The sequence below is a fragment of the Gobio gobio genome (assembly GCF_949357685.1).
Source record: "Gobio gobio genome assembly, chromosome: 1".
Classification (NCBI taxonomy): Eukaryota; Metazoa; Chordata; class Actinopteri; order Cypriniformes; family Gobionidae; genus Gobio; species Gobio gobio.
Window position 1 is genome coordinate 83277994 of NC_137097.1, and position 72089 is coordinate 83350082.

A 72089-nucleotide genomic window follows, 5' to 3' on the forward strand; every position below is an offset into this window, starting at 1 on the left:
TATAAAGACTCATTAAGACCTGTACTTCTGTCAGGACACAGACGGAGGCAGAGGATGAGGTAAACTTAATGATGTTTATTAAACAGAGACACGAACACAGGTTAAAGGGAATAGCAGGTGAGGATGAGAACTAGCTCTTCGCTCAGTCACTTAGCTGATGATATGAGAGTTTGTAGAATGCAGGAAAATGGAGAACACGAGGAACGAGGAAGGCATAGGTGGAAGACTATGGGATCTCAGGTGAGAAACGGGTAAGGAGTCCAGGTACGTGTAGCGAGACCAGACAATGTTGTGAGTGTGCTTCTAAAGTGTCTGTGATGATGAGGTGCATGTGATCAGTACTCTGGGGATTGTAAACGAGTGGGCGGAGCGCGGAGATCTTGTGATGATGCATGCCTGTTGGTGGATGTTGGTGGACTGTTATAGCTCCATTTATATTATTTTTATGATTACTTATGTCCTGCATTTGCTTTTTCAATGCACATGCTCATAATCCATTATAGCTACACTGATTTATAAATGATCAAACATAAAATAGTTCCAGAGACACGTGTTTAATGCTTCAATTAATGATCAATTATGTGTGTAATGGCTAATGTTTGCATTAGATGTCATTAATGGTAAATGTGATTTGTTAAATCTATATCTCCTCAGCCGTATGCATGGCATTGCTTATAGCAGTTTGGAATTATACTATAAAAATATTGTTGCAGTGTTTTGCTAGTATGTAATGTATGTAACTTTTTGTATAGATGGATCGAGTGTTTTATTATTTTTTTTATTTTCATTATTTTCTTTTTCATTATTCATTATAATTGTTCATTAGTTACATCTAAAAAATAGACATATTAAAATGTAACAACAAAATGTTAAGTTTGTTTTCACTTAAAGCCATCAATGATGCATTTATAGAGGTTAGTAACCGTATTATTACTCACAATAAGCATTTATAAGAACTCAACATGGTTATTAATAACAATATATTCACTTATTTGATAGAAATAAATCTGAATGACTAAAAAAGTCATTGTTACTATAATAATAATAACATTATAGCAATGAAGTCTGCATATGCATGACATATAAGTGGTTATAAAAATAATATAAATGTAACTATAACTGTTCTTATAATGCAGTATAGGTCTTAATGAGTCTTTTATAAATATAAGTAGAGAATATTAATACTTACTCATAAATGGGGCTTTAATTCATTATAAGCATGGGCTTCATAGAAAGTTGTTCTTTCTGCCAGCTTTGTCTTACAGTGGACCATTTTGCTTTATAAGAACTTTCAATAAAGTACCATCAGTCGAACTGTTTCTTATGAAAGGCTGAGCTTACATTTTTGTGACATTGATGTTCTTTACCTATTGATTTGCAGCTGCTTTGAAACCATCTGTATTGTATAAAGTGCTTAAGAAATAAATGTGACGACTTGATCTGCCTTAAACTGCTAATGTATTGTTAGAGAGTGTAGCACATAGTTACCTGTGGCTCTATTTGCCACTTGTTTGTCCTTCCAGCAGTGGTGTCTGAAGGACATGACAGACCCAGTGTGTAGGCACTGTAGAAGGGAATCTTGTGATGAACCGAGGACAGCGTAGCGTAGTAATCGTTGTGGTTGTTTTGTCATAAGGAAATATCCTAGTTCTCTCTGTATTTTCCAACCTCTGACAGATTTTCATGACATTCTGATCCATTCCTTTTGGTTCTTCGTCTTTGTAGAAAAACTCGCTACACTCATAAAATTGTTTTACCACTTTTGCCTGAGCACCGAATGCTCTCAGCACAATACAGATGAGCAGACCCAGAACAAACATGGTTTTACGCTGGTCTTGTGTTATAGAGCGGAGACAGGTGATGTCTAAATACAACCCCAAATCAGAAAAGGTTGGGACAGTAGGGAAAACGCAAAAAAAAGAAAGAAGTGATTTCTAAATTTACTTTGACTTGTATTTCATTGTACAATATATGAACAAAAATATTTCATGTTTTGTCTGGTCAACTTCATGTCATTTATAAATATGCATCCTTTCCTGTCATTCAGACCTGCAACACATTTCAAAAAATATGAATTTAAAGAATTTTAAAACGTGTCTCTCTCTCTCTCTCTCTCTCTCTCTCTCTCTCTCTCTCTCTCTCTCTCTCTACTGTGTGGTGATGAACTTACGCACATCATGACATTAATCAAAGTCACTGACTTATAACAGCAGCTAAAACTGTAACTAGATTAACTCACCCATTTTTCCAGAGTTGGAACAATAAAACCGCACCAACTGTGAAGGGTTTCTTCTGGAAAGAGCCTATACTCTGGGTTGAGATGAATATATTGTCACTATAGGCTCACTGGTGTGCAGAAATAGTCACAAAGTCACAACTTTACTGGCATTGTCGACATTTAAAACAATATATACTTTAACACGCATGACAAATAAAACAATAATAACAACAATAATAATTATAATAGAAAACTATTTTAAAAATGAATAAATAAATAACCGTTCAGTGTGGTTTAGATAAACCTTTCTGTGTTCATCCGTCCTCTTTCCGTGGCTCCTCCCTCTTTTGATAATTTGCCCAATCATGGGAGAGTATTAGAAGCATTCACTGCACCGTCCCAGTCCTCCTCTACTCCTCTCACTCCTCCGCAGGGCAGTGCCGCTGAGACCGCTCTGGTTGATCTCGGGTTCTCGCGAGAGTTCGTTGACCATTAACCATTAAAACTGAACGGGCGCGCGCTCTCGTCAAATAAAAGCTGCTCGAGGACGCGCTTCTCCGCCGCTTCAGGTGAAGTTTCATTCTTTTTTCTGCTCTTTTTGACAAATATTCCGATTAAGCGAGGAAATATATTTAGCCTAATGTAAATATAGTTTGACCCTGATTCTGAAACGTTTTTCATGATTGTACGGTTAATAAACTATATTGTAAAACAGTATTCCTGGAGGAAAGTGAAAAACACCACGTGTGACTCCTTGTTCCTAAATGCATTTAGACTCACGGGTAGGACACTTGGGATTGTATTTTCATCATAAAACCGTGTGATAATTGTAGCCAAATGCAGTGTAAATGTTCGAATGCATTCTGAGCCAAAGGTACAGCGAAAGGGCAGCAAATGGAGATTTTGAAATGGAGATTGAACCGGGGATGATGGGTGAGTTTATCTAGTTACAGTTTTAACTGCTCTTATGAGTCAGTGACTGGAATTTTTTTTTCTTTTCTTTGTGGTGATGAATTTACGCACGTCATGGCATTTATGAAAGTCACTGACTCATAACTGTAACTAGTTTAACTCACCCATTTTTCCACAGTCGGAACAATAAAACCGGTGTTTTATTGTTCAAAATGATGATCTAAATGATGATCTAAATGTTATTTTTCCTAAATGCATTTAGACTCACGGGTAGGACACTTGGGATTGTATTTTCATCATAAAACCGTGTGATAACTGTAGCCAAATGCAGTGTAAATGTTCTGAGCCAAAGGTACAGCGATAGGGCAGCAAATGGAGATTTAATGTCTTTTTTTTCTTAGATGCATTTATGTGCAGCAATATTCAATTTGAAATGTAATATGTAAAAAGGGAATTTATTTCTGTATTTGCTTGTTCCATAAAGGTGCAATATTTGGAGCAAAATGCTAATTCAAATACAATAATATGATTTACATTTGCTATACATTTGCTATAGGCTATAATCATACTAATCAGCCTAATAATAATAATTGAACAATATTAAATAAAAAATGTCAGTGGGTCAATGGTCTGGTATGGTCCGGGGGGTCCGGTGATGGTTCGGGGGGATCCGGTGATGGTTCGGGGGGGTCCGGGGATGGGTCGGGGGGGTCCGGGGATGGTTCGGGGGGGTCCGGGGATGGGTCGGGGGGGTCCGGTGATGGGTCGGGGGGGTCCGGGGATGGTTCGGGGGGGTCCGGTGATGGGTCGGGGGGGTCCGGTGATGGGTCGGGGGGGTCCGGGGATGGTTCGGGGGGGTCCGGGGATGGTTCGGGGGGGTCCGGTGATGGTTCGGGGGGTCCGGTGATGGTCCGGGGGGGGGGGGGTCCGGTGATGGTTCGGGGGGTCCGGGGATGGTTCGGGGGTGTCCGGGGATGGTTCGGGGGGGTCCGGTGATGGTTCGGGGGGGGTCCGGGGATGGTTCGGGGGGGTCCGGTGATGGTTCGGGGGGTTCCGGTGATGGTCCGGGGGGGGGGCCGGTGATGGTCCGGGGGGGGTCCGGTGATGGTTCGGGGGGTCCGGTGATGGTCCGGGGGGGGGGCCGGTGATGGTCCGGGGGGGGGGCCGGTGATGGTTCGGGGGGGGTCCGGTGATGGTCCGGGGGGGGTCCGGTGATGGTTCGGGGGGTCCGGTGATGGGTCGGGGGGTTCAGTGATGGTTCGGGGGGTTCGGTGATGGACCGGGATGGTTCGGGGATGGTACGAGGGCCTCTGGAAAAATGGGTGAGTTTATCTAGTTACAGTTTTACAATTCCAAATATTTTTAAAAATTATAATTAATTTACAAATTTTCCTCAAAAAAAAAAAAAGACGCACTTTGAGGCCAATAGGCCTACAAGTTTTTTTTGACCCCCTAACTAGATTAACTCACCCATTTTCCCAGAGTCGGAACAATAAAACTGCACCAACCGTGGAGGGTTTCTTCTGGAAAGAGCCTATACTCTGGGTTGAGATGAATATATATTGTAGCTTAAATATTATTTTAATTTATAGTCTATTAAAAACTTGTATTGGCCTGAAAATGCGTCGGTCGATCGGGGCAATACAAGTTTTAGGGAAATTTGATTTCTCTGATTTACATATGTGCCTTTTAAGACGTTTGAAGGTCAAACTATGAATAAGCTTTCAAAACCATGTGAGTGGGCAGATGATGATTTGTCATACCTGCTCTCTCCTCATTACTCTCTCTTTCTCTTTGGGTAAAGTCGGGTGGGTAAAGTAATAAGAAATAACATTCCAAAGACTGAGAGATAAATCATTAATGTGTTGATTTGAATAAAGACGCGGAACTCTCAATTTCACGGTAAAACACAATGAAACGCGTGTCATTCTTTTACTTTCGTTTCAGCTCCTCTCAAAGACCCAATGCGAGAGAGAGAGAGAAAATAAAAACAACCGTGTGTTAAAGTATGTCTTTTTTAATTGTCGCTAATGCCAGTTGTGACTTTATGACTGTATCTCTGTATACCAGTAGCCTATAGTGACGATAAATGAGAAGCAGTTTTCATGCGACACTTCAAATAATAAGTTATTATAGCCTAAGATAAATGAAACTACATTTAAAAATAAAAGAATTTAAACGCCAATTTCAGGAATGTTTTTTTTTATTCTTATTTTTATTTTTATAAAAAGTTAATAGTTTTAAATGATTTAGTTTTTAAAGTACACTATGGAGAGGATAACATGAAATTAAGAGCAAAACTATATTTTGAAAAGATATGGGCTCCTCTAAAATCAAAGAATAGGCTATTCTATAAAAGACAGAAATGCATTTTACATTAATTACCTTTTATTATATAAGCACCCACCCCCCTTTTTAATTTACTTATTATTTTATGTATTTACTTATTTGTAATTATTTGATGTTTAAATAATATTACTTGAATTACTGAATGTATTGTGTATGTTTCATTTTTAATTAATTTATGTATAGATTTTTTTCTCTTTTTTGTATTTTCCTAGGTAAAAGTATGAATTATGTATGATTGGTTACGGTTCTAGTTTTTTTTAATATGTTGGGTATTATCACAAAAAAAAAGAATAATTATTGAATAAAAATTTACAATTTTAAAATTAGACAATTTTGCAAAAATATTTGTGCTTGGACATTAGATGTGCCTTATTTAGAATTTGACCTACAAGTAAGTGTATTTTTATGATAACAATAACTGTAACGGGAATATTTGTAAACGGGGAAAAAATCCAATGTATGCTAATCTTATCAGTTAAAATTTAATCAGTGTTTTTGCTAATATTTATTTTCATTTTTAACTTTGTGATTTTAACTTCTGCTTTTTTTAAGATTGTATTGTTTTAATGTTCTTCTCATAACCATTTTGGGCACATGTATATCATTGTAGCATTATTTAAGTTGATTTTCTTTACTGTATATATATATTTGGACTGATAGTGATTAATAAAGTCAAATAATGGTATGCGAGAGAGTCATTGCGTTCCTGTCGGTCCGTGTTAGAGGATCTCAGTTAGCCTGCCCCGGACCAGGCGTGCGTTTCCCGTACAACGTGACTCTCTGCTTAACTACCATAGTACGATGCATCGCTGAAGAAATCAACTAGCTAGTCACGACTGTTTCCCGAAACCATATTGACTGCATTGGGTCTTTGAGAGGAGCTGAAACGAAAGTAAAAGAAAGACAGGCTTTCATTAAGTTTTACCGTGAAATGAGAGTTCCGCGTCTTTATTAAAATCTACACATTAATGATTTATCTCTCAATCTTTGGATTGTTATTTCTTATTACTTTACCCACCCGCGATCTGCGCATCACTACTCCTTACACTTCACATCTCTAAGCACATTTTTCTGCTGTGTGTTACTAAATGGACTAAATCTTCTCATCTTTCTGCTGTGGCAAATAAAAAATTAAAATAAAAAGCTTCGAGGCAAATAATTTGCCTTGATGATTTTTGTATTCGAATTACTCTCGTTTCAGCCCTAAAATAAAGACAAGATTACAGCAAGATGCGAGCAGCGCATAAGCCAAATCCAGCTGTAAATATTTTAAGATCATGATTTACAGGCTCAATGATTGATCTTTAGCAGTGTAGGAGGAGAAAGATGAGAAGACTGATCATAATTTTCTGCTCTACCTCAGGGGTCTAACAGCGCTCGTCAATGTCAAAATGGTCGAGATGGCCAATCAAATCACAGGATTCCTGTCACACACTGCACACACGCAAGGAGAGATCGAAGATGTAAGTGGATCCAAGTCTCAGACAATTGTTTTATGATAGAAATGTTCAGCTACCGACAGTAATTGACTGCAAACTACTCAACGTTTTGTGAAATTTCGCCGTTTTGAATTGAAAAAATGCGATCCTGATTCATGTAGGCCTAATTCATAAATGAATGTGACTAGGAGGCAAAAAACTTTGCATTTTCTACATATTGGACATACGAATATTAAGAGTGAACTCTTTTAAAATAAAATATTTGCAAATAGTTTAAATTGATTACTTCAAAAATTACAATAGACCTAGCTAGGACTTTCCCATTCATATTTATTTATTACTTTAAATCCTTTAAATCTTTTAATTATTCAATTCCTTTATTATTATTATTATTATTATTATTATCAGGGTGCGATTTGTGAAAACTGAAGGGGGATGCTTTTTAAAAGTTTTTTTCCTTTAAAAATAAATTACACAGTGGAGCTATAGACATCTTTTTTGACAGCTTTTACATATTTTATTTTGCAATAAATATTCTGATTTAACTTTGAGCTTTGAAGTATTAAATAGATTAGCTTCTATATTTGAAAACTATTTACAATGACACTAAGTATTCTTAATTTCTGATAGGAATGTAAAATCAATCTGTAGTATATTATTAATATTGTGAATACAATAATGAGACCTAATAACCAATAACCTGTAGCCTACATATTCAATCGCGTTTGCTCCCATTTATTTTTATCACAGTGCTTCAGTACACAAGGCTATAAACTTTATTCCACTTTACCATAACCATCATTTCTTATAATGGTTTTCACGTGAAACAGGAGACGCGAACGCTAACAGTTAAAGTCAATTTCTGATTTTATTGTTGGGGTGGGGGGGCATTATTAATTATTATTAGTAATTGCCTGTTGCCTCTGGCTTGGCGTGCTCAGTTGGGGACACTAAATTTTTCAACTAAACATCGAAATACATCTAAATAATAAACTAAATTAACCATTTAAACTAAATTACTGATCAAATTATTGATCTAAAGCCCACACTGTCACTGTATGATACTTGAAATTTTTCCAGAATGGCTCTACAGCTGAATAAAATTATGCTGCATTATTTTCCTGTTTAACACTGTAAAGCTGCTTTGAAACAATCTACATTGTTAAAAGCGCTATATAAATAAAGTTGACTTGACTTGACTAATTAGTAATGCATACCACCACCCCCCCCCCCCCACACACACAAAAAAAAAACACAAAAGTGAAACTCCGCCTTGTTTAGGCCTAAATGTCTCTTTTATTTTTCCTAAATGCATTTATGTGTAGCAATATTCCTTTTGAAATGTAATATGTAAAATAATAATATATTTCTGTTTTTGCCTCTTCCATAAATGGGCAGAGATGGTCCGGGATTGCTCGGGGATGCTGTGAAAACTATAATACGGTTCTAATTAAAACTATAGTCTATATAGTAACGATTGTGTCTCTAACAAAAATATCAAAACATGGGGTAGATAAATAGTCATACAATTAAAAATGTCATAGCCTATCCTGAAAGGGCACGATACAATTTCTTTTTAATTTGAAGCTGTCTTCATTTCATGGCGTGCGGTCCATATAAGCTGCGAATTATTATTATTATTTTCCAAATAATAATAACCGCGCCTAATATGAGGAGGGAGGGAGAGGTGTCCGGGGATGGTTCGGGGGGGTCCGGTGATGGTTCGGGGGGGTCCGGTGATGGTCCGGGGGGGGGTCCGGTGATGGTTCGGGGGGGTCCGGTGATGGTTCGGGGGGTCCGGTGATGGTCCGGGGGGGGTCCGGTGATGGTCCGGGGGGGGTCCGGTGATGGTTCGGGGGGTCCGGTGATGGGTCGGGGGGTTCGGTGATGGTTCGGGGGGTTCGGTGATGGACCGGGATGGTTCGGGGATGGTACGAGGGCCTCTGGAAAAATGGGTGAGTTTATCTAGTTACAGTTTTACAATTCCAAATATTTTTAAAAATTATAATTAATTTACAAATTTTCCTCAAAAAAAAAAAAAGACGCACTTTGAGGCCAATAGGCCTACAAGTTTTTTTTGACCCCCTAACTAGATTAACTCACCCATTTTCCCAGAGTCGGAACAATAAAACTGCACCAACCGTGGAGGGTTTCTTCTGGAAAGAGCCTATACTCTGGGTTGAGATGAATATATATTGTAGCTTAAATATTATTTTAATTTATAGTCTATTAAAAACTTGTATTGGCCTGAAAATGCGTCGGTCGATCGGGGCAATACAAGTTTTAGGGAAATTTGATTTCTCTGATTTACATATGTGCCTTTTAAGACGTTTGAAGGTCAAACTATGAATAAGCTTTCAAAACCATGTGAGTGGGCAGATGATGATTTGTCATACCTGCTCTCTCCTCATTACTCTCTCTTTCTCTTTGGGTAAAGTCGGGTGGGTAAAGTAATAAGAAATAACATTCCAAAGACTGAGAGATAAATCATTAATGTGTTGATTTGAATAAAGACGCGGAACTCTCAATTTCACGGTAAAACACAATGAAACGCGTGTCATTCTTTTACTTTCGTTTCAGCTCCTCTCAAAGACCCAATGCGAGAGAGAGAGAGAAAATAAAAACAACCGTGTGTTAAAGTATGTCTTTTTTAATTGTCGCTAATGCCAGTTGTGACTTTATGACTGTATCTCTGTATACCAGTAGCCTATAGTGACGATAAATGAGAAGCAGTTTTCATGCGACACTTCAAATAATAAGTTATTATAGCCTAAGATAAATGAAACTACATTTAAAAATAAAAGAATTTAAACGCCAATTTCAGGAAAGTTTTTTTTTATTCTTATTTTTATTTTTATAAAAAGTTAATAGTTTTAAATGATTTAGTTTTTAAAGTACACTATGGAGAGAATAACATGAAATTAAGAGCAAAACTATATTTTGAAAAGATATGGGCTCCTTTAAAATCAAAGAATAGGCTATTCTATAAAAGACAGAAATGCATTTTACATGAATTACCTTTTATTATATAAGCACCCACCCCCCTTTTTTAATTTACTTATTATTTTATGTATTAACTTATTTGTAATTATTTGATGTTTAAATAATATTACTTGAATTACTGAATGTATTGTGTATGTGAATGTTTCATTTTTAATTAATTTATGTAGATTTTTTTCTCTTTTTTGTATTTTCCTAGGTAAAAGTATGAACTTATTGGTTACGGTTCTAGTTTTTTTTTAATATGTTGGGTATTATCACACAAAAAAAAAAGAATAATTATTGAATAAAAATTTACAATTTTAAAATTAGACAATTTTGCAAAAATATTTGTGCTTGGACATTAGATGTGCCTTATTTAGAATTTGACCTACAAGTAAGTGTATTTTTATGATAACAATAACTGTAACGGGAATATTTGTAAACGGGGAAAAAATCCAATGTATGCTAATCTTATCAGTTAAAATTTAATCAGTGTTTTTGCTAATATTTATTTTAATTTTTAACTTTGTGATTTTAACTTCTGCTTTTTTTAAGATTGTATTGTTTTAATGTTCTTCTCATAACCATTTTGGGCACATGTATATCATTGTAGCATTATTTAAGTTGATTTTCTTTACTGTATATATATATTTGGACTGATAGTGATTAATAAAGTCAAATAATGGTATGCGAGAGAGTCATTGCGTTCCTGTCGGTCCGTGTTGGAGGATCTCAGTTAGCCTGCCCCGGACCAGGCGTGCGTTTCCCGTACAACGTGACTCTCTGCTTAACTACCATAGTACGATGCATCGTTAAAGAAATCAACTAGCTAGTCACGACTGTTTCCCGAAACCATATTGACTGCATTGGGTCTTTGAGAGGAGCTGAAACGAAAGTAAAAGAAAGACAGGCTTTCATTAAGTTTTACCGTGAAATGAGAGTTCCGCGTCTTTATTCAAATCTACACATTAATGATTTATCTCTCAATCTTTGGATTGTTATTTCTTATTACTTTACCCACCCGCGATCTGCGCATCACTACTCCTTACACTTCACATCTCTAAGCACATTTTTCTGCTGTGTGTTACTAAATGGACTAAATCTTCTCATCTTTCTGCTGTGGCAAATAAAAAATTAAAATAAAAAGCTTCGAGGCAAATAATTTGCCTTGATGATTTTTGTATTCGAATTACTCTCGTTTCAGCCCTAAAATAAAGACAATATTACAGCAAGATGCGAGCAGCGCATCAGCCAAATCCAGCTGTAAATATTTTAAGATCATGATTTACAGCCTCAATGATTGATCTTTAGCAGTGTAGGAGGAGAAAGATGAGAAGACTGATCATAATTTTCTGCTCTACCTCAGTGTCTAACAGCGCTCGTCAATGTCAAAATGGTCGAGATGGCCAATCAAATCACAGGATTCCTGTCACACACTGCACACACGCAAGGAGAGATCGAAGATGTAAGTGGATCCAAGTCTCAGACAATTGTTTTATGATAGAAATGTTCAGCTACCGACAGTAATTGACTGCAAACTACTCAACGTTTTGTGAAATTTCGCCGTTTTGAATTGAAAAAATGCGATCCTGATTCATGTAGGCCTAATTCATAAATGAATGTGACTAGGAGGCAAAAAACTTTGCATTTTCTACATATTGGACATACGAATATTAAGAGTGAACTCTTTTAAAATAAAATATTTGCAAATAGTTTAAATTGATTACTTCAAAAATTACAATAGACCTAGCTAGGACTTTCCCATTCATATTTATTTATTACTTTAAATCCTTTAAATCTTTTAATTATTCAATTCCTTTATTATTATGATTATTATTATTATTATTATTATTATTATTATTATTATTATTATTATTATTATTATTATTATTATCAGGGTGCGATTTGTGAAAACTGAAGGGGGATGCTTTTTAAAAGTTTTTTTCCTTTAAAAATAAATTACACAGTGGAGCTATAGACATCTTTTTTGACAGCTTTTACATATTTTATTTTGCAATAAATATTCTGATTTAACTTTGAGCTTTGAAGTATTAAATAGATTAGCTTCTATATTTGAAAACTATTTACAATGACACTAAGTATTCTTAATTTCTGATAGGAATGTAAAATCAATCTGTAGTATATTATTAATATTGTGAATACAATAATGAGACCTAATAACCAATAACCTGTAGCCTACATATTGAATCGCGTTTGCTCCCATTTATTTTTATCACAGTGCTTCAGTACACAAGGCTATAAACTTTATTCCACTTTACCATAACCATAATTTCATAATGGTTTTCGCGTGAAACAGGAGACGCGAACGCTAACAGTTAAAGTCAATTTCTGATTTTATTGTTGGGGTGGGGGGGCATTATTAATTATTATTAGTAATTAGTAATGCATACCACCACCACCCCCCCCCCCCCACACACACACACACAAAAAAAACACAAAAGTGAAACTCCGCCTTGTTTAGGCCTAAATGTCTCTTTTATTTTTCCTAAATGCATTTATGTGTAGCAATATTCCTTTTGAAATGTAATATGTAAAATAATAATGTATTTCTGTTTTTGCCTCTTCCATAAATGGGCAGAGATGGTCCGGGATTGCTCGGGGATGCTGTGAAAACTATAATACGGTTCTAATTAAAACTATAGTCTATATAGTAACGATTGTGTCTCTAACAAAAATATCAAAACATGGGGTAGATAAATAGTCATACAATTAAAAATGTCATAGCCTATCCTGAAAGGGCACGATACAATTTCTTTTTAATTTGAAGCTGTCTTCATTTCATGGCGTGCGGTCCATATAAGCTGCGAATTATTATTATTATTTTCCAAATAATAATAACCGCGCCTAATATGAGGAGGGAGGGAGAGGTGTCTCTCCTCATCGGACCCCCCCGAAAAAAAATCTATTTTTTTTACGATTTTTACAGTGTATGTCGGTAAACTATAGGCTGTCACACCGGTGTGCAGAAATACAGTCATAAAGTCACAACTTTACTGGCATTGTCGACATTTAAAACAATATATACTTTAAAATGCATTACAAAACAAACAATAATAATAACAATAATAATTATAATAGAAAACTATTTTAAAAATGAATAAATAAATAACCGTTCAGTGTGGTTTAGATAAACCTTTCTGTGTTCATCCGTCCTCTTTCCGTGGCTCCTCCCTCTTTTGATAATTTGCCCAATCATGGGAGAGTATTAGAAGCATTCACTGCACCGTCCCAGTCCTCCTCTACTCCTCTCACTCCTCCGCAGGGCAGTGCCGCTGAGACCGCTCTGGTTGATCTCGGGTTCTCGCGAGAGTTCGTTGACCATTAACCATTAAAACTGAACGGGCGCGCGCTCTCGTCAAATAAAAGCTGCTCGAGGACGCGCTTCTCCGCCGCTTCAGGTGAAGTTTCATTCTTTTTTCTGCTCTTTTTGACAAAGATTCCGATTAAGCGAGGAAATATATTTAGCCTAATGTAAATATAGTTTGATCCTGATTCTGAAACGTTTTTCATGATTGTCAGATTAATAAACTATATTGTAAAATAGTATTCCTGGAGGAAAGTGAAAAACACCACGTGTGACTCCTTGTTCCTAAATGCATTTAGACTCACGGGTAGGACACTTGGGATTGTATTTTCATCATAAAACCGTGTGATAATTGTAGCCAAATGCAGTTCTGAGCCAAAGGTAGGCTACATCGAAAAAGGGCAGCAAATGGAGATTCAATGTCTCTTTTTTCCCCTTAAATGCATTTATGTGTAGCAATATTCAATTTGAAATGTAATATGTAAAATGGCATTATATTTCTGTATTTGCCTGTTCCATAAATGTGTAGAGATGGTCCGGGTTTATGGTCCGTGTTTATGGTCCGGGATTTTTCGGGGATGGTCCGGGGGTTTGAAATACTGCTCAATTCATAACGGTGCGCATTATATGCAGCCCATTCTTCGAGAAAGATAAAGATAGAAATGCGCACAGGACACAAAAACTTTGCAAAAATTATATACGATCCGCCTAATCCTGGCCAAATCACAGAGATGCAGATTCGCACGGGACTAATATTATCACAGGACCGGTGTTTGGCGAAATATGGAAGGTCATTTGTGGGGGAATTTTTACTTTACATATTACAGACATGCAGAGGCGTAGCAAGCTTTTCAAAAGTGTGGGAGATGGATGTGGTTTGTTTGTTAACAATAAAAACGATGAATACAATGACAGAAGGGTACAAAAGGTATAACATACAAAATATAATATATATATATATTATACATACCTCGTTTTTTTTTAACCACGGTGTTCGGTTGGGTTCTGATGGCTAGTCACATCAGTTTTTTGCTATTCTATTCTTAGGTGACGGGGACAGAAAGAGGTTAAGGAGAAAAAAAATGCTAATTTTTTTTTATTTTAATTAAAAGACTTGAAAAACCTTACTTAAACTTAAAACTTTACTTTAAAAAAACGTGTACACATTCCTAGTGAATAGTATAATATATAATAAATATACATAAAGATTTACACTGGCAGCTCAAAGCTGTACAGCAGCATTTAAGTATTAAAATTTAATGAATAAATGTAAAAATAAAACACTACATAGACTTCACTATAAAATATACATTGATTCTTATTAAAGCTACTGTATTAATGTTTTTCAGTCAAGAACAGAGCGATTTTCTATGTCTTTTGTAGTTTTATAAAGTCAAGTCAACTTTATTTATATAGCGCTTTTAACAATGTAGATTGTTTCAAAGCAGCTTTACAGTGTTAAACAGGAAAATAAGAGTTTCCCCAGATAATACTAATCCTGTGCGGGCTCATGTTGCTTATGGCTACATTTTGAAAAGATATGGACTCCTCTAAAATCAAAGAATAGGCTATTTTATAAAATGAAGGAATGCATTTTACATTAATTACCTGTTATTATATAACCCTCCCTCCCTTTTAATTGACTTATTTTATTTATTTACTTATTTATTATTAATATGATTATTTGATGTTTAAATAATATTAATATGTTGCACGTGCACTGTTCCATGCTGAGGGCTGATTTACCACTTACTTTCTGTTGCTTCCCACGTGTGTTGTTTGATATTTGAAGATTCCCTTTTGTAAGATTTAAGTTTATTATAAATGTTTATTTTCATGCTACTCTGATCCTAATTAGTGTGACTAGATGGCCTTATGTATAACTTTAGTGCCTGTGAATTAAATGAAATATTAATAGTTGCCTTTTGCCTGATTCGGCGTTGTTGTGAAACTTAAGCTCTGTATTTTGTTCCTTTAAAAAAAATTCACAAAATAAATTGTGTATATTTTCCTAATAAAATTGTAGAAAATATTGATAACATTTCACTAATATTTTCCTAATTTTTTTTTTAACGGAAATATAAACATTTTTTAGGCTTGAATTCAGGAACCAATTGAGCTGATAAAATTAAGGAGAAAAAAGACTACCTATTTATTTTAAGAGAATTAGCTCAATTGTGCAGTTTTATTTAGAGACACCATTGTTAGTTCCCAGCATGCTTTGCATATGGCTGGAGATTGAGCATTAATGTTGGAATTAAGGGTTATTTTATGTGTTTTCAACGAAATATTCAAATCAATTTTGAACTAAATTACTGATCTAATGCCTGCATTGCACTGTATGATAATTGAAATGAGCTGATGACATGACGAAAATTCTGTTGCATTATTTTCCTGTTTAACACTGAAGCTGCTTTGAAACAATCTGCATTGTACAAAGCACTATATAAATAAAGTTGACTTGACTTGACTTTTTGAGTGAAGGGAAACATCTGTTAATGTTTAATGTTCAGTTATGTTTGACATTTGAAAGAGTTTTTGTTATGTTGAAGTTTTGACCGTTACCATTGGTCAGAAAAGCAGATCTTATGGTTAGGTTGTGGATAACTGCATGTATATTAATAATATGAAGCATGTTGCTTTGTTCAATGAAGAAAGTGCAGTTCAGTAAAGTGTGTTTCTACTTGTGCTGTGCTAGCAGAATATAGGCTATTCATTTTTACCACAACTCAAAGTCAAATATAAACAGGTCATTTCCATTCACTCTAATTTATACCTTTTTTTTAAGGTCAACTTAAAATAAAAAAGCACATTTCACTAAAAACATTAAATTACTTGTTTCAAATACTGTAATAATTTAGGTGATTTTTACATGATTTATTCAAGTCAACTTTATTTATATAGCGCTTTTAACAATGCAGATTGTTTCAAAGCACCTTTACAGTGTAATTCAGGTAGATTGCTTTAAAGAACTACAAAATATAATGTGTAATTTTGTTACCATAATTTTTTTGTAAGTAAATAGCACATGACAGTTTTTACAGTGTGTCCTAAGCCTACCGTCAGGTTCTACTCCTCACCACAACGGCAACTCCCCAAAACTCCAACTCCAACTAAATACCACAGTAATAGAACAGAGCAGGCATGAAAAATAATCTACTGCCCACTCACATGGTTTTGAAAGCTATTTATTATCCGTTTTCAGAATCTGAAGGTTAAGCGGACAGCTACAGGAAAAACTTTAACCACTGCCAGTAAAACCTCAGATTGACAGTCTAGTAATAACACGCGTGATGTAACACTTTCCACACAAGCCAGCATGAAGAAACAGTGGCTTTACTAGTTGCCATATCAAGACTATAGAGAGAGATTAAAAAATATTTGGAAGATATCACTGAACATTTATTTAAACAAAATACATTTCCTACTTAAGTACATTTTTAATCTCAATTTTTTTTGTGTTAATTTAAAACCAGACAAACCGGATATGATTGTAATCTTATATCTGTTATTTAAGAGTTGAGATAGTTCTTTAATGCTGATCTAACATCAGAAGACACGAGCCGGGGTTAATCTCAGTGGAGCAGGCTGGGCATGTTAGGTCACAATGAGTTAGATCTGTGAGATTATATTCTATACTTTTATAAACCATGGGATAAAGACTGAGAGTCAATGTTCAGAAGGTATTAATTATTATCATGTTTTGAACTATGCTGTTTAACTGTGGTTTGAGGTTTGTTTGTTGTCAACAAACTACACTGGCACGGTCAAAACTTTATTGGCATGATCGATCATTTAATTCAAATGTATTTGTATAGCGCTTTTTCACAATACACATTTACAGTATTTACCAAATATATACTTTAACACACATAACAATAACAATAAAAATGTAAACGATACTAATAAGCACGGCCGATAGTAATAATAATAATTGAAAATTATTTTTATTTTTATTTAACCTTTATTTATCCAGGTAAACTGTTTGAGAACCACTTCTCATTTACAAACATGACCTGGCGTGTATAGAAAATTATTAAAAGAAACATTCAGTGAATGGGTTTAAAACACTGTTGGGTGTGATATAGATGAAATGTTATAGAAGGCATATTCTTTTAATATTTATTGATAAACTAATTTCGAAGCTTCGAATCAATCCGACACCCGTCTCTACGGCGACACCTAGTGGTCACTTGCATGTGTTGATCTGAAATAACCTTGACAATGCTATTGGTTTTGTAACCTGTTGCCTCCTCATTGTGAATAACTATAGGGGTTTTTTTTTTGGTCATGAAAAATGAACATTAATAAAATAAATAAAGCCACAATGTGTCACATTTGTTACATAACATTTTTATTGAAAAATATTATTTGCTCTGCTGTTGAAGGACGTAGCCGACAATTTTTTTTTTTTACATATAATTTCTTCAGCCTTTGAAACAATCCTCTCACAAGGGACACTTGGTTATATATATTTTTAGCAAGTACATAGGCTACAAATGAGGGAAAATTACTGCTCTCTCTTTCCAATCAATTAATGGATCATGCATTCTGGGCAAAAACGCATCTTTGAGGTACTTTTTCACTTCTACTGTTGCATCAGCTGTATCACTGTGTATCTTCTGGGTTTCACAGATATGACAATCAAACAGTTCCCATAAAAAAGGCCTAGGTACAGGTAGAATGTTACCATCCTCTGCACCCTCCAAAATGACTGTGCCCTCAAATGGCGCATCATGATGTATTGTTGCAGAAGGCTAGCTGCCTATCACAATACACACATCTCTCTTTATTAGGTGTTTCCAAATGGAAATGCTCCCACACCACAGATGTACGGCATCTCTTACGTGGAGCCTTCATTTTTATCTATTCTATTAATATATCTATCTATATATCACCTTATCTATATCTATATAATTATATATCTCTAACTTATGCTGTGCTATCTGTCACTATCTAACTTAGCCTATATTAATGTGTCACTATATCTATCCTAATTATATGTCAATGTCTATACCTATCAGTCAATATATCTCATTTAAATCTAGCCTAAATATAATTAACCGAAGTGCACTATATATCTCTATATCACTGCTATAACAAAATCTTTCTCCTCTCACAAAAACCCATGAGGTGAAGATGGATTAACTTTTAAAGGTCCTGTTCTTCGTGATCCCATTTTTCAAACTTTAGTTAGTGTGTAATGCTGCTGTTAGAGCATAAATAATACCTGTAAAATTATAAAGCTCAAAGTTCAATGCCAAACGAGATATTTTATTTAACAGAAGTTCCCTTTCAAAGCCTACAGCGAACGGCCGGTTTGGACTACATCCCTGTACATCCTGCTTTAATGACGTCAGTAGAACAGTTTGTTGACTAACCTCCGCCCACAAGAATACGCGAAAAAGGGGGCGTGGTCTTGTTGCTCTCCCTCGTGGAGAAGAGGAAGTGTTGCGTTTGTCGCCATGTCGTCCAGACGCTGTTATTTTCATCCCGGAGTCAAATCACCTTTGTTTGGCCTTCAGGGGCTGTAGTTTGAGCACATGCATCTCCCCGTTATGGTGAGAGGCGTGACCTTTCCGGGCAACGTGCGCTAAGCTGCTGTCCAATCACAACACAGGAACCACTGGCACAATCAGAACTCGTTACGTATTTCTAAAGGAGGGACTTCATAGAACAGGGAAATCTTTCAAGCCGTTTTGAGGACAGTGGAAACAGCGGTATACAGATAAGTAAATTGTGTGAAAAATATTGTTTTTTTACACGTGAAACATGAACACATGTTATATTGCACACTGTAAACACAATCAAAGCTTCAAAAAAACACGAAAAACGGGCCCTTTAAACTTTTAAACTGTGGGGAATTATACAGATGTGTGATTTTGTGGTTTGTTCCCGCCCCTTTAATCAACGCAGTTTCGACAGAGGCGCCACCTGATGAAACACTTCAAAGCTTCATTTAGCCATAGTCACATGACATGGGTGTTTCAAATCACAGTTCGGAGCAGTGTTTCGAAACATCTGCGCTTCGGGATCTCGGCAAAGCGCAGAAACGTCAGTTTTGCGTCAGCCATCCCTAGTTTCAAGTCAAGTCTGGTTTAAAGTCTGTTCAAGTCATCATTGGATTCTGTTTATCATTTTTGTAAATAAACTCCACTTGGGTTCACTTCAACTTGCCTCCAGTGGACTTACGTTACACTTTCTCCCGACAAAATGTCCTTGAGGTGATGACTTTACATCACGTGGGCACAACAAAACTAACTGAACCAAACATGCCCCCTCCTGCTTCAATTATAGCATATATATATATATACACACTGCATTCTTCCATCTTAAAAATATATCTAAATTATGGCCAAATGCTGAAAAGTTAGTTCATGCATTCATGACCTCAAGGCTAGATTATTGTAATGCTCTACTGGGTGGTTGCCCTGCTCGCTTAATAAATAAACTCCAGCTGGTCCAAAACACAGCAGCTCGAGTTCTTACTAGAACCAGGAAGTATGACCATATTAGCCCGGTTCAGACTGGACCACTTTGGCAAATAACTTCAATTTATTGAAACACAGTTTATCTTTGGCAGTATGGTTCCTTTATGGGGGTTCTTGCTCCATGATTAATAGAACATGCGAGAGCTTTGCATTAACCCCCATGGAACCATCAGCTTGAGTGATATACAGAGGATTTTAAGACACTTAAGTAATGTCTTTAAGTGGAACAGTGGTAACATGTCGTGCAGTGAATCCTGGGATGTGTAGCTCTTCTATGAGGATGAGTGTCTCTCAGCAGTGAGGTGCATGACAGCTAGGACTTTAAGCCTTGGTAATCTGAAAAAAGAGAAGAAAACGGCAGCCAGAAGGTGGACAGTAATATGCGGATACTACAGTGGTGCACCCCGACTGAGCCTGGTTTCTCCCAAGGTTTATTTTTCTCCATTAGGGTCACCTGATGGGGTTTTAGTTTCCTTGCTACTGTCGCCTCTGGCTTGGCGTGCTCTTTTGGGGACACTAAACTTTAAACTAAATATCCAAATAAATTGAATTAGTAAACTAAATTAACTATATAAACTAAATGACTGATCTAATGCCCACATTGTCACTGTATGATAATACAGTGTTTTCTCCAGAGCGGCTGTACGGCTGAATCAAATTATGCTGCATTATTTTCCTGTTTAACACTGTGAAGCTGCTTTGAAACAATCTGCATTGTTAAAAACGCTATATAAATAAAGCTGACTTGACTTAAAATATTGTATGGCTTTTAATGAAGAATAGATAAGCCTTTCTGTGTTCATTGATCCTCTCTGACTGTATCAGTTGCTAAGTCTGCAAAAGCTACGTATTTTTCGAATTTATTTTAATTCTTATGACATCATACACCCTTTATAAAACTAAATGTTGACTCTATTGGGTTGGGTTTGGTGTCTTTACTGACTCTGTTCCTGATAATCTCAAAGTGGCTTATGAAGCCTTCACTGGATGCTTCTGTACTGAACAATTCTCTGCTTTACCATTTGTCTCTAAGGTTTTGGGGAAAAATTGTGTCTGGTCAACTTAAGTCAGCGTTTGAAACTGTTAACCACTCCACAAATTTGATTATTTGATTATTTTACATTTATTATACACACCTCTGAAAAATACAGGCGTGACCTCATAGATTTAACTGTGACTTCATCAGATTTTTCAATAATTTTAAAATGTGTACTGTAAAAAACTGCTTCTTTATCAAAGAATTTTCTCTGTTTTCAGTGCTGAATCATGGACATCATAAATGTGACGTGTGCAGAGATTCAGACTGAATACGGGTTTGAGTTCAGAGTGCCTTCTGACAGATTTACAGATTCAGACTGTGAGCAGAGCTGGTACTCAAAGGTGACTGTGTGTTTCTGTCAGACTACATGATTACACACACACATTATATGAATGTCTTGTGTTTCATTTCATCAGGATGATTGTCTGTTAGCAGATCCATCAGATCCTGAAACACTGATTTCTCCTGTTATTTCTGTCTCATCTGATCATCTCGTCTCTTCTCTCACACACACACACACACACGATCTGATTCTCTTGTGTTTGTTCAGGACGGGCGTCTGTTAGCAGATCCATCAGATCCTGAAACACTGATTGCTCCTGTTATTAATGTCTCATCTGATCATCTCATCACTTCTCACTGCCTTGATGAACTTCGTCATGAGATCATCTGCGATACTTCAGGAGTAAATGATTTCTCCCGTAAAATTACTTTTATCTGTTCATTTATAGAAATGAAATGATAATGTTCTCACCTGTAAAGATAAAGGGCATCAGAAACGAGCACAATAAACTCTATAAATGCTTCACTCTTTCATTTCAGTTCAGATACGAGAGCATGTTCAGAGGTGAGAGAGACACTTCAGTCAAACACATCAGTCTGATTCAGATCCTGATTCAGATCAAACTCTGTGTTGAACTCAATCTTCTGATGATTGTGAATGTGTTTTTCAGTGAGGAATGAAACTGCAGCGACTCTAAACTCAGGTGAGTTTCAGATTATAAACGTGTGTCTAATTCACTAATAAAACACTGATTCAGATCTGATTCAGACTCAATCCAGTTTCAGCTGATATACGAGTGTCTAATTCACTAATAAACATTGATTCAGATCTAATTCAGACTCAATCCAGTTTCAGATGATAAACGAGTGTCTAATTCACTAATAAAACACTGATTCAGATCTGATTCAGACTCAATCCAGTTTCAGCTGATAAACGATTGTCTAATTCACTAATAAAACACTGATTCAGATCTGATTCAGACTCAATCCAGTTTCAGCTGATAAACGATTGTGTCTAATTCGCTAATAAAACACTGATTCAGATCTGATTCAGACTCAATCCAGTTTCAGCTGATAAACAAGTGTCTAATTCACTAATAAACACTGATTCAGATCTGATTCAGACTCAATCCAGTTTCAGCTGATAAACAAGTGTCTAATTCACTAATAAACACTGATTCAGATCTGATTCAGACTCAATCCAGTTTCAGATGATAAACAAGTGTCTAATTCACTAATAAACACTGATTCAGATCTGATTCAGACTCAATCCAGTTTCAGCTGATAAACAAGTGTCTAATTCACTAATAAAACACTGATTCAGATCTGATTCAGACTCAATCCAGTTTCAGATGATAAACGAGTGTCTAATTCACTAATAAAACACTGATTCAGATCTGATTCAGACTCAATCCAGTTTCAGATGATAAACGAGTGTCTAATTCACTAATAAAACACTGATTCAGATCTGATTCAGACTCAATCCAGTTTCAGCTGATAAACGAGTGTCTAATTCACTAATAAAACACTGATTCAGATCTGATTCAGACTCAATCCAGTTTCAGCTGATAAACGATTGTGTCTAATTCGCTAATAAAACACTGATTCAGATCTGATTCAGACTCAATCCAGTTTCAGCTGATAAACAAGTGTCTAATTCACTAATAAACACTGATTCAGATCTGATTCAGACTCAATCCAGTTTCAGCTGATAAACAAGTGTCTAATTCACTAATAAACACTGATTCAGATCTGATTCAGACTCAATCCAGTTTCAGCTGATAAACAAGTGTCTAATTCACTAATAAAACACTGATTCATATCTGATTCAGACTCAATCCAGTTTCAGCTGATAAACGATTGTGTCTAATTCACTAATAAAACACTGATTCAGACTCAAGCCAGTTTCAGCTGATAAACGAGTGTCTAATTCACTAATAAAACACTGATTCAGATCTGATTCAGACTCAGTCCAGTTTCAGATGATAAACGAGTGTCTAATTCACTAATAAAACACTGATTCAGATCTGATTCAGACTCAATCCAGTTTCAGCTGATAAATGAGTGTCTAATTCACTAATAAAACACTGATTCAGATCTGATTCAGACTCAATCCAGTTTCAGCTGATAAACAAGTGTCTAATTCACTAATAAAACACTGATTCAGATCTGATTCAGACTCAATCCAGTTTCAGCTGATAAACGAGTGTCTAATTCACTAATAAAACACTGATTCATATCTGATTCAGACTCAATCCAGTTTCAGCTGATAAACGATTGTGTCTAATTCACTAATAAAACACTGATTCAGATCTGATTCAGACTCAATCCAGTTTCAGCTGATAAACGATTGTGTCTAATTCACTAATAAAACACTGATGCTGCTGGTACACCGGCGGTGTTGTGCGAGTGCATCCTGTGATTTTCGCTCAGTGCAGTCATCAAACTGTATATTCAAATATCCTGAGCAACGGGAAGGCTAATTTACCAACTGCTGCCCAGCCACGCTTTAAGATGAAATCTCCAAGACCATACAGGGTAACTGGCTACCTGCTAATTACGATTCTACTGGCAGGTGACGTTCATTCAAATCCGGGACAAGTCTGTAAGTTGAACGAACGCCATTGTTGCTGGATACACCTGAGCTTACTGAATTACATCAAGGAAGCAACAACCGATCCGTAAGTCCAATTGCAGCTCCGCAAAATACTATTCTTAACCTGAACGGTTGCATACACAAAGAACACTTACATAGAATGATGACTAAAAGGAAGTTTGAACTCTTTCAACCAGTTAGCCACTAAAGGCTAAAGTCTTGTGGGACAAACGACTAAAACCCAAAGGTTTGCTTGGTGGACATTTGAATATAAGAAGCATTATGTCAAAGAAAATTGAAGGTTTGCTGATGGATTCGAATTTGGACTTCCTTTTCCTCTCAGAATTATGGTTAACTGGGTTATCGCCAAAGACTGTTTTTTCTGTAACTGGGTATCATGTTTTTAGGAGAGATAGAAAATTAGGGAGAGGAGGCGGTGTCCTCTTGTACGTTCGTAATCATCTCAAATGTGTGGAAGTTCATCTAAATTCAATGCTTCAAATTCAATTGTTGTTTCTATTGTTTTATCTCCTCTAATGTCTTTTACAGTGTTCGGATTATACCGACCCCTTAATTCCACAAAAACATTTTATGATAAATTGAAAGCCGTACTAAAGGAAATTGGTCCGAAAACTGAATTAATTGTTTTAGGTGATTTTAATATAAATTGGGCAGAACAAACTAAGAGACAACAATTAAAAATTATATCAGATCAGTATACTCTTACACAAATGGTCCTTGGTCCAACTAGGGTTACTCAATCAACACAAACTCAGATAGATTTAATTTTTGGTAATAAACCGAAAAGAATTACAAAATCGTATAATTTGGTAACAGGTATGTCAGACCACAACTTGACCTTAATTGTAAGAAAGTTGACAAAACAACAATTTTTATATAAACAAGAGGGCAAAAACTTATTTAATATTATACCAAAGTCCCTAGTTGGTCAATTTAAGTAGAAATTAACGCACCTAGACTGGAATGATGTTCTGAAGTCTGGTGATATAGAAAAAGCATTTAATACTATGATGGATAGAGTCAATAAGACTACAAATGAATTTTCTAAAAATGTCTCTGCCATGGTTTAATGAACATCTCCGAAAGCTAATGAAGCAGAGAGACTTAGCATTAAAGGCTGCTCTAAAATCTAAACTACCACATGATAAGAGAAAATTCTAGGATATGCGAAACAAAGTAGTGAAAGAATTAAGGCAGGCCAAAGCTGATTATTTTATTAAATTAATGATTCTAAAGGAAATAGTAAATTAATTTGGAAAAATATTGATACAATTACAAAGAAAGAGAATAAATCAGTTCAAAATTGGGTTATAAAGGACCGATCAAAATTAATTAAAAAAAACAAAACAAATAGCTACAATTTTTAATTTATTCTTTATGGATTCTGTACAGTGTCTTGCCAGAAAATTTGGTGCTATATCAGGAGTACTAGAACCTATAAACAATGAAACTCCTGTTTTCACAATTGAAAAATCTCAGAATCTCATGTAATGAATATATTTGATAATTTAAAAGGATCTAGATCCAAAGATGTCTATGATATTGATGCACATTTTTTTAAAGCTTATAAATCATCTTTTTGCAGACCTTTAACACCTGATAAATCTGTCAATAACAAACTCATATTTTCCATCTTGCTGGAAGGCAGCAGTAGTGACACTGATCTTTAAAGCTGTAACGTACTGCTCCGAGACAGAGGTTGAGAATCCAAATGCAGCTTTATTTGTAAGGGTAATCCACACTCGTAGTCAACAAATAGGCAAGGGGTCATAACATGTGATCAGTCCAATAAGGCAAACAAGGCAAGAGAGACAGGCAAACGGGTAATCCACGGAACAGGCAAGAAATCCAAAACCAAGACCAAGACAAGAAACCAGGGAAAACGCTCAGAAATGCAGTAATACAACAAACAAGACTTGGCAATGACTGACAGAATGAACTGGCTTATATAGGGTGAGCTAACTAGGAAATGGGGTGCAGGTGGATGTAATCAATGGGTGTTGAAGAGTCCGGGCAAAGGATTATGGGTGATGTAGTCCTTGATGGAGTGACAGTCTGGAGTGGAGTGCCCTCAGGTGGTTCTCATGGGCACTCACACAGGACGAATTGTGACATAGCCCCCCTCCTAAGGAGTGGCTTCCAGACACTCCTATAATAATAATCCCGGAGGGAGGTGGAGCGGAGGCAGACACGGGGGTGGGATGGAGGGCCAGGCCCATGGAGCGGAAGAGGGCCTGGAGACCGAGCAGAAGACCAGGAAGGAGCAGGCTGAACAGATGACCAGGGTGGTGCAGGCCAGACAGATGACCAGGGTGGCGTAGGCGGGACAGATGACCAGGCTGGCGTAGGCAGAGCAGGCAGCCAGGGTGGAGCAGACGACCACCAAAGCAGCACAGACGGTCTTGAAGCCCCCCACGGTGGAGCAGACGACCACCACATCAGCGCAGACGAGGTTGAAGACCCCCACGACGGAGCAGAAGACCACCACATCAGCGCAGACGAGGTTGAAGACCCCCACGGCAGAGCAGACGACCACCACAGCAGCGCAGATGAGGTTGAAGACCCCCACAGTGGAGCAGACGACCACCACAGCAGCGCAGATGAGGTTGAAGACCACCACGGCGGAGCAGAAGACCACCACAGCAGCACAGACGAGGTTGAAGACCCCCACGGCGGAGCAGACGACCACCACAGCAGCGCAGGCGAGGTTGAAGACCCCCACGACGGAGCAGAAGACCACCACATCAGCGCAGACGAGGTTGAAGACCCCCACGGCAGAGCAGACGACCGCCACAGCAGCGCAGATGAGGTTGAAGACCCCCACGGTGGAGCAGACGACCACCACAGCAGCGCAGATGAGGTTGAAGACCACCACGGCGGAGCAGAAGACCACCACGGCGGAGCAGAAGACCACCACAGCAGCACAGACGAGGTTGAAGACCCCCACGGCGGAGCAGACGACCACCACAGCAGCGCAGGCGGTCTTGAAGACCCCCACGGCGGAGCAGACGACCACCACAGCAGTGCAGGTGAGGTTGAAGACCCCCACGGCGGAGCAGACGACCACCACAGCAGCGGAGACGGGTTTGAATACCCCCACGGCGGAGCAGATGACCACCACAGCAGTGCAGGTGAGGTTGAAGACCCCCACGGCGGAGCAGACGACCACCACAGCAGCGGAGACGGGTTTGAATACCCCCACGGCGGAGCAGATGACCACCACAGCAGCGCAGATGAGGTTGAAGACCCCCACGGTGGAGCAGACGACCACCACAGCAGCGCAGGCGGTCTTGAAGACCCCCACGGTGGAGCAGACGACCACCACAGCAGCGGAGACTGGTTTGAATACCCCCACGGCGGAGCAGATGACCACCACAGCAGCACAGATGAGGTTGAAGACCCCCACAGCGGAGCAGACGACCACCACAGCAGCGCAGATGAGGTTGAAGACCCCCACGGTGGAGCAGAAGACCACCACAGCAGCACAGACGAGGTTGAAGACCCCCACGGCGGAGCAGACGACCACCACAGCAGCGGAGACGGGTTTGAATACCCCCACGGCGGAGCAGATGACCACCACATCAGCGCAGACGAGGTTGAAGACCCCCACGGCAGAGCAGACGACCACCACAGCAGCGCAGACGAGGTTGAAGACCCCCACGGCGGAGCAGAAGACCACCACAGCAGCACAGACGAGGTTGAAGACCCCCACGGTGGAGCAGACGACCACCACAGCAGCGCAGGCGGTCTTGAAGACCCCCACGGAGGAGCAGACGACCACCACAGCAGCGCAGGTGAGGTTGAAGACCCCCACGGCGGAGCAGACGACCACCACAGCAGTGCAGGTGAGATTGAAGACCCCCACGGCGGAGCAGACGACCACCACAGCAGCGGAGACGGGTTTGAATACCCCCACGGCGGAGCAGATGACCACCACAGCAGCGCAGATGAGGTTGAAGACCCCCACGGCGGAGCAGACGACAACCACAGCAGCGCAGATGAGGTTGAAGACCCCCACAGCGGAGCAGACGACCACCACAGCAGCGCAGATGAGGTTGAAGACCCCCACGGCGGAGCAGAAGACCACCACAGCAGCACAGACGAGGTTGAAGACCCCCACGGCGGAGCAGACGACCACCACAGCAGCGCAGGCGGTCTTGAAGACCCCCATGGCGGAGCAGACGACCACCACAGCAGTGCAGGTGAGGTTGAAGACCCCCACGGCGGAGCAGACGACCACCACAGCAGCGGAGACGGGTTTGAATACCCCCACGGCGGAGCAGATGACCACCACAGCAGCGGAGACTGGGTTGAAGACCTCCACGGCGGAGCAGTAGGTGGCACGGTCGGAGCCCTCTCTGGACTCGTGACTGGAGGCGGAGCCCTCTCTGGACTCGTGACTGGAGGCGGAGCCCTCTCTGGACTCGTGACTGGAGGCGGATCCCTCTCTGGACTCGTGACTGGAGGCGGAGCCCTCACTGGACTAAGCAGCACAGACGAGGTTGAAGACCCCCACGGTGGAGCAGACGACCACCACAGCAGCGCAGGCGGTCTTGAAGACCCCCACGGCGGAGCAGACGACCACCACAGCAGTGCAGGTGAGGTTGAAGACCCCCACGGCGGAGCAGATGACCACCACAGCAGCGGAGACGGGTTTGAATACCCCCACGGCGGAGCAGATGACCACCACAGCAGCGCAGATGAGGTTGAAGACCCCCACGGCGGAGCAGACGACCACCACAGCAGCGCAGGCGGTCTTGAAGACCCCCACGGCGGAGCAGACGACCACCACCGCAGAGGAGACGGGTTTGAATACCCCCACGGCGAGCAGATGACCACCACAGCAGCGCAGATGAGGTTGAAGACCCCCACGGCGGAGCAGACGACCACCACAGCAGCGCAGATGAGGTTGAAGACCCCCACGGCGGAGCAGAAGACCACCACAGCAGCACAGACGAGGTTGAAGACCCCCACGGCGGAGCAGACGACCACCACAGCAGAGGAGACGGGTTTGAATACCCCCACGGCGAGCAGATGACCACCACAGCAGCGCAGATGAGGTTGAAGACCCCCACGGCGGAGCAGACGACCACCACAGCAGGGCAGGCGGTCTTGAAGACCCCCACGGCGGAGCAGACGACCACCACAGCAGTGCAGGTGAGGTTGAAGACCCCCACGGCGGAGCAGACGACCACCACAGCAGTGCAGGTGAGGTTGAAGACCCCCACGGCGGAGCAGACGACCACCACCGCAGAGGAGACGGGTTTGAATACCCCCACGGCGAGCAGATGACCACCACAGCAGCGCAGATGAGGTTGAAGACCCCCACAGCGGAGCAGACGACCACCACAGCAGCGCAGATGAGGTTGAAGACCCCCACGGCGGAGCAGAAGACCACCACAGCAGCACAGACGAGGTTGAAGACCCCCACGGCGGAGCAGACGACCACCACAGCAGCGCAGGCGGTCTTGAAGACCCCCACGGCGGAGCAGACGACCACCACAGCAGTGCAGGTGAGGTTGAAGACCCCCACGGCGGAGCAGACGACCACCACAGCAGCGGAGACGGGTTTGAATACCCCCACGGCGGAGCAGATGACCACCACAGCAGACTGGAGGCGGAGCCCTCACTGGACTCGGGACACGGAGGCGGAGCCCTCACTGGACTCGGGACACGGGCCGGAGCCCTCACTGGACGCTGGTCAGTGGCCGGAGCCATCTCTGGACGCTGGTCAGTGGCCGGAGCCATCTCTGGACGCTGGTCAGTGGCCGGAGCCATCTCTGGACGCTGGTCAGTGGCCGGAGCCATCTCTGGACGCTGGTCAGTGGCCGGAGCCATCTCTGGACGCTGGTCAGTGGCCGGAGCCATCTCTGGACGCTGGTCAGTGGCCGGAGCCATCTCTGGACGCTGGTCAGTGGCCGGAGCCATCTCTGGACGCTGGTCAGTGGCGGGAGCCATCTCTGGACGCTGGTCAGTGGCTGGAGCCATCTCTGGACGCTGGTCAGTGGCTGGAGCCATCTCTGGACGCAGGTCAGTGGCTGGAGCCATCTCTGGACGCTGGTCAGTGGCTGGAGCCATCTCTGGACGCTGGTCAGTGGCTGGAGCCATCTCTGGACGCTGGTCAGTGGCTGGAGCCATCTCTGGACGCTGGTCAGTGGCTGGAGCCATCTCTGGACGCTGGTCAGTGGCTGGAGCCATCTCTGGACGCTGGTCAGTGGCTGGAGCCATCTCTGGACGTTGACTGGAGATGAAGAAGAAACCCTGATGCAAGAAACCCTGGACATGGACAGGAGATGTCGCTGAACCCTGGACATAGACAGGAGATGTCGCTGGATCCTGGACAGCAGCCACGACAGGACGAGACTCTGGAATGGCGGCCATTTTGCACAAAGACAAATGCATAGCAGATGCAGTGGGTTTGTCACTATCCTCCTCCATGATACCCACTTTAAAAGCAGAACCGCTCAGTTGCAATGCAATGTCAATATACGTCTTTAGAGACCAATTAGGATCATGCAAAGGCATGATTGAACTGAGCGGCTCAGATAGTCCTCCTCTGAAAAATATCATGAGACATACCTCGTCCTTTGAAGTCAAATGTGCCAGCTCAACGAAGTCCTCTACATAGTCCTCGATAGGACGATCTCCTTGACGGAGACACAAGATTTTTGCTGCTGGATTCATGGTGTCCAAGTCTTCTGTAACGTACTGCTCCGAGACTAGGAAATGGGGTGCAGGTGGATGTAATCAATGGGTGTTGAAGAGTCCGGGCAAAGGATTATGGGTGATGTAGTCCTTGATGGAGTGACAGTCTGGAGTGGAGTGCCCTCAGGTGGTTCTCATGGGCACTCACACAGGACGAATTGTGACAAAAGCAGGTGATAGGACTCTTTCATCAAATTATAGACCCATAAGTATCCTTCCAATAGCATCAAAAATTGTTTGTGACCAACTAGTTTCTTATTTAAATGAAAGTAAAGTGAATTTACACCCAATAAAATTTGGTTTTCGAAAGAATCATTCTACCGAAACGGCTAATTGTTTTTTTGTTGAACAAATTAAAAGTCAACTTGATAAAGGTGGTGTTGTTGGAGCTGTGTTTTTTTGATCTTGCAAAGGCATTTGACACAGTTAATCATAACTGTTTAATCTCCAAACTTCACAATTTTAATTTCTCTGCTACTGCTTTGACCTGGATGAAATCATACTTGACTGATAGGATACAATGTACTAGAGTGGCTGATAAGTGCTCTTATTTTGCTAACTGTATTACAGGGGTCCCTCGAGGGTCTATTTTAGGACCTATTTTATTTAGTATTTATATTAATGATCTCCCTCAAGTATGTCCCGGTGTTAACATTTTAATGTATGCAGATGACACAGTGCTTTTTACCCATGCAAGAACTAAAGAACTGGCTGCAAGCAAACTGACATTTGCAATGACAAAAGTCTTGGACTGGCTAAATAAATCTCGCTTGTCTCTTAATGTAAGCAAGACAGTTTGCATGTATTTCACTGCATGAAAACACAATACGGTGAACCCAGATATTGTGTTTAATGGTGAAGCAATTAAATCGGTGACACGTCAAATATTTAGGAATAATACTTGACCAACACATGTATTTTAAAAAGAAAGTAAGAAGAGTTATAAATGATGTTAAATTTAATTTAAATAATTTTAAAAACATCAGGCACCAGCTGACTCAATCAGCTGCACTACTTTTTGTCCATACTTTGATTCTCCCTCATTTGTCGTACTCTGTGTAACAACTTGGTCACAGGCAGGTGCGACTACACTTAAACCGGTGTACTCTCTCCATAAACAAATTTTGAAAGTACTAGACAAAAAACCAAGGGACTATCATCATTGTACCATTTTGAAAAAGTAAAATTTTAAAAATTTTAATAATTTTGTATTTTACAATGATGTATGCTTGATGTACAGAATTATCCATAATCTTGCTCCTCCTCCTCTTATGGGATTCCTGGCTCATCCTGGCAGTGCCGGAAGGACTAGAGCTTCAGTGAGGGGAGATTTGGTACCACTGTTTAGAAAAACAGCCTTTGGTCAAACAGCTTTTTTGATTAGAGCAGTGAAGATATGGAATTCCTTGCCCACAGTCATCTGAAGCATTGACAGCTTCATCGTTTTTAAAATTAAGCTAAAGCACTGGCTACTTTTAGAACAAATTTGCATCCATTAATGACTGTTGTAAATTCCTTGTTTTACAAATTACATAATGGATATGTAGGCTATTGTGATGTTGTATGTGTATTGTATTGTATGTTATTTTATTTGTTTACCTGCCCAGGGACAGCAGATGTAAATTAGCTGTTAGCTAACTTTGGTGCAATTACTATTAATTGTGCATTGCCCCAGTAAAAATAAACAATAAAGTAAAGTAAATCCAGTTTCAGCTGATAAACGAGTATCTAATTCACTAAAACACTGATTCAGATCTGATTCAGACTCAATCCAGTTTCAGCTGATAAACGAGTGTCTAATTCACTAATAAAACACTGATTCAGATCTGATTCAGACTCAATCCAGTTTCAGCTGATAAACGAGTATCTAATTCACTAATAAAACACTGATTCAGATCTGATTCAGACTCAATCCAGTTTCAGCTGATAAACGAGTATCTAATTCACTAATAAAACACTGATTCAGATCTGATTCAGACTCAATCCAGTTTCAGCTGATAAACGAGTGTCTAATTCACTAATAAAACACTGATTCAGATCTGATTCAGACTCAATCCAGTTTCAGCTGATAAACGAGTGTCTAATTCACTAATAAAACACTGATTCAGATCTGATTCAGACTCAATCCAGTTTCAGCTGATAAACGAGTATCTAATTCTCTAATAAAACACTGATTCAGATCTGATTCAGACTCAATCCAGTTTCAGCTGATAAACAAGTGTCTAATTCACTAATAAAACACTGATTCAGATCTGATTCAGACTCAATCCAGTTTCAGATTATAAACGAGTGTCTAATTCACTAATAAAACACTGATTCAGATCTGATTCAGACTCAATCCAGTTTCTGATGATAAACAAGTGTCTAATTCACTAATAAAACACTGATTCGGATCTGATTCAGACTCAATCCAGTTTCAGCTGATAAACGATTGTGTCTAATTCACTAATAAAACACTGATTCAGATCTGATTCAGACTCAATCCAGTTTCAGCTGATAAACGAGTGTCTAATTCACTAATAAAACTCTGATTCAGACTCAATCCAGTTTCAGATGATAAACGAGTGTATAATTCACTAATAAAACACTGATTCAGACTCAATCCAGTTTCAGCTGATAAACACGTGTCTAATTCACTAATAAAACACTGATTCAGATCTGATTCAGACTCAATCCAGTTTCAGCTGATAAACGAGTGTCTAATTCACTAATAAAACACTGATTCAGATCTGATTCAGACTCAATCCAGTTTCAGCTGATAAACGAGTATCTAATTCTCTAATAAAACACTGATTCAGATCTGATTCAGACTCAATCCAGTTTCAGCTGATAAACAAGTGTCTAATTCACTAATAAAACACTGATTCAGATCTGATTCAGACTCAATCCAGTTTCAGATTATAAACGAGTGTCTAATTCACTAATAAAACACTGATTCAGATCTGATTCAGACTCAATCCAGTTTCTGATGATAAACAAGTGTCTAATTCACTAATAAAACACTGATTCGGATCTGATTCAGACTCAATCCAGTTTCAGCTGATAAACGATTGTGTCTAATTCACTAATAAAACACTGATTCAGATCTGATTCAGACTCAATCCAGTTTCAGCTGATAAACGAGTGTCTAATTCACTAATAAAACTCTGATTCAGACTCAATCCAGTTTCAGATGATAAACGAGTGTATAATTCACTAATAAAACACTGATTCAGACTCAATCCAGTTTCAGCTGATAAACACGTGTCTAATTCACTAATAAAACACTGATTCAGATCTGATTCAGACTCAATCCAGTTTCAGCTGATAAACGATTATGTCTAATTCACTAATAAAACACTGATTCAGATCTGATTCAGACTCAATCCAATTTCAGTGTGAACAGGCTCATATTGTCTGATATTTGTGATCATTGTATGTTTTAAAGATGTTCTGGATGAAGTCTCCAGTTCTCAGGTAAAACATCAAGAGCTTTAAACTCTAATATTGATTTATCATTAGAGATCAGCTGATTTAATTGGTTCATTGATTGAGTGAATCAGCTGATTGTGTTGTGTTGTTGTTTGTGTCAATGAGCTGATTTTATATTGTATGGCTTGTATAGATCAGTTGTGGTGGCTGTTTGCTCTCTTCATCATCATCATCTTCATCTGTTTTATGCTGCGTAAAAGGATCTTCAGGTGTAAAAGGATCTTCAGGTGAGTCCAAATGTATCATTCCTAACATCGTACTTCAGTCTTTACATCTGACACTAGTCCACAAGACCTCAAGTCAACAGATTATCTTACAATTCTGCAACAGATTTCTAGAGGATGAATTTATATATATTTGTATAGATTTTGGTGTAAGAAACCAAGAGGTGAAAATATAATTTATGATTTGAGCTCTAACAGTCAATGACGTCTCAAGTTCAAATCTCTCTGAATAAACAGAAAATACTTTGAATATAATAGCATGTGATAATAAGTGTTAGTCTGTTGTCAGATGTTTTCAGAGGGAAGTGTAGATCATCTGTCAGCGCGAGGATAAACCAGACAACAGGTGAGTGAATCAAACTGAGAGAAATACTGATTTCACTATGTCACATGATCACGCCAGAGGTGAAACAGATGATGTAACGTACAGCTGCCGATGAAGATGAATCTCAGCTGAATCTGAATGTTTGACGCAGGTGTAAGGATTGGTTTTGCTGCCAAGACAAAAGCTGAGATCCAACCCCCCAGCAATAGAACAATAAAAGTCACTAATCTTGAGAGAAGATCTCACAGAAACTGTGGGACATCCCCCTAATCAAACAGATTTATTCTGTATCTTTCTGAAATTATTATTCTAGTAGTGTTGCATGCGGAGTAAATAGGAGTTACCGCAGATCTTTCTGTCAGGACAGATTACACTGAGGACCCCATGCCGGGAGCATGGCGCCAAGCATGAGGGAAAACCTGATTTCTGATTTTCTAAATTTACACTTTTTGTTATGAGTAAACATGTGTGACTCACTTAGAGGTAAAATAGTTCACTCTGCAATCCTCTGTAATATCAGAACTGACTAATCTATGTCCTGAGAGCTAGTGAATCGCGACACTAGCCTCTGTGCGGCTCCGGGTCCCATGGTGGAACGAATATTTAAAAATAAGTGATGCTAAGAAAAATACACGACCTAAATGAAATCACAACTAATCTTATGTTTAGCGGTTACGTTACAAATGTAACAAATTTAAAGGAGTCACATAAAATTGGAGTCATATTAAAATATTCATGGAGTCAGATTGAAAATTAGATATCAATAAATTAAGAGAGCTTCACCGAAATGCTGAAAAGGCTTACACGCAGAATTCCTTTGACCAAGCCGCAAATTCTTTTTTGGGCTAACGGATGGACCCTTACAAAGGGATCTGGTGAAGGTCGGATCTGATGATCCTCATTCACGGCAGGAATCTGAAACGGTTCAGTGTCCAGATGATAATCACAGTCTGATGCTTTGAATCAACATCCCAATTAATTTCCCGACCCTTCAACGTCATGACCTGCTGAGACTCTCATAACTTTAGAGAAGCAGATCATGAACTGATCATCTCTTTATTAGCTACAGCAGCAAATAAACATGAATGAGCATCAGAAGGAATGTTGAAAGATACAGAACAACTGACTGAAATCAATCAGGTCTCATGTAATCCATCAATCAGTGTTTCAACTGTGGAAAGATGCCAAGTCAAGTCACCTTTAATTCTATCAAGAGTCAAGTTTAATTTATTTATATAGCACCATTAAAACATCGACAGCTGACCAATGTGAGATAAAATAAGGAAGAAAAACAAACCCCAAAGGAAATGCACTATATTGTCAAAAGGTTTGGGACGCCTGTCTTTCCATGCACATGAACTTTAATGACATCACATTCTTAACCTGTAGGGTTTAATATGGAGTTGGCCCACCCTTTGCAGCTAATACTTTTGCAAAGTCCCAATACTCCCAAAGAAAGACTGTTTCAGTGTTTAGGTGCTAAATAGGAAAAGGGTTGACTGCCTGCAGTTGATTTTGATTTTCTAGGTATTATCAACTGGCCAGAGTTTTGAGACCGCAATAGACGTGATGGAGTATAATGCGTTAAGAGCTTGTTGTGAGTCCTCTCACACTATGTAAATATTGTCACAGATTCAACAACACCATCTCTCCCTTCACCTCATTGTCTGGTCTCGTCGCACCCCACTACAGACTCACTGTACTATCCGCTCCTGAGATACCTACCAGTTTATCTGGATCCCGCTGCTGTAATCAGTCTTCTGTCTGCCGTCTTCTGATCCCCTGTGTCATCCACCAGGATTCTCCGTTCTCCAGCCTGCTTCACCATCTTGTCACCTGCAAATAGAGAAACTGTATCACCACCAGATAAGTCTTCAGTGACCTATCATCTTCCTCACTTACTAACCTGTTAAATTCATGCTCTGCTCCATTTAGTATCTGCAATAAAGATTTTGTTGTTGTTACTTACCTCGTCTGTCCTCTTCTGTTTGTGACAAATATATTGTAAAGTGTTATATTCCTAGACTGGGTAAACCCAGCCTGATCAGGCAGCTCAGGCTGGAAACCTGTACATTTTTCTATCCTGCTTCCGTTACAAATTCGCAGGGACTAATCACAAACTGGCTTATCCACCTGGCACACTATTGGCAGGTTTAACACGATGATGCTTATAAAAGTGATGGATCGTTGGTCTGATTGGTTGAAGGACTATCCAATTGTGTACAGAGTCATTGGAACTATGCCGTTGATCACGCCTCTTGTGCAGTAGAAATACAAAGCAGACTCCCCAGAATAATGTTCAATCTTTAAAGATTGAGCTTGGTCTGGTGATAACCAGACAAATTTATTCCTGCAATCAACGCTGAATTAGTGTCACATGATCCTTCAGAAACATTTATGACCATCAATGTTGAAAACAGCTGCAATTATATCATTCAAACATTTGTGGTAAGATTAAAAAAAGAGAGAAGTGAAGTTTTATTCATCAAGGATGCATTAAATAGATGAAAAGTGACTGAAGACATTTATAATGTTACAAAAGATTTAGTAAATGCTTTAATACATTTAATAAATAGATGTAATAAATGTTGTGAAGTTAATGCTGCTTATTTAACTTTCTGTTCCGCAAAGAGTCCTGAAAAAAAGAATCACAATTTCCACAAAAAAGTTAAGCTGAACAACTGTTGAACTGTTGTCAACATTGATACTAATTATTAGAAATGTTACCTGAGCACCAAATCAGCATATTAGAATGATTTCTGAAGGATCATGTGATCTCTGATTCTGATCAATTTAAATGAATATTTAAATCATTGATATACAGTACCTGTTTATCCCTTAACTGATCTACATTTTACAGAAGGTTTAAGAAGCTTATTAGTCTGGGGAATTTGAAGATACTTATTGCATATATTTTTTTCTCAACAGGAGCTGTAAGGAATAACCAGTCTTCTACCAGCGCAGCAGATTCTTGCTTCTGACTGTGGTTGCAGCTGGAATGAAAGTACAAGGGCCAAAGTGGCATTAACTGAGGTACATTTCAAAAATGTTTTCATCAGCATAACATTAAACATGAGCAATAGTAGCTGACCTCATACAGAAAAGGGACAAGTGAGTTTATATTGTCACGGTAGCAGTGTGTGCCAAGCCCAGTTGACGAGGGTGCTTTCCCCGGGGCCAAGGAGAGGAGAGAAGGGTGCGTTCCCAGTGGTGAGGACAGAGGAGGGCAGGCCACTTTCCCTGGGGCGAGAAAGCGAGGAGGGTAGAGAGCAAGGAGGGGAGGACCCTTTCCCCAGTGCTGGGAAGAGAGGAGGGCGCTTTCCCCAGTGCTGGGAAGAGAGGAGGGCAGGCCACTTTCCCAAGGGCCGGGGAGCGAGGAGGGGATGGAGTGTTCCCAGTGACGGGGAGCCAGGAGGGGATGGAGTGTTCCCCATGAAGGGGAGCCAGGAGGAGAGGGCGTGTTCCCCGTGACGGGGAGCCAGGAGGAGAGGGCGTGTTCCCCGTGACGGGGAGCCAGGAGGAGAGGGCGTGTTCCCCGTGATGGGGAGCCAGGAGGGGATGGAGTGTTCCCCATGAAGGGGAGCCAGGAGGAGAGGGCGTGTTCCCCGTGACGGGGAGCCAGGAGGAGAGGGCGTGTTCCCCGTGATGGGGAGCCAGGAGGAGAGGGCGTGTTCCCCGTGACGGGGAGCCAGGAGGAGAGGGCGTGTTCCCCGTGACGGGGAGCCAGGAGGAGAGGGCGTGTTCCCCGTGATGGGGAGCCAGGAGGGGATGGAGTGTTCCCCATGAAGGGGAGCCAGGAGGAGAGGGCGTGTTCCCCGTGACGGGGAGCCAGGAGGAGAGGGCGTGTTCCCCGTGATGGGGAGCCAGGAGGAGAGGGCGTGTTCCCCGTGGCAGGGAGCCAGGAGGGGATGGAGTGTTCCCAGTGACAGGGAGCCAGGAGGGGAGGGCGTGTTCTGGGAGGGCCAGGAAGGAGCCAGGAGGGGATGGAGTGTTCCTCGTGGCGAGGAGCCAGGAGGAGAGGGCGTCTTCCCCGTGCCGGGGAGCCAGGAGGAGAGGGCGTGTTCCCCATGATGGGGAGCCAGGAGGAGAGGGCGTGTTCCCCGTGGCAGGGAGCCAGGAGGGGATGGAGTGTTCCCAGTGACGGGGAGCCAGGAGGGGAGGGCGTGTTCTGGGAGGGCCAGGAGGGGATGGAGTGTTCCTCGTGGCGAGGAGCCAGGAGGAGAGGGCGTGTTCCCTGTGGCGGGGAACCAGGAGGGGAGGGCGTGTTCTGGGAGGGCCAGGAAGGAGCCAGGAGGGGATGGAGTGTTCCTCGTGACGGGGAGCCAGGAGGAGAGGGCGTGTTCCCTGTGGCGGGGAACCAGGAGGAGAGGGCGTGTTCCCCATGATGGGGAGCCAGGAGGAGAGGGCGTGTTCCCCGTGGCAGGGAGCCAGGAGGGGATGGAGTGTTCCCAGTGACGGGGAGCCAGGAGGGGAGGGCGTGTTCTGGGAGGGCCAGGAGGGGATGGAGTGTTCCTCATGGCGAGGAGCCAGGAGGAGAGGGCGTGTTCCCTGTGGCGGGGAACCAGGAGGGGAGGGCGTGTTCTGGGAGGGCCAGGAAGGAGCCAGGAGGGGATGGAGTGTTCCTCGTGACGGGGAGCCAGGAGGAGAGGGCGTGTTCCCTGTGGCGGGAACCCAGGAGGGGAGGGCGTGTTCTGGGAGGGCCAGGAAGGAGCCAGGAGGGGATGGAGTGTTCCTCGTGACGGGGAGCCAGGAGGAGAGGGCGTGTTCCCTGTGGCGGGGAACCAGGAGGGGAGGGCATGTTCTGGGAGGGCCAGGAAGGAGCCAGGAGGGGATGGAGTGTTCCTCGTGGCGAGGAGCTAGGAGTAGAGGGTGTGTTCCCCGTGGCAGGGAGCCAGGAGGGGTTGGAGTGTTCCCTGTGGCAGGGAGCCAGGAGGAGAGGGCGTGTTCCCTGTGACAGGGTGCCAGGAGGTGATTGAGTGTTCCCCATGTAGGGGAGCTAGGAGGAGAGGGCGTGTTCCCCGTGGCAGGGAGCCAGGAGGGGATGGAGTGTTCCCAAGAAGGGGAGCCAGGAAGGAGGGGAGGGCTTGTTCCCCGTGGCGGGGATCCAGGAGGAGGCCCTCCTCCAGGGCGTGTTCTGGGAGGACCAGGACGGACCCAGGAGGGGATGGCGTGTTCCTCGTGGCGAGGAGTCAGGAGGAGAGGGCGTGTTCCCCGTGACGGGGTGCCAGAGGGGATAGAGTTTTCCCCGTAATGGGGAGCAAGGAGGAGAGGGCGTGTTCCCCGTGACGGGGAGCCAGGAGGAGAGGGTGTGTTCCCCATGGCAGGGAGCCAGGAGGGGATGGAGTGTTCCCAAGAAGGGGAGCCAGGAAGGAGGGGAGGGCTTGTTCCCCGTGGCGGGGATCCAGGAGGGGAGGGCGTGTTCTGGGAGGGCCAGGAAGGAGCCAGGAGGGGATGGAGTGTTCCTCGTGACGGGGAGCCAGGAGGAGAGGGCGTGTTCCCTGTTGCGGGGAATCAGGAGGGGAGGGCGTGTTCTGGGACGGCCAGGAAGGAGCCAGGAGGGGATGGAGTGTTCCTCCCTGACGGGGAGCCAGGAGGGGAGGGCGTGTTCTGGGAGGGCCAGGAAGGAGCCAGGAGGGGATGGAGTGTTCCTCCCTGACGGGGAGCCAGGAGGAGAGGGCGTGTTCCCTGTGGCAGGGAACCAGGAGGGGAGGGCGTGTTCTGGGAGGGCCAGGAAGGAGCCAGGAGGGGATGGAGTGTTCCTCGTGGCGAGGAGCTAGGAGTAGAGGGTGTGTTCCCCGTGGCAGGGAGCCAGGAGGGGTTGGAGTGTTCCCTGTGGCAGGGAGCCAGGAGGGGATGGAGTGTTCCCAAGAAGGGGAGCCAGGAAGGAGGGGAGGGCTTGTTCCCCGTGGTGGGGATCCAGGAGGGGAGGGCGTGTTCTGGGAGGGCCAGGAAGGAGCCAGGAGTGGATGGAGTGGATGGAGTGTTCCTCGTGACGGGGAACCAGGAGGAGAGGGCTTGTTCCCTGTGGCGGGGAGCCAGGAGGGGATGGAGTGTTCCCGTGACGGGGAGCCAGGAAGGAGGGGAGGACACACACACACACACTCGACACAGACACACTCGCGTAAATTTTTTTTAATCGATTCCCAGCACTACCTAAAATACAATCATCCGTTGCAGTTTTCCCAGCTGTTTATTCAAGTGCATTTTCAGTGTTAAATAGTCTTTAGAAATAAAAGTTTATTGATCTTTGAAAAGGTGTACCTACATTATTATGCCATTATCATTATTTTAGATGAAAATGGTCTCAGAACGACAATATTATCATTTATCGCAATAATTTCATGGCCAATTTATCGTCCAGCAAAATTTGTTATTGTGACAGGCCTAGAGAGCGCATTCCCCTGGGCGGGAAGCGAGGAGGGGAGGCTGTTTTCATCAGCATAACATTAAAAATGAGCAATAGTAGCTGACCTCAAGTGAGAGTCAAGTGAGTTTATATTGTCACGTTAGCAGTGTATGCCAAGCTAAGTTGATGCACATTTGTCTATATAATACTGTACAGTAGAGCTCTGCAAGGGACTGTTTTATTATTAATACTGCTCCCACTGAATTTCTCACCAATCCCACTTTCTCTACCAATGCCATTTAGTAATTTTGGTTTTATACTGTCCCTCGCTTGTAATGGGTTTTCTTTTATTGTAAAGGGTGTGTAATAAAGGAGGAGGGGGCTTTCCCCGGGACCAGAGCGAGAAGAGGAGGGGGCTTTCCCCAGGGCCACAACAAGGGTAGGAGGGGGTTATATACGGGGCCAGAGCGAAGAGATTAATGAGTATATTTATGGGGTTATATCTCACCCCAGATTGGCATTTATATGAAATTTGTTGAATCCTGGCTATCTGACTCCTTTCAGTTGGAAAACTGTTGGTGACTTGGATTGTCACACAAACAAGTTTATATCAACACCTGGGTGTCAAAATCATTGGTGACTCATCTAAAGTATTGTTGGAAGGGGATCTCTCCTATCTTAAATCATGCTGTGCGAGGACCGTGGACATGTATCCACGTTCAAATGGATATAAATCCACATTCAAATGAGTCATATAAATAAAAAATAATAATTCTTGTCCACAAATGCCATACACAAATATTGTTTTTATTTGAACAATGATTAACTGATCCTTTGACAGTGAACAAAAACACTACACTTTAAACTTTCCAAGTCAAATAAAATACACCGTGGTTTAAATTAGTTAAATATTTAAAAAATGTTAAATGGCTATTTAAATACTGTTGAAACTATGTAATGTTGCATGTAATGACTACAAGCGCTGTATTATGCAGGCCAGAAGTAATCCGGCGGTGTAAAGAAAGACCATGCGCCTGCACACATACATACTCAAATGCATCTGCCTATTGACTAAACACGTAATATGCATGTGCATGCCGTCACCATTCTCACAGATTCACAATGTTGAATTTTACATGAAGATGATAACGGAATCGTTTCAAAACTATTTCAAAACCCAAGTTCTGCGTTAGGGGGTTATCTACATTTGTTTTAGCTGCAGTTCCGTATATCATGCATCCATTATCTAGTGCTTGATATATGCTTAATAGAGCTTCCCATTCCATACCTGTGACACATCTCATAAGATTTAATACTTCTTACCCTTTGTTTCAATATGTTCAATATGCTTCCTCCAGGTGTATTTCTCAGCCTGCCACAAGCCCAAATATTTATATTCCTTAACGTTTTCAATATATTTTAAAACCCCAATTATATGACCAATTTTCTACATTTTTGTTGCTTCCTGAATTTTACTATTAACACACTTAATATTTTTACTAATTGTATTTCAAAATTTTCAAAATCTATTTTAAATGAAAATGGTGTTGTGTAACTAGCCACAAAGTCAATAACTAATGATTTTTACTACGGAAATTAATGAATCAAAAATGTAATTTTGCTGGACAATAACGTTTTTTCTAGAGCTGCTATACAGCCAAAATAAATCTCTCTTCCATTATTTTCCTGTTATCACTGTAAAGCTGCTTTGAAACAATGGGCATTGTAAAAAGCGCCATATAAATGAAGGTGACTTGACTAGATATCCACCCGGTAAGATTAGGTTCCTGTTTTTAATGTTTGTTTATAACGATTTTTATCTTTTAGGGTCTAAATTCATGCATACTTTTAATAGTGTATGAGAAGCACTGCGGTCAGATAATACTGTGTGAGAGTTTGGAGTGTTTAAAAAAACGAGACAGATGACAGTTGTAAAGTAAAAACCAACGGTTTATTTACAATGTTCATAAGAGACTTAAAAACAACACAATAAAACCAGGAAACCTCAGGCTGTTCAAAGCATAGAGTCCCTTACCCTAACACCATACCCTAAAATAGTCCAAATGAGTCCCAGTGTGTTGATAGTCCTTATTCAAGTGTCCACCCCTGTACATTCCAAGTGAAACCAAATGCTTGTAACTGGAAAGGTGAGATAAATAAAACTCCACAGTTCAGGTTTGGTGATCACCAGCGCATTTGTTAGTCACCCTGTTGGTTTGCCATGCTGCCTCCTTTATGCTGGTCTACTTCCTGATTCCTGTTCACATGACAGGCAGACCCATACACACTTAAAGACATACACACATTAAAACAGATAAGAGGAATAAAATGGATTTAAATTACTAAGGCAACATGTAAACCTATTAAAAATGATATCAATAATGGAGGTCCTCTAGGAAGTGTGGTCAGTCCTATTTTATTTAACATTATGATTAACGATATGTTTAGAGATGTAGAATCAGGGATTCTATCAGCATTATATGCTGATGATGGGGTTATTTGGATAAGAGGAAAAAATATTAAGTATGTTAATAGTAAAATTCAGGAAGCAATCAACAATGTTGAATATTGGTCATATAATTGGGGTTTTAAAATATCACAAACTAAATAATGTTATATGATATTCACAAAAAGGAAATCAAACTGTGAAACGAGATTATTATTATATAATGAAAATATTGAAAAAGTTAAGGAATATAAATATTTGGGCTTGTGGCAGGATGAGAAATACACCTGGAGGAAGCATATTGAAAATATTGAAACAAAGGGTAAGAAGTATTAAATCTTATGAGATGTGTCACAGGTATGGAATGGGAAGCTCTAAGCATATATCGAGCATTGATGAGATCAGCACTAGATTATGGATGCATGATATACGGAACTGTAGCTAAAACTTAATTTAGATAAATTAGACAGAATGCAACATAGAGCATTAATAATTAGTACAGGAGTTATGAAAACCACTCCTATTAATGCTTTATTGGTGGAATGTAATAAATAGACAAAACTAGCTCTTAATTATTGGTTACGACTGAAGGAGGAGAAAAACTTTGCTTCATCAGTGATTAATGCTGGGAATATGATAAATTTGTCAGCAAAGGTTTCGGTTGGAACACTGGTACACTCTCAAAAAAAAAAAAAAAAGGTACAGTGGAGGTACAATTTTGTTCCTTGGGGGAAAAAAAACATATAACACAATCGGTCCTTAGGGAACAGTTATACCATTGTTTTCCTCATTTAGAGCAGGGGTTGGGAAGTTCAGTCCTAGAGAGTCGCTGTCCTGCAGAGTTCCACATCAGTTATGCTGGTTATCAGACATATAAACATAAAAACAATTGGTATCGTTATTAAAATAAAAAAAAAATCAATATTGGTCTATTTCTACTATTTATGCAAAGATCCTGAATCTCAGAGGACAGAAGCATCTGAACTTCATTAGTCTACACTCTTATAACGTCAATAAGAGAGCTTTTCAAGAATAAATGACAAAACAAAAAATATGACAGGTCTTTTCTCATATTTATGAGAGCATGTGCTGCACAACTGTCCTGTTCATCAAAGAACCCTGAGAATTAGAAAGCGAGAGAGCGAGAAGGTGAAAGGAATGATGGAGAACATGAGAGAAAGGAAACATAAGAGGTGGTTGGGCATGCTTCTGAAGTTGGAGTTGGATGTTGTATTGAATGCAACAAATCCTGGTGGGTTGCTGCCCATGTAAGACTTGATCCAGTCCTGGTACTGAGAAACTCGTGTGTACAGAGCAGGATATGCGGGTTCAGCACATCTTATACCATAACTCACAATGCCAGACTGGATCCACAGGGAGTCTTTCCTACTGGCCATTGGACCTCCAGAGTTTCCCTGAATTGACAAACATTCAGCATTTATACCTCTGACAATAAATGCAGTGAACAATACTTTACTTTATATGTTTATTTTTACAGGGACAATGCACAATTAATGGTATTTGCAGCAGAGTTAGCTAACAGCTAATTTACATCTGCTGTCCCTGTCCCTAGTGTAGCCCAACGGTAAGAATATGATGACAGATGACAAGAAAACTTGTAGTGTGTAGTGTGAACTTGCCCTATCTAGTAAGTGGGCAAGTCATGTGTATTCAAATTAGACCTATGTTTTTATGTAACTGACTTAAAAAAGGTTATGAACAGCCTTGCAGAAAAATATTAGATGACCAACTTTTAAGGCTATTCTAAGCGGCCAGACACAGGTGTAGTATGAAAGAGCAGTCCTGGACTAGTGTATGAGTTCATGATCAGTGCTCTAAAGACTGGGCTTAACTGAGCAACTAGGTTGGCAGTGTAAAGTTAGCATGTGAGTTTTGGGTTAGAAAGGGTTAAAATGAACGACTGGTACCTTACCTGACATGAACCTTTTCCTCCCTGATTTAACAATCCGGCACAAATCATATTGCTTGTGATGCTTTTGTTGATCCCTTTATAAGCATTATCACAGTCACTGTAACTCACAATCTGTATCATCACCTCCTGCAGAACATCAGGAAGCTGGCCTGTGAGACACATTTGATGGCTTTAACCCCTTTATGTTCAGAGATCGCCACTGTTGTTCAACATTCCCTGCACACTCTTACTTGACCTGGACAAACTAAGTATAGTTAAAAAGATTAAAGACTCCAGCTTAGATTTTGACCAAACTTGGCTACAGTGGCAACATTTACATTTATGCATTTGGAAGACGCTTTTATCCAAAGCGACTTACAGTGCCCTTATTACATCAACATGGAGTAAAGTGCCTTGCTCAAGGACACACTGGTGGTGCCCGCTGGGATCGAACCAGCAACCCTCTGCATATCAGTTCAGTGGTTTAACCCACTGGACCGCCAACTCTACAGGTAACAGGTGAATCAAAGGTGAAAGTGGTGTTGATGGGCAAGCCATAATGCCAGAATAAAGGCTAATAATGACACATGGTTTTATTAAATGAATTATTTGCAGGGACAATCCCCCTGGAGCAACATGGAGTAAAGAGCCTTGCTCAAGGACACACTGGTGGTGGCGACCGCTGGGACCGAACCCATACGGTGTCTCAGTTCAGTGGTTTAACCCACTAGACCACCATCTCTTAAAGGGTTAGTTCACCCAAAAATGAAAAGTATGTCATTAATTACTTACCCTCATGTCGTTCGACACCCGTAAGACCTCTGTTCATCTTCGGAACAGAAATGAAGATATTTTAGTTGAAATCTGATGGCTCTGAAAGGCCTCCATTGGAACAATGGCACGGTTCACTCTCAAGACCCTTAAAAGACACTAAAGACGTCGTTACAAAGTCCATCTCACTACAGTGGTTCTAAAATAACTTTATAAATCGGCGAGAATAGTTTTTGTGCTCAAAAAAACCCTAAATAACGACTTGTATAGTGATGACGATTTCAAAACAAGGCATCATGAAGCTTCGAAGCGTTATAAATCAATGAGCCGAATCATGATTCGGATTGCGTGTCAAACCGCCAAACTGCTGAAATTTGGCGATTCAAACCGCTGATTCGACTCGCTGATTCATAACGCTTCGAAGCTTCATGATGCCTTGTTTTGAAATCGTCATCACTATGTAAGTCGTTATTTAGGGTTTTTTTGAGCACAAAAACTATTCTCGCCGATTTATAAAGTTATTTTAGAACCACTGTAGTGAGATGGACTTTGTAACGACGTCTTTAGTACCTTTTAAGGGTCTTGAGAGTGAACCGTGCCATTGTGCCAATGGAGGCCTTTCAGAGCCATCAGATTTACACTAAAATATCTTCATTTGTGTCTGAAGATGAACGGAGGTCTTACGGGTGTCGAACGACATGAGGTTAAGTAATTAATGACAGAATTTTCATTTTTGGGTGAACTAACCCTTTAATAATTTTACTGTTTATGTTGGAGCTTATATAGTATCTCCATATTAATAACAGTCTTGAACTGTAGACTCTGAAGTGTTGGCTTTCTAAATATATTGTAACGGGCCAACAGTAATGTTTAATATCACCCAATCGAAATAGCACTGACTACGCCACCTTGGGAATTGCGCCCAAGGAAATATAGAAGGAACACAGGTTCGGTGGTGCAGTGAAAAGACAGAGTCGCGTCATCCAATAAACAAATTAATAATTTTATTGGACAGGAAAAAGATATTCCACTGGCATCATGTAATCAAGGTATAAATCACTGGCAAGTTTATTGTAACAGTACTTACAATGGCACAATATTAAAAAAACATCCCTCTAAACCTGACTGATTCGAATACTGGATCAAATCACACAAACATCACAAATACTGTACTGTTCCCACAAAATAAACAAACAAAAACAATTACTAAACAAAAGAATAAAACAAACTATAAGCCTAAAGCTTACCTCAGGGGTGGCAAACTAGCTGTAAGAAATAGTGTTCTAATCTCAACCCCTTATGTGTGCACAGCAAACAAAATAGGAAGAGGTGCTCCAACCCTGGTGCTCCAAACTCACAGCAAAAAAGGTGTTTCACCCAGGTGACTAGCCTCCCCCTCGGCGCACTTAGCCTTAACTCGAACCAAAAAAAGAAACAAAGGGAACAAGTAAAATTAGTGGGTATGGTACAGATACAACAATCACCACAGACACAATATGATGGGTGACCAGATCAGTTTGTACACGGATAACCCGTCCTACCTCGGCGGCATAAACGAGCCCAGAATACTCAAAGTGTGACGGTGAAATGGTCACCTACTGGATAGTTACACAGCGAAATCACACTGGTCAACCCAACTTCAATACATAAATAACATAACCCAAAAGATAGAAAATAAAGGACAGAAAGAAAACATTAGTTCACGAAACCAAACAATAACCTAATCACGAAAAACAGCAGCACGACCTGAATTAAATCACGTGGTACGCGAGAAACTGCAAAACAAAACAACAATCAGACAAGGATTTGCTCTGATCAAGGAATACAATCATTCACTGAATCATACATACCACGGCGTCAAGATGCACTCGCGAATGTTCCGCTAAAACACACAATAACCCCCATTAAACTCAACTAACCATAGAACGCACAACACATTATGACAGCCGACATACCTTAAAGCTTTCAATGAGCGCTTGACGCAACTCTCAACGCCCGTCACCGAGACGACTACGGCGATCACTTCAAAAACAAAACACATACTCTAAATACTTTAAAACCACACGAAACCATGTGTAACCTCCATCACTTACCTCGACTCTATCGACACCGGTAACCGGAAGAGGGGCGGGTATGACAATCTACATTTGGGATGCACTTGCGAATGTTCCGCTAAAACACACAGTAAACCCCATTAAGCTCAACTAACAGTAAAACGCACAACACATTACGATAGCGACATACCTTAAAACTTTCAATGAGCGCTTGACGCAACTCCCAGGACACGTCACGACGACTACAGCAAACACTCGGCTAGAGTGACACCGGTAACCGGAAGGGGGCGGGTATGACAAAGTCTACGTCCGAGGGCTTCCTGCCTAAACACTTAAATACTCCTCCTAATTACCTCATCCACCCATTCCCATATAAGGATTGCGAACGAAAAAAAAAGGAAATAAAATCCCCTACTACTACATTCCACCCCCCCCTTCTTTTATCGGCGCCGACGATAAGTCAACTCAAATGTGAACATTACAGGCAGAATTACCGATCCACTAATGCCACCCGACTATTACCAGGGCCTAAACAAAGCCGGAACGGCCTGAGACGCAACCCTGGAAGAGCACACAGTCCCACCAGCGACCCCCTGTGTTGTCTGCGGAAGATGGTACAAATTAGAATGTTGCCCGGCAGTCGAGCGAGCCGTCCGTCGTAACGATGGTCGAGTCTCCTGAGGCAAGGTTGGACCTAGACAGTCAATCAGGGCATTAGGAGGGGTCAACGGCCTTACCCCCTGGGTATCTGGAATAACCAAAGGAACCCTTGCAGTCTCTGGTACTGGGAAAAGATTACAGGGGCGTCTCGTAGGGCCAGCACTTGTACTGGGACCACCCACACTTGTAGGTACTAACAGCCACAAATCATCGTTAGCATCTTCCTGGGGTGGCACCACTGACACTGATGGTCGCTCCTGAGGGATGTCTTGGGGCTCTGGCTGCACTTGGGCTTTCAGCATTGTCCGATGTACATGTCGCACATTCCCAAGATTGTTCACCGGTGCAATAGAATACACCACCCCCTTCTCTTTGGGTGCTTTTAATACCTGATAAACAACAGAGCTCCAGAGGTCTTGAATTTTGTTACGGCCCCTTACACCAACGTTGCGCAGGTAAACTCGCTGACCCTCAGACAGTGGCATTTCCTTCACCCTCTTATCGTGATGATCCTTGCGACGTGCGGCAGCGCTTGCTAGTCTTTCTCTGGCCCCCTTGAATGCGACCTGCAGTCGGGCCTCATGTTCTCGAACCCAGTCGTGCACCGTACCAGCCTCTGACTCCCGCACTCTACCCAACAAAAAGTCTACCGGCAGCTGGGGATCTTGACCGAACATCAGGAAGTGTGGGGACTCCCCAGTCGACTGATGTGGGGTAGTGTTGTAACAGAAGACTAACTGCGGAAGGCAGGAGGCCCAGTCTCTCTTCCTTGAGGCAGGTAGGGTGCGCAGCAAATTATGCATGGTCCTATTAAAACGCTCACATTGCCCGTTGCCAGCAGGATGGTAAGGTGTAGTACGTGATCGTGTAATTCCATACAGGCAGCAAAGCTGTTGAATCAGGTTGCCCTCGAAACTACGACCCTGATCGGAGTGAAGACGACTAGGCACCCCAAACTTACAGAACCACTCCGTCACTAGAACCTGGGCCACCGTAGAGGCCCTCTGGTCCCGGGTAGGTATAGCCACGGTAAATTTACTAAAAATATCCGTCACAACAAGCACATTCTCCAGGCCATTGTGTGAAGGCTCCAAGACGGTAAAGTCCATAGCCAAAATCTCGTTAGGCCGTGCAGCCAAAAGATGTCCCATGAAACTAGGGGTAGCAGGATTCGTATGCTTCGCCACTTGACACCTCTCGCACTCTTGACACCAACGCTTCACTTCCGCAGCCATTCCTGGCCAAAAGCAGCGTCGACGGACCAAATCCATAGTCCGTTCTACCCCCTGATGCCCATGGTCATGGTGTAACTGGGTAAGTACGTCTTGCTTCAACACTGCTGGTAGAACCACTTGAAACACCTCCTCACCCCCATTCGGTCGAAAAGTGCGACGGTGTAATACCCCATCCATCTCCACCAGACGATCCCAGTGTCGCAGCAACGCCAATGCCTGGGTGGATAGTGCTTGACGCATTACCAGACTAGGGTACATCTTCTGCTTCCGAAAGGTCCAAATAGCTTGGATATCCGGGTCTGACCACTGCAGAGAACATATATCGGAGGCAGAATGATGGGGTAAAGCAAAGATGGCCGTTTGGGTTACCTGAGGTGGTAGTGCAACTTCGGCCTGCTGCAGGAATTCTGGAACAGAGGTGGTGGTATTCTCTGGTAGATACTGTCGAGATAAAGCGTCAGCGTTCCGATTTACTCTGCCAGACCGGTATCGAATTTCGTAATCGAAACATGACAATTGGGCCACCCATCGCTGCTCAGTCGCCCCCAACTTGGCAGAGGCAAGATGACTCAAAGGATTGTTGTCCGTGTAGATTGTGCACTTTTGTCCCAAGAGATACTCGCGGAACTTTTCAGTAACCGCCCATTTCAAGGCCAAGAACTCTAATTTCATTGAACTATAATTAAGCATATTACGTTCAGGAGGCCGGAGGCCACGACTTGCGTAGGCTATCGGCCGGACTTTACCGTCCTGTTCTTGGGACAGCACGGCTCCCAAGCCACTATGGCTAGCGTCCACTTCCAGGATGAAAGGTAGTGCGAAATTGGCATAAGCCAATACTGGAGTGGAGGTGAGTTTAGCCTTCAGTCCTTCAAAGCTCTGCTCACAAGCCTCTGTCCAGGCCGCAGCGAAGTCCTGCCCAGTCTTTTTCCGAGCCTTAGTACCAGCCAACTCCGCTACCAACTTATGTAGGGGTGCAGCCATCTTTGCAAAGCCCTCCACGAAACGACGGTAATAGCTGGTGAAGCCAAGGAATGAACGCAGTTCCGCCACCTGACTTGGACGTCGCCACTGGGCCACCGCCTCGATTTTTCCCGGATCCGTGGAGACGCCAGCGCTGGAGATCACATGTCCCAAATAGCCAACCTCCTGCTTAAAGAAGGTACATTTCTCCAGCTTGGCTTTGAGTCCTTCCTGTCCCAGTCGGCTTAACACTCCCTCTAATCGTTCCAGATGCTGTGAAATGGAAGAAGAAAAAACCACCACATCATCCAGATACAGTAACAGAGATTGACAGTGCTGATCCCCAAACAACCGTTGCATAAGGCGCTGGAAAGTACTTGGGGCATTGCAGAGGCCGAAAGGCATACGGTTGAACTCAAATAATCCAAAAGGGGTACAAAAGGCTGTCTTTGCTTTATCCTTCTCGGCAACAGGGACTTGATTGTAACCGCTAACTAAGTCGAGAGTTGAAAACCAATGGGCCCCGGAAAGAGCATCCAACGATTCCTCAATACGTGGTAACGGAAAAGCGTCTTTACGAGTCTTTTGGTTTAATTGCCGGTAGTCCACGCAAAGGCGAAGGCTACCATCTTTCTTCCGCACCAATGCAATGGGGGACGCATAGGGACTGCAGCTTTCCCTAATGACCTGCGCCTCAAGCAGTTGATTAATATGGGCCTTAACGACCTCATATTCAGATGGTGGCAAACGCCTATAGCGTTGTCGAACTGGAACGTCGTCTAACAAGGGGATTTCATGGGATATAAGGCTGGTACAGCCCAAATCCCCCTCATGAGCTGAAAACACTGCCTGGTACTCAACCAGCAATGTCCTAACCCGTTGTGCCTCTTCCCTACTAAGATTGGATAAATCAAGGGCATCTATTTGGCTCCTGATTGAACTGGGAGATAAACCAGTGACTTCAATGGCCCTCAACTCAGCTACGCCTTTAGGCAAACTGACCACATCCACCCCACGCACATAACCTAGCTGGGTGCGAGAGTAAAGCAAAACGTCAGTAGTGCCCACATTTACAACAGGAACGTAAACTGTACCCCTGAACACCTGAACTAACGAAGGAGAGGCTAACAATCCACCAGGTAAGCCTGAGTCCAGAGGCTCAAATAAGGCGGTACTACCAGACAAATGATCTGAACAGGTCGCCCTGACAAACTTGGTCACACCACCTGGAATACGCTGAACCCTCCCCTGACTTAATTTGACGACACTCTTCACATCAGGGGGGGTTTCATCACCTGCCTGATGACATTGTTGCAAGGCTTGAAACACCTGACCAGGTGCTTGAGACACGGTTGGTAACTCAAATAACGCCGGCCCATGCTGAAAAAACAAAAGTTCATAGCATTTGCTAATTACATTCATCCCAAGGACCCCCGGGACATTGGCACCACTAGGAAGGTCTTTTACTACGAGTATGCCACAGCCTGGTATGACCCTCCCACACAAGAAAACATCCAATTCTAAATAGCCCAAATACGGGATGGCCAACCCATTAGCAGCCTTAAGCTGAAGCCAACGGCAAGCCTGTAAGCTCCCTGTCTTAAAGTGTTGCAAAAAGAAACTCTCCGTAACGGTGGATACCATGGAGCCGGTGTCCAGTAAACAGGATACCTTAATTCCACCCATAAGAATGTCTATATGGGGGCAGGAGGACATTAATTTTGCAGTGGTGTTCACGCTATTTACAACACAAGAGCCTGTAAGGGCCCCACCCGAACTGTGGCTCAACGGTTCGGTGGGCATTAGTTTTCCGACCCCTGTTGGAAGGCTAATGGTCCAGTGCTAGATGGGGAAGGTACAGCTACAGAGTTAGACCGAGAGCGGAAAGGAGCCCTTGCACCATCACACTCCCTTGCAAAGTGCCCAGGACGCTGACATCTCCTACAAATTACAGGGCCATCACGGGGCGGTCTAGCATGCCTTTGATTGTTCTGAAGTAGAGCGATACTTTGGGTCAACTGGTTAAGCTGATCTTGTTGTTGTTTCAAAATAGCTTTAAGATCCCCCAGTTCTGTACCCAAAGAACCATTGCCTAATATAGTAGAGGAACCCCCTTGAACCCCATACTGAAGGCCATAGGCCGATGGAACAGAGTGACTACGACCTCGAGCACCCCCGGCCATGCCCTCCCGTTCCCACCTAATGGCCTCCCCTCTGGCATCCAACAGAGTAGCTGTGGGTTGACTACGCACCATTTGCTTTAGCATGCGGCGGAGGGAACAATCAGAAACATGCTCAATAAATTGGTCACGTAACAGCACCTCAAAGTTTAACATGCCCGCTGGTGCAACACGTTTCACCAGGTCCAGAAGACGCATCAGAGCCAAAGAAAACTCTTGAAGACTCTCCCCCTCTTGCTGTTTCCTGGAAAAAAAAGCCTCCTGCAAGGTAACATATGATTGACAACAGCCATATAATTCTTGCAAGATTTTAATGACAATTTCTGGGTCTCCCGTTCTGCATCTGAACGATATTTAATTTCATCCCTGGCTTCACCTTCTAAATGATCAACCAAAAAGAACGCTTGGTCGACAGGCGCCAAATGACGGGCTCGCATACAGGCGCGTGCCTCCTCGACCCACTCGTCAATGTTCATACCAGAGTTACCTCGGAACATAGGACACTTCCTATCCCGTGGGATAAGAACAAGTCTCTCCGTAGCAGTTGTAATACCTCCCGCATCCATACTTCTAGATGGCCTGGCTGCAAAAAAAAAAAAAACCCTGGGGAGTCGTTCGTTCAGATGGGACCTCAATTAGTCCAGGGCTTGAGTATCACCTCAGAATCAGAGTCGGCTGCTGTTTTTCAAAAACAAAATAACACACAAAATAACTTCAAACAAAATGTTGGACAAATAAAGAAATTTCAGAATACCCGTCTCTGCTTTTACAATGCAACCATCCTGCCGACTGCGCCAGTTTGTAACGGGCCAACAGTAATGTTTAATATCACCCAATCGAAATAGCACTGACTACGCCACCTTGGGAATTGCGCCCAAGGAAATATAGAAGGAACACAGGTTCGGTGGTGCAGTGAAAAGACAGAGTCGCGTCATCCAATAAACAAATTAATAATTTTATTGGACAGGAAAAAGATATTCCACTGGCATCATGTAATCAAGGTATAAATCACTGGCAAGTTTATTGTAACAGTACTTACAATGGCACAATATTAAAAAAACATCCCTCTAAACCTGACTGATTCGAATACTGGATCAAATCACACAAACATCACAAATACTGTACTGTTCCCACAAAATAAACAAACAAAAACAATTACTAAACAAAAGAATAAAACAAACTATAAGCCTAAAGCTTACCTCAGGGGTGGCAAACTAGCTGTAAGAAATAGTGTTCTAATCTCAACCCCTTATGTGTGCACAGCAAACAAAATAGGAAGAGGTGCTCCAACCCTGGTGCTCCAAACTCACAGCAAAAAAGGTGTTTCACCCAGGTGACTAGCCTCCCCCTCGGCGCACTTAGCCTTAACTCGAACCAAAAAAAGAAACAAAGGGAACAAGTAAAATTAGTGGGTATGGTACAGATACAACAATCACCACAGACACAATATGATGGGTGACCAGATCAGTTTGTACACGGATAACCCGTCCTACCTCGGCGGCATAAACGAGCCCAGAATACTCAAAGTGTGACGGTGAAATGGTCACCTACTGGATAGTTACACAGCGAAATCACACTGGTCAACCCAACTTCAATACATAAATAACATAACCCAAAAGATAGAAAATAAAGGACAGAAAGAAAACATTAGTTCACGAAACCAAACAATAACCTAATCACGAAAAACAGCAGCACGACCTGAATTAAATCAAGTGGTACGCGAGAAACTGCAAAACAAAACAACAATCAGACAAGGATTTGCTCTGATCAAGGAATACAATCATTCACTGAATCATACATACCACAGCGTCAAGATGCACTCGCGAATGTTCCGCTAAAACACACAATAACCCCCATTAAACTCAACTAACCATAGAACGCACAACACATTATGACAGCCGACATACCTTAAAGCTTTCAATGAGCGCTTGACGCAACTCTCAACGCCCGTCACCGAGACGACTACGGCGATCACTTCAAAAACAAAACACATACTCTAAATACTTTAAAACCACACGAAACCATGTGTAACCTCCATCACTTACCTCGACTCTATCGACACCGGTAACCGGAAGAGGGGCGGGTATGACAATCTACATTTGGGATGCACTTGCGAATGTTCCGCTAAAACACACAGTAAACCCCATTAAGCTCAACTAACAGTAAAACGCACAACACATTACGATAGCGACATACCTTAAAACTTTCAATGAGCGCTTGACGCAACTCCCAGGACACGTCACGACGACTACAGCAAACACTCGGCTAGAGTGACACCGGTAACCGGAAGGGGGCGGGTATGACAAAGTCTACGTCCGAGGGCTTCCTGCCTAAACACTTAAATACTCCTCCTAATTACCTCATCCACCCATTCCCATATAAGGATTGCGAACGAAAAAAAAAGGAAATAAAATCCCCTACTACTACAATATGTTGGTTAGGTTATTTGAGTTTATTTACAGGAACCCATTTCAAGCATTTAACCTTAAGTCTTCAGATCCAAAGATCATTAGATACAATGCAAATTGTCAAGTGTGTTTACAAAGGTTCTCAGGAATTAAACGGCTGGTCAGTATTTAAACAGCTGAAACAAACATTATTAAATGTATGTGTAAGATCTCACCTGCTGTGTAGAGAAGTATGGTTCCGGCAACACTCAGAGCAGTGTTAAACTTCATCCTTCTGTTCTGCTCTGTGATCTGACTTCTGTTTCCTCGACTGACAGCTTTATAATGCAATGTAAAGAAAAAAACACTTTAGCTGATGTGGGTGTAACCACTTTTAACTAAAGTCGATTTCGTCCAAAAAACACTTTGAAAAAACAGTTTGCAGAAAGCATGTTCAAAACAGAAAAACAGCTCCAACCCATCCTTAATTGAAATCACACGTGTCATGAAACACATACACACACAAATACACTCTTGTACAGGTGTGATCGAAGTGATGATGTTCCTAACATTCACAGACATACACATTTAATCCACAATATAGAGGCAGTGTGCAGAGATGGATTGTGGATTAAATATCCTGTAATTGTTAGATTTAGTATGGTCTGTGCTAACCTGAAACCCTGTTTTATGGGACCTGGTATGAATCAAATACAGTGGTCAATGTTTTTTCCTGTTATCTGTAATGTATAGTTTTGGTTTTGTTTGATGTCTTATTTTACAGTTTAGTCATCAAGCCATGTTTTTGTTTTTGTATTGTTTCACGTTTGAAATTAAACTGCACTTAGCTTCTGCAAACTTGCCTTCAGTGGATCCTTATGTTACCCTATCTCTGTTCATGTGTTTTTGTATTCACTGCTTTATTGCAATAATTTAAGATTTTTCATAGCAACATCCGCTTAAAGGGTTAGTTCACCCAAAAAGGAAAATTAACATGATTTACTCACCCTTAAGTCATCCGAGGGGTGTATGACATTCTTCTTTCAGGCGAACACAGAGTTAGGTTGAAATATCCTGGCTCTTCAAAGCAAATTTCCATAGTCAAATTTCCATAGTCAAATTTCCTTATGCAGAGCCATAAGTGAAACTGAAAATGACTTCATTATGACCCTTTCTAAAAAAGTTAGAAGTATGAAACTGTAATTTGAAATTTTTAAAAGAAGTAGATGCTCACTAGTTTCTCCACAGTTAGGGTTAGATGTAAGTCTTCAAATGTATGTGTAACCCAGACTCAAACGAATACATTTGCAGTCAAAGCCAAAGTTTATATGTTCAAAATCTAAATCAGCACAATTGCATATTTAACTAATTATGTATGTGAGTGAACAGCAAACAAAAACTTATGTAATAGTTTATTATAATATGTAAATCATTGTAGTAATTTTATTGTTCAATCATTTAGATTGAATGTAAAGTGGGGAGAGTAGGTCAGCTGATTTATCTGAAAGATTGGTGAGATTTCTAACTTGTAGAGCCTCTTCTGTATTATCAGGAAGACACAATTGTAATAAAATACATTTTATTAACAAATATAAAGAAGAATAACTAACACAACTACTAAATGAATGATAAAGGAATAAAGTTCATAAGATCCATAAAATACATGTTATTAAGTTAAGTGTGGCTATGGAAGAGTTGTGTTATCTTATGGAAGGATAAACTGTTGTTTCTCTGAAACTAAGGTGAAGAACCTTATTATACATCAAACAAATAAACGAAAGAACAGTTGTAATCAACTAGCATCAGTTATATTACCTCTAATGCAAATTAGAAAATCATATACTGATAATATACAACAATGCCAAGGTCTCTAGAAAGAGGTTTTATTAAGTGATATTTACGTTCCACTTGTTTGAGTAAGCAGTCCGATGGCGGTGACTTCTTCCACTGGTTGTGCTAGGTGACAATGACGTGGGGAAAGGAGCTAGAATCCGTTTCTACAGCCTTGAACACGAAGATCTGTGGGATCTTCTGGAGCACCAAAGGATCCAAAAATCTGGAAAAGCAGATGAGGCCTTTAGTTGAAAATTTTGTGTTCCCAACTGAGCAAGCCAAGCCAAAGGCGACAGTGGCAAGGAAACCAAAAATCCATCAGGGGCATAATGGAGAAAAATAAACCTTGTTAGAAACCAGGCTCAGTCAGGGTCCAAGTTCTAAATTCTGGCAACTTTAAAGGTCAGGGATCATATTAGATCTGATGATCGATTGATATTAGATTCATCGGTCATATTAGATCGGAATATTCAAAAGATCAGAGGCAACATGCCGGAGACGGGTTTATTGAGAAACCAGAACAAGGAATGTCTGTTGAAAGGGTACCTTAATCATTTTCCGTATAGGAGATTGCAATTTGGCACTTCTCCATTCCAGTGTTGCGATTGGCTGGTGGCATCAGAGGGGAAACACAGTGTGGCCCACCCCTCTTTCCCCTGTGGAACTCATTTGCATACTGTACAAAGTTAGAAGACTTTAAAGTGTCTTTAAAGTTTACCAATGCATTCTCACTTTCCAAACCCCCATGAGAATACCCTTGGCAATATTCTAAACAAATAGACACCAAACATGATAGAAAAAGATTGAACTGTTCATTCATTTGTTCATTAACAGCTGATTCTGTGTAAGATGTTGCATTACAAATAACTGTCACTGAGAATACTTATTTCTCTGAAATGGGGTATGAAATGGTATGTGTAGTTTTCTTCAGTCTTAAGGTTTCCAAGCATGGTTATGAATGGATTTTGATGGATCATTGTGGTCTTTCTTTGTTTCACCCACTACTGCAGAGGTCCTGAGGAATTTTTATGGCAGTCACTGACCAGGACATTAGGGATTAGTCTCTAGATGGATGAAGGGCAAAAACTGCATGTACACCAATGAGAACACCGTGTACACCGTCCTTCCTAGGCTTGGTACCAGAGGTCTTCTTCTTGCCCTCTACGAGGTGTCTGGCTGTTGTCCTAGCATCCTTTATCTGATAACATTGGACAGTTTGTTTGTGTTAGTCCACCAAGATCCAATCAAAATGTAGCAAACGTTTGTCCAGAGAGGGGCCCGGCCATAAACTGGGCCCTGGAATGTGCTGTCCACTACATTCTTTAATTATGAGAAACACAACTTCATCAGCCATCAACAATGGCCTAGGCCACTGCCACCACCTTCTGGAACAACTGATTAGCACAAATAGAGGCGCGTGATATAATTCAGGCAGTCATTGCTGTAGTTTTAACATTATTATGAAGTCATAAAAGATCTAAATCTCTATGATTTTCTTGAAAAGTACTTTATAGGCTTCTTCAAGGTCAATCGTGATATAAAATCGACCAACACCAATACAGTCAACCAACAAAACGTCACTCATCATGGCTGTTAGGAAACTAAATGGTTTCTTCATCGCATGGATCCTCATGTGCTTCTTCAGGAGTTTAACTCTTTCCGGATCGATCACTCGTGCGGCTTCTCTCCGCTGTGGATCCTCTCGTGTCTTTTCAGAGTTGCTAACACACTGAGGGCCCTATTTTAACGATCTGAAACGCAAGTGTCAAAGCACGAAGCGCAAGTAACTTTGTGGGCGGGTCTCGGCGCTGTTGCTATTTTCCCGGCGGGATAAATGGCTCTTGCGCCCGGCGCAAATCTAAAATGGGTTGGTCTGAAGTAGCTTCATTATTCATAGGTGTGGTTTGGGCGTAACGTGAATAAACCAATCCGAGCGTCATCCAACATTCCCTTTAAAAGCAGGTGCGCAAGTTCCATTATGGATTGCTATTATTATGGCGTATTTACCAGGCGCACGCCAGGAGCGGTTCACAGCCGAGGAGACTGATGTGCTTGTAAGAGCAGTGAAAGACAGAGAAGTGAAGTTGTAATGTTGTACATTATGGTAAAGGTGATTTCACAGTCTTTTTTTTTCAGTTTTTCATTTTTTTCAGTCGATTTTTTTTCCTGGTTCTTGACGGACAAACCAATTTGTCAGATGTCCTTATATACATATATGTCTTGCCACTATTGGGCAAACAGGTCTTATCCTTAATTATTACAACTAGCCTGAATCATTTGTAAGCTAGATTTATGCCTATTTTTTTACATCTTCGTGGCACACCACAATGATTTCCGTCATCTCATGTGTTAATATTTTTTTAGTGTAACAATTTATGATTTGCAAAAATAACTGTTGCATCTGTGTAGATTACATGAGCAAAGTGTATGCGCGTTGTGCACGCTATACATTATGGTCAAGCATGCGCCCTTAAAATAGCATAATGAACAACGCGCAACGCGCCACTGACTTTAGACTAGTTTTTTTCTGGTCAGTGGCGCAATTGTTTAATGGAACAGCAAAATAGCACCAGGGATTGTTTGCGCCGGAACACGCCTCCTTTTTTGCGCTGAACCGCCCAGGGGGCGCAAGTTCATTCACTAGTTTTGCGACGTGCTTCTGTGGAGGGAAAAGCGCGTTTTGCGCGGGTGCAAAATAGGAATGACACATGCGTCGGTGTACAAAGTCAATTGCGCTGGGTGCAAGATAGGGCCCTGAATCTCTTGTCACAGTGTGAACACTTGTAAGGTTTGTCCCCAGTGTGAATCCTCTGGTGTATTTTTAAATGGCTTGCTGAAATAAAAGTCTTCTCACACTCAAAGCACATGTACTCTCTCACACCAGTGTGTATTTTCTCATGTCTATGTAAACTTTGCAGCAGTGAGAAACTCTTTCCACACACAGAACATGAATGTGGCTTCTCCTTCGTATGAACTGTCAGGTGTTTCTTAAGGTTTGATGACCCAATAAATGTTCTCCCGCAGTGATCACATGAGAACGGCTTCTCTCCAGTGTGGATCCTCATGTGAGCATTAAGATTTTGTCTTCTAGTGAATCTCTTTTCACACTGATCACACATGAACGGCTTCTCTCCAGTGTGAACTCTCTTGTGAAGCTCAAGACTTGGTTTTAGTTTGAATCTCTTCCCGCATTGATCACATGAGAACGGCTTCTCTCCGGTGTGGATCCTCATGTGAAGCTCAAGATTGTGTTTGTTTGAGAATCTCTTTTCACACTGATCACACTTGCATGGCTTCTCTCCGGTGTGGATTCTCATGTGACTCTTAAGGTATCTTGAATCCATGAATCTCTTCCCACATTGATCACATGAGAACGGCTTCTCTCCGGTGTGGATCCTCATGTGTACTTTAAGGTTTGCTGATTCTGTGAAACTCTTCCCACATAGGTCACATGCGTGTGGCTTCTCTCCAGTGTGGATTTTCATGTGTCTTTTAAGTTTATCAGATTTCAAGATTCAAGATTCAAGATTCAAGAGTTTTATTTGTCACATACACAGTTATATACACAATATACAACTGGCAGTGAAATGTAAACAGGTCCGCTCCATGGACAGTGCAAATAACAGTTACAAGAAATTAAAATAGAAATAGAATAAAATTAGAATAAAAAGTATTAACATAAGTAGAATTATAAATAAATCAAGTAAAAGATAAAAATAGGAAATAAGATAAAAATAAAAATATAAAAAATATGTGGATATGATAAGTGAGATAAACTGTAGACTTAAAAATAAGTGGTTAACATAAAATATATAATATGTATATATAAAGAAGTATAATGTGCAAGGTTTATTACAGGTTGTTACGCAGTAACAATAGGAACGTAAAGTGCAGTGCAATTGCAGTATGTGGATGTTAAGATTTCATGAAGCTCTTCCCGCACTGATCACATGAGAACGGTCTCTCTCCAGTGTGAACTCTCAAGTGATGATCAAGAGTGTGTTTGTTTGAGAATCTCTTTTCACACTGATCACAGATGAACGGCTTTTCTCCGGTGTGGATCCTCATGTGACTTTTAAGGTGTGATGAACTCGTGAAACTCTTCTCACATTTATCACATGCATGTGGCTTCTCTCCAGTGTGGATCCTCATGTGAATCTTAAGGTGTATTTTTTGGGTGAAGCTCTTCGGACATTGATCACAGGTGAATGGCTTCTGTCCAGCATGAATTCTCATGTGACCCTCAAGACTTTGTTTGTATGGAAAACTCTTCCCGCACTGATCACATGAGAACGGTTTCTCTCCAGAGTGGATTGTCATGTGTTGCTTAAGATGTACTTTTAGTGCGAAGCTGGTCCCGCACTGATCACATGAGTATGGCTTCTCTCCAGTGTGGATCGTCATGTGCTCCTTAAGATTTGGTTTCTGTGTGAAGCTCATTCCACACTGATCACATGAGTACGGCTTCTCTCCAGTGTGGATTCTCATGTGAAGCTCAAGATTATATTTCCTTGGGAAAATCATTCCACACTGAGTGCAGGTTGTAGATTTCTTGGCTCTTGTTTTCTTTCTAAATGTCTTTTTAGTCTTTGAGCGACTCAAAGGTTTTTCTCCAGGTTTGACATGATGTTCCTCCTCCACTTCACTCAGTTCTTCCCTCTCCTTGTTCTTTTCCATCACGTCTGAGATCAAAGATTTTTTTTTTTAAATTTTCAGTAAATCAAAATAATTCAAAGAGAGAAATATTACGTGAAAATACATAAAAGTGAGCCCTGATGTAATATCTCGATCTGGTTCTGGAATGGGCATAATTAAAGCATATTCGCTGTGGATGCGCGAATGGATTCAAAATGTCCAAACGTCCAACTAGACGTGGTAGACGCGATTTTGACGCTCTATTCGCGTTTGGTGTGAACGCAGCATAAGGGGGTGATTACAGGTATTTCAGTATGTGTAGGAATGGAAGATGTGAAGACTAATTTAATATGATGAGTGCACAAAGACTTCGACTAACTATCCTCCTTAACTCCCTCTCTTGTTGTTTGGTTTTGTTACAGTTTGAGGGAGAGGTCTTCCCAAAGAGAGTAACAATTGGATATACACTCACCTAAAGGATTATTAGGAACACCTGTTCAATTTCTCATTAATACAATGATCTAATCAACCAATCCTGTGGTCCTGGTCAAGACAATCTCCTGAACTCCAAACTGAATGTCAGAATGGGAAAGAAAGGTCACACACAACCATTTCTAGGGTTTACAAAGAATGGTGTGAAAAGGAAAAAACATCCAGTATGCGGCAGTCCTGTGGGCAAAAATGCCTTGTTGATGCTAGAGGTCAGAGGATAATGGGCCGGCTGATTCAAGCTGATAGAAGAGCAACTTTGACTGAAATAACCACTCGTTACAACCAAGGTATGCAGCAAAGCATTTGTGAAGCCACAACATACACAACCTTGAGGCGGATGGGCTACAACAGCAGAAGACCCCACCGGGTACCACTCATCTCCACTAAAAATAGGAAAGAGGCTACAATTTGCACAAGCTCACCAAAATTGGACAGTTGAAGACTGGAAAAATGTTGCCTGTAGGGATGGCGAAAACTAAACATTTTCTTGACCGACCACCGAGCCTCATTAGCCGGTTGAAACCGGTTAACCGATTAGTTTAAAATATGCTGCGCTACTTGAAATTACAGCCTCAAGCCGCGCCTGCAATTTACCAAATCTGTCGCATCTCTCTGCCGCTCTGCCTCCCGCTCACACACACACACACTGTCCCGGTGCCGCCGCCTCCCTTTCACTCACGTCACTTTTTTAAAATCCCCTACAGCGCGAAACATGAGTCCCGCAAACGCGGCGCTGAGGAGCTTGTTTGTAATCGGAGGACAAATGGCTCCTTAGTTTCGAAATGGTTTGGGTACAAGGTGATCGCGTTGAAAATAAAGGCATTTGTCTAGTGTTAGAAGCTCATTTGAAACATTGCCGCGGCTCATTTAAGAAAATGACAGCTCCGAAGAGACGCCGCTTTAGTTCGAGGTAGTGCTGACAATTAGGGGTGTGATGGTTAGTATATAACCGTGAGACCGACGGTTATAGTTAAACACAGTCATTAGAACTCTATAACCGCCAAAACCGTGTTATTAAAATATTTTTTACAAACATAATTTTTTTTTTTTTTTAAATAATTTTTTAGATAGGTTCCCTGAGCTGACGAGGGGAACGGAGGCGGAGGTAGTGGTGCTTCGGAGGCTGCTACTGCTGGAGATGATTCGGGAGAGGTCTGTGCACCACCCCCTACCAAGAAGAGAAAACTTGGAGATCTCCTTAATAAACGGAGGTCTGAAATCTCCCCCTTTACCGATCAGAGCGCGCGCTGACACGGAGTTAACCCGCTATCTCCAAGAACAACCAATTGACTCTACGGTAGAGGTCTTCACGGAGCCCCCGAGACCCGTGGACCGGGTCTATATTTTAAATGGTCAGCCGGGTCCGGGTCAGGTCCCAATCTATTACTACGGGTCCCGGGTCTGTTTAACATTGTGTGTAATACCGGAGTCGGAGAACACCTGCCCGTGATCAGAGTCAGTCAGCACTGCTTGTGTGTTTTTTGTAACTTGCAACTGTAAAATTAGGATAAGAAAAGTGTGAGCCGGGAAATAAGGTTTAAAAAAAAGAAAGAAGAAAAACACGAGCGATCTCTCTCTCTTGCTCACTCGCCTCACGCTCTCTCTCTCTCTCTCTCTCTCTCTCTCTCTCTCTCTCTCGCTCGCTCTCTCTCTCTGCAAGCGCACGGTAATAATAATGGTTACCTTCATGAGTGATGTGAGAAAAAAGCTAAAAAACAACGAATATAAAGAAGTTAAACCCACGGGCACCTCTTCTGTCTGGGCATCCTTCATACATAATGTGTACAAACATGAGAAAAAAGTAAGTGCTGTCTACGTGTGACGCACTGTTGAAGTTTGATTTGAACTTATATTTAAATAATATAGTTCAACAGCAACAAAATCTCAGGTGAACGTGTGCAGTCTCAAGGGCGTGTCATGTTTCTATGGCAACCCGAGCTTCCGCTGTGATTGACTTTAAAAATAATATGAATGAACCGTCTTATTTCTTAAAGTTTTGGTGGTCAGACTCGGCTCACAGAGATTATAGCAAATAAATAATGCGGACGTCAGCGGCCACCGAACGAACAATCGTTATTATAGTTCAAAAAGGCAAACAGTCAAAGTTATTATGCAAGTTAACTTGGCGAAATGGAAATCTGCAAAGACGCATTTGTCATCCGTCACCGTGACATAAAGTGGACTTTTAAATCTGAAATGATGAGTGAATTAAGCATGCTTGGAATAACAAGAGAGGAATAACATGGATTTAACTTTTTGGCAAGGACGTAATGCATCACAAGTAACGTTACAAGGAAGGGAGACGACGGCTAGGTAAGACAAAAAGTTATATTTTTCATAACTTGTTTATTGACTTGTTAATATCAGTTTATTGTGGAATATGTGACAATCGGGTCCAGTTGGGTCTGTCTCTTCGCGCCGGGTCCGGGTCCAGCTTTTGAAATAATAGACGGGTCCGGGTCGGTTCCGTTAAGCACATTACGGGTCTCTTCGGGTTCGGGTATGAATTTTTGGTCCCGTGAAGACCTCTACTCTACGGCTAATCCACTAGCATGGTGGAGAGACAATGAAACATGCTATCCGCTCTTAGCAAAATTGGCACGTAAATACATGTGTATTTGTGCTACAAGCATCAGAGGGAGTTTTTAGCACTGCGGGTAACATAGCTACCCCTGTCAGATCGTCACTAAAACTGAGTAAAGTGAACATGTTGGTGTTCCTGTCACAGAACTTGGAAGTCGAAAAAGATTAGGAATTTAAAATGTCATTGTACTTTTTTGTTTCCTGTATTTAGTTAGTTTAATTAAGGTATTATCACAACAGTCGTTGTTCGACTTTTTTATTTTTCTTTGATAAAGGTATGTAGATTTTATCATTTTATGCTCGTTTATTCAAACTAAGCCCCCCCCCCCCTCATCACCAATTCTGAAACCGGCACACCCCTACTAACAATAATAAAGAAAGATGATGATCAACACCTTATGTGTTACCACTGAAATGTAGATGTAATATATTTCCAAATGTAAGCCCATCTTATGCGGAATGTTGTCTAATAGACTGCAACACAATAAAACCAATGGATAAAACAGGCACCTTCAGAATGCGTAAAAGACGCACCGGCCAAGACTGGTCTAACTCACTGTGTGCCTTCTAATTAAGCACTGTATCACACAAGTTGCAACTTACATCTGTGTCGTTCTTTTTGGTGAAATGGTCCCACACACTACTTTTCTTTGCATGCTTCATACTGTCGTCTGCCCTGTCTCTAACCGCAAACCTTGTGAGCGCGCAAACCCAAACGCTGTGACCTCGCGCCAAATGTTTTTATTGGTTTATTAAGTACAAACAGGCGAGTTATGAAAAATTGAGTGTGAGGGATTTGTTCACTTCACACAAAAAGATTCTGGAATTAGATGGCTAACTGTAGTAGCGTTTAGTCCACTGTCTATAATAGCCTAATTTAGAGATCAATTTTTTTTTTTTAACCGACAACTTTGATCGGTTAACGTTGATAAGGTCAACCATCGGTCAAACGGTCATCGGTTAACATCCCTAGTTGCCTGGTCTGATGAGTCTCGATTCAGATGGTAGAGTCAGAATTTGGCGTAAACAGAATGAGAACATGGATTCATCATGGCTTGTTATCACTGTGCAGGCTAGCGGTGGTGGTGTAATGGTGTGGGGGATGTTTTCTTGGCACACTTTAGGCCCCTTAGCGCCAATTGGGCATCGTTTAAATGCCACGGCCTACCTGAGAATTGTTTCTGAACATGTCCATCCCTTTATGAGCACCATGTCCCCATCCTCTCATGGCTACTTCCAGCAGGATAATGCACCATGTCACAAAGCTCGAATCCTTTCAAATTGGTTTCTTGAACATGACAATGAGTTCACTGAACTAAAATGGCCCCCACAGTCACCAGATCTCAACCCAATACAGCATCTTTGGGATGTGGTGGAACGGGAGCTTCGTGCCGTGGATGTGCATCCCACAAATCTCCATCAAATGCAAGATGCTATCCTATCAATATGGGCCAACATTTCTAAAGAATGCTTTCAGCACCTTGTTGAATCAATACCACGTAGAATTAAGGCAGTTCTGAAGGCAAAAAGGGGGTCAAACACAGTATTAGTGTGTGTTCCTAATAATCCTTTAGGTGAGTGTGATTATTATATATATATATTTATTTATTTATGCATTATAGATATAGTTTATCTCTGCTTAAGCTCCGGTCCACACTCCAGTACAGTAGGTGGTGGTAATGCACCATTGAAGTTGGATGCCAATCGCCGTTAAACATCAAAGAAGAAGAAGAAGATGATGATGAAACAGGGAAACACCGGTCCGACGGAAGTGACGGTGAGAGCTGAACGAGAGCCTACATCGCGGACAGAGGCTGGATGGCGGAAGGGAGAATAGCGTGGGGAGATGAGTCGGATGGCAACAATGATCAAGACATGGAGTATCAGGAAGTAAGATTTAATAAAAGGAAAAAAAAGGAAGCATGGGTGATGGATCTGATTTGGAGCAAACAATGAACAAATCAAGCGGTTCGAGAAATTAAGCTGATATGGAGGTGGAGGAAAGAGAAATCAAAATGATAATTACTTTTGATAAACTGTCAGAGCAACAAATACATCCAGTTAAGCTATCAAAAGCAATTGAGAAAGAGATAGGAATAGTGAAAGCTGTATTCTTTCTTAGTAATGGAATAATATTGATTAAATGCAAGGACGGGAAACAGAAACAAAAGGTTCTGAAAATGAAAACACTAGTTGGAGGAAAGATACATGTTCAGAAATAGGCGATAAAACTAGAGGGGTTATTTCAGGAGTACCTCTCAATGTAAGCATGGAAGACATTAAAGGAAGTTTGAATGGAGGCACAGTCATCTCTGCTAGAAGATTGCAGATATGGAAAAATGATAAAAGATGTGATAGCACAAGCGTGATGATCCCATTTGGATAAGGGTAAAGCTAGAATTTATAAGATTCTCGGTTCGAGAGTACATACCTCCAGCTTTGAGGTGTTTTAAATGTCAGAGAATGGGACATACAGCAAATCTGTGCCAAGTAGGGCTGCACGATTTGGGGAAAATATCTAATTGAGATTATTCTGGTTAAAATTGCGATTTGAATGCAATTTTCACAAGTGAAAAGTGTGTGTGCATAACATTTTGTGTTTATATATTAATATGACTAATAATAATTATGATTATTATTATTGCTAAATAAAAATATTTAACAAAATAAGAAATATTACTATTACAATAACATTTTCATGATTAAAAATAGAGTATTTAAGAATAAATATAACTATACTACCACTACTACTACTACTACTACTACTAATAATAATATTTACATTTTACATAAAATTGATTTTACAAAAAAGAAAACTGCTGTGTTACCTGTTAATACGCAGACAGCCTGACTAAAAATCATTAGAAAGGTCTAAGGATTTATTGTAAAATTGTTATTATAAAAATGTGTGCTTTTTATCTGTGATATGTGAAGTCTACGTCTTTAATATGAAATATGAGCCTTATGCATCCACTGTGGGGAAGAAATCACCTGTATATTTAAGAAAAACATGGATTGTCATATAAATTTATTTAGAGAGAAGTATTTCTCATTTGTTACCAAAAAGTTTCATTCATACTGGAGGCCAGAGGGCGCCCTCGAGCAGAAACTGCACATTTGCGTTAAAGAAGTTATCGTTTGTTTTCAGGAAATCCCTAATGTGAAGCTAAGCTAGCACTGCAGGCTGAATAAAAGGAAGATAGAAACGCTTTGACTGATTAAACATGAGGACAATAAACACCACTGCATCAATATGGTGTATTTGAGTTCTTCAAGCCTTCTCAGGTATTTTTATAATAATAAAGCAGTGCTGATTGACATTAGGGCTGTCAACGAATATTCTAAATTCGAATATATATTCGAATAGTTTTTAAAAAACGAATTTCGAAGGTGAAAATTAATATTCGAATGACTAAAAAAATGTGGGGAAAAAAACGCCCGCGGTAGTAGAGGCGTGGCTGTCTGCTTTGCGAGTGGGCGCTAGCGCGCCTGAAGCCTTGTGTACTTTTGCCTGTCTCCGCAGCGCGAGCCTCCGCTGACTGCGCGCACTCCTCCCCAAACGGACTCGCCGTTGTGCTTTTCTTTTAAACGACAGATGGCGACTCGGAGTAATTGTTCTATAAACTATCAGGAAAAGCGTCGAGAAGAAGTGGGCTAATGTACACAGGTGACGATATTTATTTTAGTACACTTCACCGAAAACCACACTACAAAAGAATCATGTAAAACAGATCAAAATAAACCTTGATATTACTTGTGACATGAGAACAAAATGTATGTAGAAATGTAACGTTAACTTATACAACTCAATTTATGATATCTAAATGTTTCCTAATTTCACTAAACACTTTAGAGAGTTTTCACTTAGTTTCGGGAACTTTTCTTTATTAAACAGGCTTTTTTATGCTTTTGTAGGCTCGTTTTGTAAATATAAGCAACTAATTTTTATGTGCAAACTGGACCAGCCTTACTTTGCATCGCCTGCCACAAGCTCTCTGTCTGCAACACGACAAGAGGCCATAACGGAGAAATTAATTTTGTTCATTTGTAAGGACATGAGAGCGATCAGTGTCGTGGATGGGGCGGCTTCAGGGAGTTCTGTAAAGCAATGGAACCGAGGTACTGACTGAATAGATATTGCATGAATAAAGGATAAATGCACTGCTTCCACTGGTTTGATTATTTACTGTTTCATGTCAAGGAAAAGTTCCATGTTTACCACAGCACAGCTCGCTCGGAGCGTTCAATGATATGCTGTAAAACTTATATTAATATTTGTTTCAATCACTGAAAGAAGCCTGCTATATTTGGGACAAGTGTCGCGACCTTAAATTGCTTGCACAAAACTCTTGATCAGCCTCAAAATGTGTTTGTTCATTTAAACCGTTATGCGCAGAGAGCATGAGGGCGAGAGAGTGAGGTCTGCGGTCTTTAGCCATTAGTTGATTTACTTGTTTTTGTGTAGGTAATACGTTGTCAAATATGTTTAAACTTAACTAGACTACCTATATAAGTAGTTATGTCTCTTTGTATTCATTTGTCCTGTTATTGACGTAATGCGCGTCATTGATAAAATGCGCAACCAGATGTTCGAATAGTTTGAATATTCGTGCTTTTTTTAGAGGGAATATTCAAACGTCATTTTTGAGCAATTTTGACAGCCCTAATTGACATAGACTTTATCACTGCCTATAAAATAAAGCGTTGTCTGCCTCATTCTGTGATAAGAAGCCACGTCAGCTCACAAACACTCGACTGACTCTATGAAGTGAGTTAAAACGTGTAATTAAACGTATTTTGTTGGACAAAAGGTTTATGAACACTCCACATTACTAGTTTGTGAAGTTGTTTGACGCGTGTTGTTTTTTCAAACGCACGTTATAAGAGCCACTCTTCACTAACACGCTGGGCATTTATTTATTTAATTAAAATCGCTGCCTTTGCGCTTTCATAATCGCACATAAGCCACATCGCGATTGCGGTTCGATTTCGATTAATCGTGCAGCCCTAGTGCAAAGGAAAAATACCATACACAAACTGTGGAGGACAACATGAATATGGCAAGTGTTAGGAGGGAGCTGAGATCAAATGCTGTAACTGTGGTGGAGGACAAAGTGCAGCGTATGCAGGATGCCCTGTACAACAGGAAGCTTGGGAAATACAAAAAGTTAAAACAATGCAAAAGCTAGCCCATGGAATGAATCAGATATGTACTTCCTGATAAATAAAATTGATTTTGTGGCATTCATTTGTGCTGTAATAAATGGTACATCACAAGTAGAGAGGAAGTCGGATAAGCTATTATTGTAGAATGTGCTAATAAATTCCTAAAGGTAAGTTTCAGGAGATTCAGCTGAGGAAGTCCATGAGATTTTGAAAACCAAAGAAGGAAATGCAAATGCACTGGATATGACTCAGAGTAGTGATACTTAGTTTTATAATATCCTTCCTACTACTACATTGGAATGCTAGGAGCTTAATAGCAAATGGGCAAGAATTTAAAATATATATAACAGAGATGGGAAAAACACCAGACATTGTGTATTCAAGAGACATGGTTAAATAGCTCCTTGGCTTTTAAGATCAATGGATACGTAATAGAGAGGAAGGATAGAGGAAATGGAAGAGGTGGAGGGTGCGCAACATTTATCAATGAAGGAATAGCATATAAAAGAATATATGGAAATAGTAATGCAGAGTATGTTAATATAACAATAATGGGAATACAAGAGGTAATCAGAATAACACATTTTTGTAATTCATGTAAAGAATTAAGTAATAATACATTAGAAGTTATGGGTGCATATGTGGGGATTTTAATGCTCACAATGGATTATGGGGTAGCAAAAAGACAGAAAATAATGGAGAAATTGTAGATAGTTTTATAGAAGTACTTTCACTGGTGTGTTTGAATGATGGTAAACTAACAACGATGGATATAATGACAGGTGGTACGTCTTGTTTAGATCTCACTATAATGTCGGCAGCTTTAGCTGGAAAGTGCACTTGGACAGTATGTGAAGACAATATGGGTAGTGATCATTGGCCAGTAATATGTGAAATTCAAAATTCAGTACAAAAGCCAAATATTAGTCAATGTGTATGGGGATTTAAACAGGCAAAATGGAAATAATTCCATATGATGTGTGAAGAAATTTTCAAAAAAAATATACAATAAGGAACTATTGAGGAGAAGTATAGTAAGATGATGGGAGAAATTATTTATGCAGCAGAACAATATATACCTTTAATAAGAAGTAATGGAAAGAAAAAGAAAAATGTACCGTGGTGGACTGAAGAATGCACAGTGGCGATCAGAGAGAGGAATAAGGCATTTCGATGTTTAAAAAGGTTAATAACTCAAGATACAATTGTAGAATATCAGAGGAAAAGGGCAACTGCAAGAAGGGTAATTAAAAATGCAAAAAGATAGGCCTGGCAGGAGTTTTGCAATACAATTGGGAGAGAGACTGAAATGCATGTGGTGTGGAGAATGATTAGGAAAATGAATGGTATTAATAGTTATAAGGAGATCTTGCTAATTGAAGAAGAAGGGGAAACAAATGTTACAAATAAGGAAAAGACAGAAGTCTTAGCTAAAACCTTTGCAAAAATTCACAGTATTGAAAACTTGGATGAGAAGTTTTTAAAAAGAAGGAAAGAGTTAAGTAAAGTATATAAGAATGTTCATACAAAAAAGTTGATAACAATATGGATGAAGATTTTAATTATTTTGAGTTAAAAATAGCCATTAATAATTCAAAGAATACAACACCAGGGAGAGACATGATCAGTTATAGTATGTTAAAAAATTTACCAGAGGTGGCCTTTAAAGCATTTTTGGATCTTTATAATCACATATGGAGTGAAGGCATATTACCCAAAGAGTGGAAAAGTGCAATAGCGATACCAATAGTGAAACCAGGGAAAAATGCAACAAAAGCTAATAGTTATAGACCAATTGCCCTTACATCGACATTGTGTAAAGTAATGGAGAAAATTATAGTAAGAAGGTTGAGTTATTTTTTAGAGAAAAAAAGAAATATTAACATCAGCTCAGGAAAAAGAGGTCTACAATGGAAGCTCTAATATTATTTGAGAATGATGTTAAAAAAGAATTATAATGAAAGAATATTTGATTGCTGTTTTCTTTGACATTGAAAAAAGCATATGATCCTCTATGGTCGGAAGGACTATTATTTAAGCTAAATAA

General features: G+C 41.1%; 1 protein-coding gene across 1 annotated transcript; it reads left to right on the top strand.

Moving 5' to 3' along the window:
- Positions 1-13186: 13186 nt before the first annotated feature.
- LOC307123500 (uncharacterized protein) lies at positions 13187-33836 on the top strand (the record flags this gene model as incomplete). The annotated part of the gene is made up of 6 exons (XM_079812048.1): positions 13187-13319; positions 20974-21096; positions 21306-21440; positions 21578-21602; positions 21709-21741; positions 33787-33836. The coding sequence occupies exons 2-6, from the start codon at positions 20983-20985 to the stop codon at positions 33834-33836; spliced, it is 357 nt and encodes a 118-aa protein (XP_079668174.1). The 5' UTR covers positions 13187-13319; positions 20974-20982.
- Between the last annotated feature and the right edge of the window lie 38253 nt (positions 33837-72089).